The sequence below is a fragment of the Heloderma suspectum genome, chromosome 7, assembly GCF_057233095.1.
Source record: "Heloderma suspectum isolate Gila_16-S chromosome 7, 16-S_ref, whole genome shotgun sequence".
Taxonomy (NCBI): Eukaryota; Metazoa; Chordata; class Lepidosauria; order Squamata; family Helodermatidae; genus Heloderma; species Heloderma suspectum.
The window spans coordinates 101,994,378-102,066,466 of NC_139464.1; positions in this window are offsets into that span (position 1 = coordinate 101,994,378).

The following is a 72,089-nucleotide window of genomic DNA, read 5'->3' on the forward strand; positions in this document are numbered from 1 at the left end:
GGGTGCATGGAGGGTAAGTTGTAAGCAAGCACAATTTGTGACATTATCATCACTGATTACAGGGCATGTATGTTAAGCCTTAGCTTCCCATTTCCTGGCTTTTGGGAGTTTGAGCCAACTCTTTAGTTTTAACTCTGGTCTTTTAAACCAGTAGGGTTTTTGATCATTGAATTGCCTTAGTTTTTGAGATGCAAATACCTCTCCAACATATTTGCATTTACATCTGCCACTCTGAGCATTCTGCAAACCAAAAAGTGGGGCACAAAATATTAAATAGGTGTGTGGGTTTGAGAACAGGGCTCTTTCTTTGAAAGGTAAAGCATAAGGCACCTTCCTAATCTTTCCACTCTTCCATGCAGTTTTTCAAATACCCTGCATGGGTAGAAACCTTTGTGGAGACTGGGAAGTAAGTAGCATCTCAAGCTACTGTTATCTCTCTCTGCCCCTCTGGAAGGAAGGGGATGCTAAGGTTTCTAAAGGTAAATACAATCCCCCAAACCAGGCTGCTTTTCAGTAACAAATGTTTGAGTCATTGCAAGTTCTATTTGTCTGTCTGTCTGTCTGTCTGTCCCTGTCTCTGTCTCTCTCTCTCACACACACACACTATCCCTCTGTCCCTTCCTCTTTTGCAATTAGAGGTACAGTGTGTGGGAACAAGGAGGTTCTATTTCTTGGACTTTTTCCAGAGAAAATTGAATGTCGCTCCCCTCATATATATATTTCTCTCCCCTCACACCTTTCCCCATTTATTTTTTTAAAAATTGGAGAGGTATTTCATCTCTAATCCACCCACCTTAAAGTCTGATATTTCTCTCATATCTTTTCTCCAACCCCTGATTAAATAAAGAATGTTGGCATTAAGTATTCCCGCCTCCACCTTCCATAGATTGACCTAGCATGTCTTGGCACAGTGTTTTTCTCTCTTTTTAAAGGGAGAATGATGAAAGAAAACATAATTTCTGATACACACAAACCTAGTATATTTCTCAGCCCTCTTCCCCCCTCCTCCTGCCGCTGCTTTTAAACCAACACATTTGGCTGGGGATTGAACAGTGCAATCTTATGCTTATCTACTCTGAAGTAAGTCCCACTATTTTAAACAGAGCATATTGCCATGTAAATGTGTGTATATGGACTGCAACTTGAATCTATGGTGACACCCTTCCCTTCTCCCCCTCAAATGAAAGAAAGAAACCTTTTAAAGCTCTGTTGTTGTTTAAAAACGACACATCTTTGTATCTTTGTGAGAAGCTCTAATTTTCAGAAAGAAAAGATTCCTCTCCCTTTTTTTCCTGTGTACACCCCCCCCCCATCTTTCCCATCCTCACTCTTGCAGTCGGAGGTATCCTACCTCTGAAAATAGAGGAGCGTTGGACCTTTTCAAGAGAAAAATTAATGTTGTCCTCCCCTTCCCATTCTATAATCTCCTAAACCAACATGCTTCTTGGCTGGGGATTAAGGCTGCAATTCTATACCCACTTAACTGGGAGTGAATTAGAAATTCTGAAAAGATGCATAGGACTGCACTATTAATCTATGATCCACCCTGCCCAAATTACAGCATCAGACTTTTAAACCTATGTGTTTGATATTCAGTAACACATCTTTTCAAAGCTAAAAGATAATTCATTTAAAGAACATTTGGGGAAAAGGAGAGTGAAACTAAACTCAAACAGAAGTAAAATCACTTACAATACATAGAACAATACAGGCGGGAAGAAGCAGACACACACAATAAAAGATCTATATCTTATGTCTTTAAGAATTGCTTACTTTAAAATACCCCAGTCTACTGTTCTGTCCTTGCTTGCTCAGTACAACACACTAAACTTCCCAGCAGGTATCCCTGGCAAATGAAGCAGCCTTTTTTTTTTTTTTTTTATGGCTGTGGCCATTTCGATTCCCTCTAAAACATCGGAAAGCATGGCATGATGGGGAAAACAAAATGCAAGGAAAACAAGGCCTACAACGGTTTTTTCCCCTTCCCCCGCAACATCCTAAATCAACAGCTGAACGGCGCTACTGAGTCTGCAGGAGCTTATGGTGAGTTCCATTTACTTTCATTTCTTGTTAAAAAGCTTATTTAAAATAAAAATGGAAATTAAAAAAAAAACAGTTTTCCACTGCAGGAGGAAGACAAGGGCATCAATGTTTTATTTGAGACCACCTTCATTTTTTCAGAAAACATGACTTAAATTCGGTTGCCAACCCATTTCTCAGTTTTCTGACGGAGGGAGGGATTTTTCCCTGTCTTTTGCCTTTAAATTGCTCTTTCTCCCTCTATATTTCACCAATTGACCTGAAATGTTAAGGGTATGTAAAAGCAACACTTCTTTCTGGCACCTGTAAATTTCAGAAGGATTGGTGAAACCATTCCGATTCTATGAAGGTTAGACTGATCCTCCCTGCCACACTGATTTCCATGTTAAACGTTAAAACATGCTTTCTTACCCATGGGCTTTAAAAAAGGACACACTACTGTGTGTCGTTTAATATATACCGCCAGCAAATGTTTGGGCTGGCTTGCTACAAAAATAAACACCAATAATATACACAGTGTGCTTGGCATAGACTATGTGCATGTACACCAGTCATGCAGAACCTCAGGGGACAAATCCAGCCCACCGGGCCAGGGCCTCTTCCCCTGACCTCTTTCCTCCAACCACTGGTCATTTAGGGGTTTCCTGGTTTTTGTGCAGTTCTCCCCCTGCCCCCCTTCATGGTGGGCTGAGCTGAAGGCAAAAGGAGTGAGGACCAAGTCAAGACAGCCTGGGCCAAAATACCAGCAAAAATACCTGTAACTAAGCCTTAGGAGAGGCATTTCACCTTCTAATTTGACATCCCTTAGGAATATACAAGCTAGTAGAGCATTTATACTCACAAGACTAAATGTTCTAGCAACAGTAGTGATCCAGGGCAGATTTCTGAAATTTCCATTTCAAAACAGATTGTGTCTAAAGCAGGAGTCCCTGAAACTTTGCTACATGTACTTTTGTATTGCAATTTTTACTCTGATTTGAGACACCACATAATTTATCCTCTTCTGACCAACTTCCCAGGCCATCCAAATGAAAGATGAGTAATTAACTGTCCCTCAGATGAAGTCCCACATGTCACTGAACAGGTGGCTAATTTCTTTCTAATCTCCATGAGCACAAGAGCCAAGTTGTATTAGTTAAGGTGAAGAAACTGTAGCCTATGTCTTGATATTTGTATACTTGGCTGTATATTTTAACTTGAACTGGTCTAAATGACCATAATAAAAATGAGAGGAGAGGCATTTCAGCCTTTTAATGTGTGTGTGTGGGGGGGGGAGTGCACAAAAGCCATGAAACCACCAATCAGTGGTTGGGGAAAAGGAAGGAGGGCCAGGGGAAGGGGACCATCTGAGTAACCCCAGAGAGCTGAATTTGGCCCTCTGGACTGAGGTTCTGCACCCCTGATGTAAACAATATGGAGCTAGTGGACCAATGGTCTAGCTCGGTCTAAGACAGTTTCCTATATTCCCCACTTGTGTATGGTGGTGCAAAACCTGGGGTTTGCACTGCAAAACACTACAAAACTTTGTCTTAGATTTTGAGGGGGTCCAAAATTTGGGGGGTTATAGTAAACAGCACTTAGTTCTACCACTATATGTTCTTCAAACACAGCATCATCTTTCAGATCAGTACGCTGGACAGGTACAAAACTGTTGCTTATAAAGGGCATGTTGTTGTTCAGTCGTGTCTGACTCTTCGTGACCCCATGGACCATAGCATGGCAGACCTTCCTGTCCTGCGCTCTCTCCCAGAGCGTGCTCAAGTCCATATTCATTGCATCAGTGATGCTATCTAGCCATCTCATCCTCTGCCGTCCCCTTCTCCTTTTGCCTCCAGTCTTTCCCAGCATCAGGGTCTTTTCCAGAGAGTTTTCACTTCGCATTAGGTGGCCAAAATATTTGAGCTTCAGCTTCAGTATCTGTCCTTCCAATGAGCAGTCAGGGTTGATTTCCTTTAGGATGGACTGATTTGACCTCCTTGCAGTCCAGGGGACTCGTAAGAGTCTTCTCTAGCACCACAGTTCAAACGCATCAATTCTTCAGCGCTCAGCCTTCCTTATAGTCCAGCTCTCACAGCCATACGTTTAGGGGTGGACGAAAGTCCCTTACCTGTCCTCGAAGGACGTTCGTGGTGGGGGGGAGGCGCTTCGCTGCTCCCCCCGCGAAGTTCAGGCCGGGGGGGGAGGCTTCCCGCCTCGGCCCGGCCGAAATTCAGGCCGGGGGGGAGGCTTCCCGCCTCGGCCCGGCCGAAATTCAGGCCAGGGAGGAGGCTTCCCACCTCGCCCGGCCGCGAACGCGAAAGTTAAAAAAAAAAAAAAAAGCAGCCCCCTGATAGGCTACGTGACGATTCACGTAGCCTATCATGGCTAGATCTGCAAAGTCAGCCGTGATAGGCTACGTCAATCGTCACGTAGCCTATCACGGGTGACTTTAAAAAAAAAAGCGCGTACGCTAATGGCGGCCCCCATAGGGAGCCGCCATTCGCGTTCCTTATTTAGTCGCTGTAGTCTACGTAAACATTTACGTACACTACAGCGACCAAATAAGGAACGGGAATGGCGGCTCCCTATGGGGGCCGCCATTATCCGTACACACTTTTTTTTTTTTTTAAGTCACCCGTGATAGGCTACGTGACGATTGACGTAGCCTATCACGGCTGACTTTGCAAATCTAGCCGTGATAGGCTACGTGAATCGTCACATAGCCTATCAGGGGGCGTTTTTTTTTTTTTCTTTGATTGCAATGGCAGCGGCGGCAGCCGGTCGAAAGACCGGCTGCCGCTCCCGCCCGGTTCGAACACCCGCCGAACCGCCGGCCGGACCCGCCGCCGGGAGGGACATTCGGCGAAGGTAAGTCCCGTCCCGGGGGGGTGTGTGGGGTGCGGGGGGGGTTCGGAGGATTTCTCCCCGAAACTTGTTCGGGGGGCCGAACACATTGGCGCTCGGCCCCCCGAAGTTTCGGGGAGAAATTCTCCGCCAACCCTACATACGTTGCTACTGGGAAAACCATAGCTTTGATTAGACGGACCTTTGTCGGCAAGGTGATGTCTCTGCTTCTGACTATGCTGTCTAGGTTTGCCATAGCTTTCCTCCCAAGGAGCAAGCGTCTTTTAATTTCATGGCTACAGTCACCGTCTGCGGTGATCTTGGAGCCCAAGAAAGTAAAATCTGTCACTGCTTCCATTTCTTCCCCTTCCATATGCCAGGAAGTGATGGGGCCATGTGCCATGATCTTCGTTTTTTTAATGGTGAGTTTCAAACCAGCTTTTGCACTCTCCACTTTCACCCTCAGCAAGAGGCTCTTTAGATCCTCTTTGCTTTCTGCCATTAGGGTGGCATCATCTGCATATCTGAGGTTGTTGATAATTCTCCTGGCAATCTTAATTCCGACCTGTGATTCATCCAAGCCGGCGTTTCTCATGATGTACTCTGCATATAAGTTAAATAAGCAGGGCGACAATATGCAGCCTTGTCGTACTCCTTTCCCAATTTTGAACCAATCAGTTGTTCCATGTCTGGTTCTTACTGTTGCTTCTTGGCCCTCGTACAGGTTTCTCAGGAGACAGGTAAGGTGGTCTGGTACCCCCATCTCTTTCAGAATTTGCCACAGTTTGTTGTGATCCACACAATCAAAGGCTTTAGTGTAGTCAATGAAGCAGAAATAGACATTTTTCTGGAATTCTCTTGCTTTCTCCATGATGCAGCGAATGTTGGTGATTTGATCTCTAGTTCCTCTGCCTCTTCGAAACCCAGCTTGTACTTCCGGTAGTTCTTGGTTCGCATACTGCTGAAGCCTAGCTTGCAGGATTTTGAGCATAACCTTGCTGGAATAAATGAGCTATTTATCTATACCAAAGGTCATACTGGAAGATTAACTGGAGATACAAAGTCACTCAAAGCATTTGCCTTTAAACTGCCAACAGGAAGGTTTCTGGATTGTGGTTTGGTTACTACAGGGAACTAATTATTTAAGGTTCTTCAGCCTATCTTCCCCTCCTCTTGGTGTGTGCTGTCTGGTTGTCTGTTAGATTTCTATTTTCTGCCATTGACTCTGCAGCACTGTTTGATGACAGCTTTCTGCATATTCCCCCCAGACTTCATTATTCTGAAAGGGAAAAGAGAAAAAATTGCTAGCTCCTCTGTGGCATGTGGAGGGAAACGTGTGGGCCGAGCTGCATCTGCAGACAAAAGGAACATACTTAAGCAGGGTAATTGAGCAGATCAGAACAATGATGATATTGGAAGATATTAAACCGGGGAGCTGACGTTACAGTATGTGCCTTTGTAAACAAAATTAGTGAGCTATTTAAAATGGCACCATTAACATAACTGTCAGGAAAAGAAAATTATCAAGAAGTCAAAGCATTTTAAAGCCTTACTGTAAAATACTCAGTGTTTCTGTTTAAAAGGGTGTTTAAGTCAAGGAGAGAAGTACAGGTTTTATTTATTTTTTATTTAAACCCCCCCACAAACAATTACTGGGTGAGTGAAAGATAAGACAAGTCTGTTTGAAGGATTTCTTGTCAAAACAAATGGAAAACAAACAAAATGAAGTAGTTATTCCTTTAAAAAAGGAGAAATAGAGTATCTGGCAAAGATTTTTATTGTCTCCTTTTTGCAAAAGAAGAAATCCAGCAAATGGCTTCTTTGAGGCATTTAGGAAAAGGAAGGAGTCATCACAATACAGTACTAATCATGGATTTCCCCCCCCCCCTTAAATGAATGTTTTCTGCATCAGTTCATGAGCACGAACCATCATGTACACAATAATGATGGTAAAGGCTGAGGCAAGCTTACGTTTGGATTTCAATGGGACAGTCATGGCTAAGGCCAGCTTTTAAGTTTTAACAACTAGCAGCAGAGGTGAGAGACCTCAACTGGACTCTGCCACTTCAGACTGCAAGTGGGGGCTCAGATGATTGAATGCCCCATCATATGACATGTTCTCTACCCACAGAAAATGAGAACTCTTCTCCCTGACATGCTAGTTTTCTATGTACAGGATTTTATTTTATTTTTAATACGATGGTTCATTCAATCACATGTATCCTACCTGAAATCTGAAGTGGTGCAGTCCAGACACAGACTTACCACCTCATCTCCTGTTTGTGAGAAGCAGGCCTACATTTTGCTGGTTTATACCCATAATATTTATATCTGTTCATGTGGCTATATGTTATGAATAAAATATACCATAAAAGTGAACAGAATCTTTCATGTTTCAGATGTAGCTATTTGTTTCTAGAGATAGATACTTTAAAAGTCAACTCCTCAAAATGGCAGCCAGGACCTAGCAGTCAAATAAGAGCTGATCCAAAAGCCATTCTTGCTCAGGTGTTTGTCCACTGCCTTTGACAGGCTTAAAAGATTGGCCATCCAGTCAGGAAGTTGGCAAAATTGTATATTGTCATTTTCAGTTATAAGTGCTGCCATGTTGCTTTAATCAGAAAACCATCACATTAGGGGTGTTGTTAGGTTCTTAAAAGATGTAGGAAACAAATCTGCATATGTTGCTTTATATCTATATATACAAATGTAAAAATAATTACTAGGATTTATTTTAATTTGACAGGAGGCAAAACTGGCCAATTAATTTCTCAAAGAAATAATCTCAAATGAAATAAATTCTTCATTTAATTTGCACCCTGCAGATCATCCCAAACCAATGAGGAAAAGTTTTTTTGTAAGCTTAATTGCCATGCTGGAACTGATTTGAGGTGTGTGTGCATTACAGTATGTCGGGAGGGGAGAGTTAATCCTTCCTTCTGCAGCTGCAATCCGTCTTGAAATCCCCCCCCCACCCCGGTATGGAAACTAAGCTAAGAAAAAAAATCTTCCATTGGCACCAATGGACACTCTGGTTTCTAGGCAATAGAGATGGACCCCTGGGAAACAGATGCAGGGCTGGGGCCTAGCACAGGCCCAGGCCTAGCAAGAACCCTGCATCAACAAATTCAGCAGCAAATGTGAGGATAGACGCACGAGCCTTATAAAAATCCTCCTGTGGATGTGTCCTTTACTTACAGCAGTCTGTTCACTGAGTCTTTGACCCCAAAGAGGATGTGCTAGGCATGTTTTGTCATGAAGTCGTTGTCTTAGTAGGCAAGTCTAAATGGGAAGACAGATGCCGCAATTAAAAATGAAAAAGTGATGTAGTTATATTTGGCTAAGATAGTTACTATAAGTGACATGGTAGCTTATTTTTTTGGAGCCAAAAATATGTGCTGTAGAACAGCAACTATGATGTCCTTGCTGTTTATGGAAAAGCTTATGAATCACGACCAAACACCCTACCACCTGCATACATATTTTAAACTGTGTTTAAAATATGCAAGAATCCATCAATTTAATGTCACTAAATTCCTTAGAAAATGTGTATGTACATGCATATGTATGTGTGTGTATTCTTCCTAAGAGATACAAAATATGTCTAAAAAAGAACGAAAGAATAAGATTCTGACTATATTAGAGCAGTCCCTTTAAAGTCAATGTCCACACTTTGTTCTGTATTGGATTGCTTCCCTGAAGCAAATCTTATGGGGCAGTATCCAACACTGACACTCCAATTAGGAATTAATATAGAGCTAGCATAAGCAACCTCTGGTGTTCTGCCAATAGTGTAAGCTGGCAGGATGAGTTTTCCACAGAAACCCATCCTGCCAGCTTATGCTATATTCTCTGCATATTTAAACTCTGATCATTCAATCAGAGAGAGTGTGTGTGTGTGTATGTATAATTTCAAGTGATCAGAGTTTATATAGTCTCACACAGTCACTTCTGATTACAGTTATGAGCAGATGAAGTCAGTACTGGGTATTTTCTCAGGGAGAAAAAGAACTTAACAGGCGGGATTATTATTAGCCCACAAACAATTTTACTAGTCGGTGTGACCATCACATGCCTATAAGACAAAAATATCCAATTTCTATCAAGCTGCCTTCTTCATTGCCGTGTCAGTGATTTTTATCACAGGAAACCAGCCAAGTGGCTATTTGTAAGCCGTGCTTCCGTGGTACACCATCATAATCCACTTTTCTGTTAAAACACCCACGAAGTGGCTTGCAATTTTAAATATATAAACACACAAATACACACGTTAAACCTGTAAAAAAAAAAAACCCACACCATGCAATACAAAACACTCATAAAACAATAAAAGCAGCCATTTTAAAACAATAGCCAGATAAAATGCAGAAGAAACTGCAAACTGGCAAATTAAAATTAGATACTACAGGAAATAAATATAAAACCAAGAAATAAAAATAACCAAGAGTCTTGTAACACCTTAAACACTAACAAATTTATTCTGACACAAATGGACAAAAGTTCTCCTCCTCCTCCTCCTCCTCCTCCTCCTCTGTATTTTAATCTGCTCACCAATGATGTCTGTATTATCACTCAATGTTTTGTGAACTGCAACTGTTAAGGTAATTATCACTGTCTGTACTTTTTGCATTTCATTTTCCTCTGACCACATGGCATATGTACATAAATCTGCGAATATGAAGTTAACACTTCATGCAGCTGATGAAGTTGACAGTGCCCACGAAAGCTTATGCCAGGATAAATAAACGTGTTCATCTTTACAGTGCCACAAGACTCTTTGTTGTTTCTCCTGCAACAGACTAACACAGCAACCCGTCTGGAAAATGAAATAAAAGTAAGACAAATAAAAGGGACCAAATGGAGAGGGTATTCTATAATCTTAGTATCACCCTGTCTGATCTTACGTTAGGGTAGGACTGAGCATAGAGCCCCTGATGCTGGACTTAACTGGAAGACAGGTTCTCTCAATTTCCTGTTAAACTTCTTATCAGAAGTGGGAGAGAGGTGCAGTCAGGTTCATGCAGTACAGCAATACCCTTTCAGTTGCCTGCCTCTGTTTCAGACTCAGTTCCAGCACAGACTGACTTTCTGCTACACATAGAATTATAAAATAGTATAGAACCATAGGATAGTAGGATTGGAAGGGGCCTACAAGGACATCGAGTCCAACCCCCTGCTCAATGCAGAAATCCAAGTCAGAGCATCCCTGACAGATGGCTGTCCAGCCTCCTCTTGAATGCCTGCAGGAGAGCCTGCTACCTGAGAATTGGTTCCATTCTTGTATTGCTCTAACAGTCAGGAGGTTTTTCCTGATGTTCAGCCAGAATCTGGCTTCCTGTCACTTGAGCCCATGATTCCGTGTCCTGAATTCTGGGATGATCAGGAAGGGATCCTGGCCTTCCTCTCTGTGACAACCTTTCAAGGACTTGAAGAGCGCTCTCATATCTCCCCTCAGTCCACTTCTCAAGGCTAAACATGCCCAGTTCTTTCAGTCTCTCTTCATAGGGCTTTGTTTCCATTCCCCTGATCATCTTTGTTGCCGTCCTCTGAACCCTCTCCAATTTGTCTGCATCCTTCTTAAAGTGCGGTGCCCAGAACTGGACACAATACTGCAGATGAGGCCTAACCAGTGCTGAGTAGAGGGGAACTAGTACTTCCCGGCATTTGGAAGCTCTGCTTCTATGAATGCAGCCCAAAAGAACATTTGCCTTTTTTGCAGCCACATCACATTGTTGTCTCATATTCAGCTTGTGATCTACCACAATTCCAAGATCCTTCTCGCTTGTAGTGTTGTTGAGCCACGTATCCCCCATCTTGTAATTGTGCATTTGGTTTCTTTTTCCTAGGTGCATTTATCCCTATTAAATGTCATTCTGTTGTTTTCTGGCCAGTGCTCCAATCTATCAAGACCGCTTTGAACTTTGTTTCTGTCTTCCAATTTTGTGTCAACTGCAAAGTTGATCAGCATTCCCTGCACCTCCTCCTCCAAGTCATTGATACAAATGTTGAAGAGCACTGGGCCCAGGACTGAGCCCTGCAGTATCCCGCTTGTTAACTCTCCCCAGTTTGAGAAGATCCCATTGTAAGCACTCTTTGAGTCCTATTCTGTAGCCAACTGTGGATCCACCGGATCGTTGTTTAACCTAGCCCACTTTGAGCTAGTTTGCTCATCAGGATATCATTGGGCACTTTGTTGAAAGCTTTGCTGAGGTCAAGGTACATTATGTCTACTGCATTCCCACAGTCCACAAGGGAGGTGACTTGATCAAAAAATGAGATCAGATTCGCCTGGCAGGATTTGTTCTTGACAAATCTATGTTGGCTTTGAGTAATCACTGCATTGTTTTCAAGGTGCTTCCAGATGGATTCCTTTATCATCTGCTCCAGAATTTTCCCAGGGATTGATGTCAGACTGATTGGTCTGTAGTTCCCAGGTTCCTCCTTTTTACCCTTTTTGAAGATAGGGACAACATTGGCCCTCCTCCGGTCATCTGGCACTTCACCCATCCTCCATGATTTCCAAGTAATTAGGTGTTCCTTGACCATATGCCTATCGATCTCAAGCTGCAATCCTGCCCCTTCAGCCTGTACTTCACCTTTGCCAGGGGGGTCATAGACCCTCTTTTGGGAGAAGATTGAGCCAAAGTAGGAATTGAGCACTTCTGCCTTTTCTTTGTCATCTGTTATCATTTTGCCATCCTTATTTAATACCTGAACCACCATTTCTTTCCTCTGTCTTTTACTATGCATGTAGCTGAAGAAAGCCTTTTCGTTGTTTTTAGCATCCCTCGCTAACCTCAGCTTGTTCTCAGCTTTAGCCTTCCTGACACCGTCCTTGCAATTCTGTGCTACCTGTCTGTACTCTTCCTTTGTTACTTGGCATTCTTTCCATTTCCTATATGTGTTCTTTTTTGTTTTCAGGTCATCTCTAAGCTTTTTGTGAAGCCACACTGGCTTCTTCAGTTGTCTTCCACCTTTTCTTCTTGTTGGAATTGTTTGTAATTGTGCCTTGAGAATTTCCTTTTTTAAAAGCTCCCACCCATCTTGGACTCCTTTTCTCGTTGAAGTCGCTTGCCATGGGACCTCACTTATCATTATTCTGAGTTTATTAAAATCAGCTTTCCTAAAATCCAGGGTACGTGTTTGGCTACACTTGGCTTTTGCTTCCCTTACAACCAAGAACTCAAGTATAACATGGTCGCTTTCCCCCAGAGTTCCTGTAAGTGCTACTTTATCCACTAAGTCATCTCTGTTGGTTAGGATCAAGTCAAGGATAGCCAATCCTCTAGTTCCTTCATCTAATTTCTGTAGGAGGAATTTATCCGACACACGAGTCAGGAATTTCCTGGAGGGACCATGTTTTGCAGAATTTGGCTCCCAACAAATATCAGAGAAATTGAAGTCTCCCATTACTACTACATTATGCTTCCTTGAAATATTGGCTATTTGCTTTTCCAAAGTTTCATCCTCGTCTTCTCCTTGATTGGGTGGCCGGTAGTAGACTCCGACCACCAGGTTCCTTTTCTTCTTTGCTCCATTTATTTTGATCGAGATGCTCTCAATGGGGCTACCAAGCTCATCCTCCTGTATTTCTGTGCAGAGATATGTATTTTTCACATACAGTGCAACCCCACCTCCCTTTCTGTTCCTCCTGTTCTTTTTGAAGAAGTTATATCCTTCAATTGCTGTATTCCAGTCATGGGAGTCATCCCACCAAGCCTCAGTTATACTTATCAAGTCATAATTTCCCTCTTGTATTAAGAGCTCAAGTTTGTTCTGTTTGTTTCCCATACTCTGGGCATTAGTATATAGACATCGAAGACCATGTGCTTCATAGTTTGGCTTTCTTCCTACATGTGTCTGAAGGGATATGCAGATCTCGCTCACCTCCTCCCCTTGTCTACTGGGGGAAGGAAGATAAATAATCTCCACCGCCTCCTATGCCTTCTTGGGCCATCCTTGCTCCCACTGAGATACATCACTAGAATATTATTGGCTATCAGCTGTCCTTCAGGAGGTATTGACTCAAGGTACCCACACTGATAGCTTTATTTGCAGAAGTCTTTCAGTCAAGAATTACAGAGTTGGCAGGGATCCTGAATCTTTTTGCGTTCATAGTCACTGGGCTGTAAACGATCCCTGGAAGGGCATTCAGATCAATCCCCAGTCCATAACAATATACTTTAAAACTTCTTAATGAATAGTAGAAGCATGTGTGACAGAAGAGATCTAAACTGGGAGTTGCAGTCTAGCACAACTGGAACTTGTGTTGCACCAGGTTGTGGAAGGCTGTCTAGAAAAAGCAAATGATCACTAAGTATTTCTCTTTGGTGGCATGTAGTACCTGAGGTCTTAAGTACAATGTTTAAGGTACTTCGTCAGGGCTAATTGGAGCAGTACTGTGTGTGACTGTGACGGAGGCAGCATGAAAATGAGCCAGTTAGAATTCCAGGAAAGTGAAACAATACAGGATCACTTCTGTGTATGCCCATAAACTGAGGGCTTCACCACACCAGGCTTTATATCCCGCAACTTACTGGGGCTTCTGCTTCCAGATGCTTTGCAGGATTAAGATCGGCTCCTTACATGAGCTGACACGGGCTGTTTTGGGGGGTGTGTGTCTTTCTCAAGTTCTTAGCAAGTTCTATATTTCATTTTACAGCCACTAGATGGTGCTGTGGTTATAGCACAACTCCGTCATTACACATTTCTGATATATCAGGTTAACATTCCTTATCAGGTTATCTCCGATCTTTTAAAATGCGAAATAAAGGTCAGAAAGCACAGAAAGCCCTGGAGGTCGACGACGTTGTGTAAAGGACCTGCAAACATCTGTGAGTGACCAATCACGAGCATGCAATAAAAGCCTTGTGCAGAAATGCACGGAGGTTGCACTTAGATATAGCTTCAATTTCTCTTTTTTCTTACATTTATCTCCCTCCTATCCTCCAAGGAGGTCAAAGCGTCATACATGAGTTGCTTCCAGATGAAGCCTTTCCCATGCCATTGCCATGCCTCAATCACATAACTTTACCAGGGGTGGTGGTGGTGCCGAGACACCGTCATCTTCTACCCATAATCCTCCTATGTTTTTCCACCTTGTCTTCTGTCTTTTTTCCTACTGCAGAAAATCCATTGAGGAGAAAAAGAAAAAATAGATGCAGAACGCCTTCTCACTGGTAGCACTAGGAGCTGCCTGTCCGGAAGCACCCATAGTTCTCCCCCTAACAGTTTTACCCTCACAATAAACCTGTGAGGTGGGTTAGGCTGAGTGATAGTGACTGGCCTAAGGTCGCCCAGTGAGCTTCAAGGCTGAGTGGGGATTTGAACCTGGGACTCCGCAGTCCTCATCTGATACTCTTATTTGAGGAGTGGGAAACCCATGGCCTACAGCAATTCTGTCTGACTCCCCGCAAGCCTCCTCTGCCTAGGCAGAGTGGAGATGGCCCCTTCCCTGCCTGAACCAGGAGAGAGGTGTGGGTGTATTAGGTGGCTCTGGGCCTGCCCATATATACATCCCTGACCCATTCCCTCCAAGAAATACCCCCCACCCCCACCATCTGCAGCAGACAGCACACCGACTGTTCTGCCCCTTGTCGCTTTTGCTCCTCTCAAGTCAGGCAGCTGTAGGAGTGCTGTTTCCCCCCTGCAGCTGACGGCTAAGTCCAGCAGCAACTCAAATCTCGTTCTGGGAAGGGTGTAAATGTCCTTCCACAAAGAGCAAGATATTGGGGGCGAGATCTGAGAGGCACCAGACTCGGCTATCGGAGCCTTGTCATCAGCATTATACCCGGGCAGAAAAAAAGCCTGTCTTTTAAACACTGCAGCCAGCAAGATGGCGGTGGTGCCCCTACAGCGGGATCCATGTGTGTCAGGGTGGACACTGAGCCCACAGAATCCCAGAGTAGTTCTGATGCTGAGGAAGAGCAGTCGCTCCTTCGGGAGAGGAGCGTGCTCCTTTTTCCCAGGACCAACAGCTGACGGAGATTCCTCCTACCCACATTCCTAGTTTAGAAAGCAGTCCAGGGAGTGACTCAGCACAGATAGCAGACTGGGGGGGATGCGCGGCGCAGACGCAGAGAGCGGCGCCAAATGGTTCGCCCTCAAAGAACGGGTGCGCCCAGAGGATCCAAGGGAAAAGGGGAGGGATTCTCCCTAGTCCTTATATTCAGGGGTCTGCCAATAATTGCCTTTCAAACGGGGACCAACTGTTCCAACTTAGGGCATAGGGATGCTGCTGCTCAGATCTAGTTGCTACCTGTAGAGTTATTAAGTTGTAAAAGAAGAATAAAGCTTTGAAAAGTATCCCTTTGTCTGTGTCTGGACTTGGCTACTGGATTAGACTGAGAGAGCCCTCCAAGGAGCCCTTGACAGCGTGGGAGGCCACCTCAGGTGTTGCCCCAGTGCCTCACTCCCTAAGGAAGGATGTGTAGGTGGCTTTCCTCAGGGAGTGAGACACTGGGGCACGATCTGAGAAGGCGCCATTGGCTGCCTGGGAGCGCCACTGCTGTCAATCGCCACAGTGGGAAACACTGTTTTAAAAATCCCTGGCAATGTGCCAGCAGTGTCTCTCCTAGGTAGTGGAACAAGCTCGCTCCCACTGTGGTGGCCTTCTTGGGCAGGGGCAGTGGGGGAATAGTGGCTGGAGTGAGGGGGTGGCCCCAAGAGAAGTGGGGGCTGCCGATCTGGCCTTCCAAGTGGAGGCTGATGGCTCTGGTTCTGGAGGGGCTGTGCATCCATTCTGGGTTTCAGCCAGAACCAGCCAGAACTCTAAAGGAGCTATCCAAGGTGCTGATGCCTGACCCCAAAGTAGGTTCAGCACCCTGGACAGCTTCTTTAGAGTTCTGGCTGGTTCTGACTGAAACCCAGAATGGATGCACAGCCCCTCCACAATCGGAGCCACCAGCCTCTACTGGGCACTCCCCACCAATCCGCCACCTGAGGCCAGGGTCTTATCCTGCCTCATGAAAGAGCCAGCCCAGCCATACAGCACCCTAACTTCCAACCCCACCAGACAGACAATCCAGAAATATCCCATGATCAATGGTATCGGAAGGCACTTAGAGATCCAAGAGAATCAACAGGCTCACACTCAGCCTGTCTCTCTCCAGAAGGCAGTTGTCAACCCTGGTACCCAAAGGAGCTCACTAATGAAGACTGACCTGGAATTTTTATTGAAATTTGTGAAATTTATTTCTTAAAAATGAAGAGTTTAGCAAAACAAAATTAGCTCTAGGGCAAGTGGAGATGACATATTAGAAAGGTGGCTTTTCTACTTCTAGTTCAGATGAGCTGCCATTTCAGCTTAAAAGAAACCGACAAAACCTTGAGATGTCTCACTTATCTTCCAATTTACACTTGTGAAACATTGGCACAGAAGTTCCACAACCCTCCCTGGTGTGCTAATGACTTTCTTCTGTGAAAGGAAAAGATCAGAGGAAGACATAGGGAAGTTGGAGAATTCCGCCATGGACTCCAGTGAGGCCGGATTCTTTAGAATCCGCCCCTCCGGAGTCTGTGGCAGAACGGGACAATCCCCCCTGCCACCCCACGGAATCCCCCCGGGATGGAGCCTACCTGGTGGTGGCTCCGACAGCAGTGGCTCTGGCGGCAGCTCCAGGTCCGGGAGGTCTTCCAGCCGCTGCCGGGCTGCAGCCGCAAATGGCGGCCACTACGCCTGCTGCCATTTGCATCCTTGCCAAGCCGTGATAGGCTATGTAAGTATCTACGTAGCCTACCATGGCTAACGCAGGGACACAAATGGCGTAGTGGCCGCCATTTGCATCCCTGCAGTAGCGGTGATAGGCTACGTATATATTTATGTAGCCTATCACGGCGAAAGGCAGGGACACAAATGGTGTAGCAGCCGCCATTTGCATTCCTACCTTTTGCCGTGAAAAGTTACATATATATTTACGTAGCCTATCACTCCTAATGGGTTATATGCCTGAAATATCCATACACTTCTGACAAACAGATAAATAATTATAGCCTTTTAAATTTTCCCATGATAGTCAGCGGGAAGCATGAAGCCTCAGATTTCTGAATCTCAACTTGGGTTTGGTACCTGAGTTGAAGCTGATGGCCTCCAAATCTGTCCAAACAGAATTTGGCCATTTTCCCAAACTGTTAAATCAGGGTCTAAGTAAGATCAAGTTTTACAAAGGGGCAACATTTCTGTCGTAAAACTTGATCTGTCCCTCTTCATGGATCACTGCCTTGTTGTGGTGAAGAGGCTTGTGTAACTCAGTGAAGCCATAAGCTATGCCGTGCAGGGCCACCCAAGGCAGACAGGTCATGGCAGAGAGTTCTGACAAAATGTGGTCCACTCGAGAAGGAAATGGCAACCCACTCCAGTATTCCTGCCAAGAAAACCCCATGGAACGTATCACAGGGCTAAAAGATATGACACCGGAAGATGAGCCCCTCAGGTCACAAGGTGTCCAATATACTACTGGGGAAGAGCAGAGGGAATTTCCAAGTAGTTCCAGAAAGAGTGAAGTGGCTGGGCCAAAGCCGAAAGGACACTCAGCTGTAGATGTGTCTGGTGGTGAAAAGAAAGTCTGATGCTGTAAAGAACAATATTGTTTAGGAACCTGGAATGTCAGATCAATGAATCAAGGTAAGCTGGAGTTGGTCAAACATGAGATGGCAAGATTGAACATCGACATCTTGGGAATCAGTGAACTAAAATGGACAAGCATGGGCGAATTTAATTCAGGTGACTATCATATCTACTACTGTGGGCAAGAATCCCTTAGAAGAAGCACTCATAGTCAACAAAAGGGTGGGAAAAGCAGTACTGGGGTACAATCTCAAAAATGATAGAATGATCTCAGTACGAATTCAAGGCAAACCATTCAACATCACAGTAATTCAAGTCTATGCCCCAATCACTGAGGCTGAAGAAGCTGAGGTTGATCGGTTCTATGAAGACCTACAACACCTTCTAGAACTAACACCAAAAAAAGATGTCCTTTTCATCATAGGGGATTGGAATGCTAAAGTAGGAAGTCAAGAAATACCCGGGATAACAGGCAAGCATGGCCTTGGTGTACCAAATGAAGCAGGACAAAGGCTAATAGAGTTTTGCCAAGAGAACACGCTGATCATAGCAAACACTCTTTTCCAACAGCACAAGAGGCGACTCTACACATGGACATCACCAGATGGTCAATATCGAAATCAGATTATGTCCTTTGTAGCCAAAGATGGAGAAGCTCTGTACAGTCAGTAAAAACTAGACCTGGAGCTGACTGTGGCTCAGATCATGAGCTGCTTCTTGCAAAATTTCGGCTTAAATTGAAGAACGTAGGGAAAACCACTAAACCATTCAGGTATGACCGAAATCATATCCCTTATGAATATACAGTGGAGGTGAGGAATAGATTTAAGGGATTAGACCTGATAGACAGAGTACCTGAGGAACTATGGACAGAAGTCCGTAACATTGTTCAGGAGGCAGCAACTCAATCCATCCCAGAGAAAAAGAGATGCAAGAAAGCCAAGTGGCTGTCTGATGAGGCTTTACAAGTAGCTGAGGAAAGAAGGGAAGTGAAAAGCAAGGGAAAAAGGGGAAGATATATCCAACTGAATGCAGATTTCCAGAGAATAGCAAGGAGAGACAAGAAGGCCTTCTTAAATGAATAAAGCAAAGAAATTGAGGAAAACAATAGAATGGGAAAGACTAGAGATCTCTTCAAGAAAATCGGAGATCTCAAGGGAATGTTTTGTGCAAAGATGGGCATGATAAAGATCAAAGAAGGCAGGGACCTAACAGAAGCAGATGAGATTAAGAAGAGGTGGAAAGATGAACTATACAGGAAAGATCTGAATGTCCCTGATAGCCATGATAGTGTGGTCACTGAACTTGAGCCGGACATCCTAGAAAGTGAAGTCAAGTGGGCCTTAGGAAGCATTACTAACAACAAAGCTAGCGGAGATGACAGTATTCCAGCTGAGCTATTTACAATCCTAAAAGATGATGCTGTTAAAGTGCTGCACTCAATATGCCAACACATTTGGAACACTCAACAGTGGCCACAAGACTGGAAAAGGTCAGTTTACATTCCAGTTCCAAAGAAGGGCAGTGCCAAAGAGTGTTCAAACTACCGTACAATTGCGCTCATTTCACATGCCAGCAAGGTTATGCTCAAAATCCTACAAGCTAGGCTTCAGCAGTATGTGAACCGAGAACTACCAGAAGTACATGCTGGGTTTCAAAGAGGCAGAGGAACTAGAGATCAAATCGCCAACATTCCCTGGAACATGGAGAAAGCAAGAGAATTCCAGAAAAAGTCTATTTCTGCTTTACTGTCTACGCCAAAGCCTTTGATTGTGTGGATCACAACAAACTGTGGCAAATTCTTAAAGTGATGGGAGTACCAGACCACCTTACCTGTCTCCTGAGAAACCTGTACGAGGGTCAAGAAGCAACAGTAAGAACCGGACATGGAACAACCGATTGGTTCAAAATTGGGAAAGGAGTACGACAAGGCTGCATATTGCCACCCTGCTTATTTAACTTATATGCAGAGTACATCATGAGAAACGCCGGGTTGGATGAATCACAGGTCGGAATTAAGATTGCTGGGAGAATTATCAACAACCTCAGATACGCAGATGATGCCACCCTAATGGCAGAAAGCAAAGAGGATCTAAAGAGCCTCTTGTTGAGGGTGAAAGTGGAGGACGCAAAAGCTGGTTTGAAACTCAACATTAACAAAACTAAGATCATGGCACCTGGCCCCATCACTTCCTGGCATATGGAAGGGGAAGAAATGGAAGCAGTGACAGATTTTACTTTCTTGGGCTCCAAGATCACCGCAGACAGTGACTGTAGCCATGAAATTAAAAGACGCTTGCTCCTTGGGAGGAAAGCTGTGGCAAACCTAGGCAACATAGTCAGAAGCAGAGACATCACCTTGCCGACAAAGGTTCGCATAATCAAAGCTATGGTTTTCCCAGTAGTAACGTATGGCTGTGAGAGCTGAGCGCCGAAGAATTGATGCATTTGAACTGTGGTGCTGGAGAAGACTCTTACGAGTCCCCTGGACTGCAAGGCGGTCAAATCAGTCAATCCTAAAGGAAATTAACCCTGTGTGCTCATTGGAAGGACAGATACTGAAGCTGAAGCTCAAAGATTTTGGCCACCTAATGCGAAGAGAAAACTCACTGGAAAAGACCCTGATGCTAGGAAAGATTGAAGGCAAAAGGAGAAGGGGATGGCAGAGTATGAGATAGAATCATAGAATAGTAGGATTGGAAGGGGCCTACAAGGCCATCGAGTCCAACCCCCTGCTCAATGCAGGAATCCAAGTCAGAGCATCCCTGACAGATGGCTGTCCAGCCTCGTCTTGAACGCCTCCAGTGTGGGAGAGCCCATCACCTCCCGAGGGAATTGGTTCCATTGTCGTATTGCTCTAACAGTCAGGACGTTTCTCCTGATGTTCAGCCGGAATCTGGCTTCCTGTCACTTGAGCCCATGATTCCGTGTCCTGCACTCTGGGATGATCAATGCCTGGATAGCATCACTGATGCAACGAATATGAACTTGAGCACACTCCGGGAGAGAGCGGAGGACAGGAAGGTCTGGCGTGCTATGGTCCATGGGGTCACAAAGAGTTGGACACGACTTAACGACTGAACAACAACAACATTTCTGTCATTACCTGTGCTTTGAAATGGAGTCCAGGTTGTTTTGTAAGGAAGTGGTACCTAACTTGAGGTATCCTAGGAGGTTTAACATGGACAGTAGTAGATCTACAGCGCAATCCTATACCGGTGAACTTAGAAGTAAGCTCCACAGAGTTCAAGAGGCTTATTCCTAAGTAAGTGGGTATAGGATACCAACCTTAATCTTCTTTCCATAATGTAAAGTCTTATAATTGCATCTGGAAACAGCCTAGGAATCAGGACAGGAATTATTTTCCTTCTGAAAAGTTTGTATAGATCCAGGAACATTGATGCTTAACAATTGGGTTAGATCTAGAATAGGCATGTTTCCATGCACAGGGGTCTTAGCCAATCAAATGGCATTGTGCAGGTATTCCATCTTTTTCTCCTTAAAGGATTTTCCATAGTAAGAAAAAAGACAGAGGAAACAGTGGGAAAATACAGGACGGCTACAAATTGAAGGCAGTGACATCTGGACCCCCTCCCCCCAGCCCCGGCAATATTCTTTGAATGAAGCAGGGCAATTGCATAATAAAAGCCTCATCTGGAAGTATCTTTTATTAGTGAAACCTAGATTCCATTGAAATCAATATGAAAAGTTAGTCATGACAAACTTAAGTCCAATTTGAATGGGACCTAAGTTCAACTCACTCAGTCTGAATTAAGTCCATTATTTCAGCCCATGGGCTGAAAAGTGCAGCGGCGTCATGGTAAATTTTGAAGTGCAGATGCTTGTCGTGACAGTCTCCACAGCCACCCCCCCAAGGAGAGACCAGAAATGCAGACATTTTCAACAGACCAATTCTAGCAGTTTTCAACTCTGCTAAGACCAGGTCTTTTGTAAAGCTAATGGGTCTTAACTGCTCATTAAAGACCAAGCCACCCCCAAATACCTTGCATTACAACAAGGATAGCTCACAACTATATATTGCTGAAAAAAAGCACACACACCCGCCCCCAGCTACTGTGAGGAGTGCTGCTAAGCTCAGAGGGAGCAGGGAATTCTGAGGGGGGTGGCAGATGATGACAAATGATGCCAATCAAACAGAGCTGGTGGTGAGTCCTGGCTCAACTACACCACTGCAAAAGCAGTATAAAGACAGATAAATAATGAATCCCAACACTGTTCCCTTCTTCATTATTTACTATCTAACTGTACAAATTAGAATATACCCTAATATTAAAAGCATTAAAACTATTCATTACAATATACATCACAGAAAAATTGTGACCTATATGCAGTGAAAGAGAAAAAGAGGGAGATAACAAGTTATTTTTATTAGTTGTGTTAGTATTAATATTATCATAAATGAAACACTGATTACAGTCTTTCACATAACGTAGGTGAACATGTGGAACAGTTAAGGGGAAAATAGCCTGAACAGACAATCACTAACTATAGAGAGAGTTTGGAAGTTGGGAAAGGAGCAAGTGATGAGGCAGAGCTAATGCCTCAACCACAAACAATACAAAAAGGACAAGGTCCCCAAACAGCAGTGTCAATGTAAACACTCCTGGTGTAAGAGACCTACAACACAGCACTGGGTGTCAGGATTCCTTTTTGCCCTGCTGAGAACTCCAATAGCTAAATCAACACTCAGACAAGAGGCTGCATTTCCAAGGCTTTAATTCCATTACCCTAACGAGGTATACAGATGCAAATTGCTAGAGACTCACAGACTACAAAGGAAAAGCCTTCAAGGAGTTCAAAGGGGAGTTACGTTTGGGAAAAAGGCAGCAAACTCTCTTAACTTAAGGGGTGGGAGGGGAAGCTCTCCCCCTCTCCCATGACACCTATAGGCGCAGCTGTTGACGCTGAGCCAATCGGGCAGAGCGCCTAAGCTCAGCCCCCACAATTTCCTGCTTGTGCCTGCGTCTGTGCCTTGCGTCTAAGAGTTCAGGTTGTCCTTCCCTCGCCTCCCCCTGTTCGCTATCACTCACAGGGATGTGTGAAGGGAGGGCCTCTCCATCCAGCTGTGCCTCTGAAGCCTGGGAAAGTTCCTCCCCCCACATGTTGCAGCTCTTCCTCAGAATCTGAACTGCTCTGACACTCTATATGCTCAGAGGCAACCCTGACATCGGGCCAGTTGGTTACCAAATTAATAATAGTAATAATAATAAATTACAAGTACAGTTGTGCTAAATGGTTTACAATTATACACAATAGGTCAGAATTTCAAAATAACTCTATCCGTTATGCTGGTCTATTTAACAACAAATCTAACAGTTATGTCATATCAGTTATGCATATCAGTCTGGTGTGGCAGTGGCAGTTGTATGGTGACTGGTCTGGAGGACCAAAAATCAGGGATTACCTCGCTTTCAGCCGATTAATAAAGAAGGCTATTTTGCCTTTATCAAGACCAGTAAATCATTGCTAGAAATTGTTTATTTAGGAAGTGAATTGTTTTTGCAACGCCATCAGTTATTGTAAATCGTTACTGAACTTGTTAAATCTACAGGAATACCCGATGAAGACCTCATCTAGTCGAAATGGAGATACACCAAGGTTCTGTAGACACAACTGTTAGAGTTGTTGTTAGGCAGACCAGCATAACTGATGCAGTTACTTTGAAATTCTGACTGATTGTGTATAATTGTAAATCAATTGGCACTACTTTGCTTGTAAGTATTATTATTATTATTATTATTATTATTATTATTATTATTATAAATTTGGTAACCAACTGGCCCAGTGAAAAAATCTCTCTAGTGGAGTGTTTGTGGGTTGTTGTTTTTAAAGAAAGTCTCCTGTTGATCATAATGGTATGGAATTTTCCTATACCAACTCCTGCCTAGAGTAGGTGAGGGACATAAATTGGGCCCCACTCAGGGGAACAGAGCAGTTTTAGGTTCAACGCATCCAAAGCTGGCTCTGAGCCACCCTCAGAGCATCCCATGTTGGGGTTTCCACCTGCTACTGCCGGCATACGAATATCTGGCGATAGCTTTCCACGCAGGCTCAGCGGGGGGCTTCACGGTGGTGGAGCCCCTCCCCCACTGGTGGCACTCCCCTCTACCAGGGGAAGGCAACATCCTAACCCCCTCGGGCTGCCAACAGTGTGGAGGGGTAGAAAAGGTAAGATTGCTCTCTTGTACGCAATACAATTTAAAAAATACTACATCTTTATTTGATTGGAATGGGAGGTGGATCTACATTGCACCCACCATCGCAACAAAGTCGGGGTCCTGCCGGGTTAAACGCACTCACATTAAAACGTGATTATCCACACTCACCCATTTTCTCTGTTGGGGCTCTTGATCAAATGCACGAGCTCGGTTCACACTCTGTTTTCCTGCTCTTAAAGACAGCGGCTCTCATTGGAGCAGCAGAAACTCTCCCTGTTTCTGCTGATTCCCCGCCCACTGTCCCTCGCTTCCTGTATCCCTGTGTGTGTGTACAGATATGGTGAGAACATCCTGTTGGGGCTCGAAGCCTGGTGAGAGCTTGTCCCTTGCTGCTGCCGCTGTAGCAGGTGGGGGTGGAGGGAAGAAGGAGGCACCTGTCCCCTTCTCCCCCCCCCCACCTGCTGGAGGCCAGGGCGAGAGGCTGGGGGCTGTCTGCCGATGCTCTTTTCCCCACACCAGCCCTTTGCAGCCAGTGCGAGGAAGAGGGTCAGCGGCGACGGCACCCAGCACTCATTTTGGGGGGGGGGGCTGCTTACTTCTTCAAAGCTTTGAAGAAGACGGTGAGTTGACATTGCCTAGGTTCCTTAGCAGGAGAAATTTTATTACCAACCAGCAGAGGGCTAGAGGTGCTAACCTTTGTCTGATTCTAGGAAGCTAATGCTGGGTCAGCCCTGATCAGAATTTTTGGATGGGACACAGCAAGGGAATTGGGCTTCCTGCACTGAGCAGGGGCTTGTTCTCTCCCTTCTTTTTAAAACAAAATTAAGGATCACAACTGAGTGCCTGTACACACCCTTTCCCCCCATTCCAGCTTAACTGGTGCTGTAATGTTTTCTCACGGCCCCAATCCTGGGCACTCACTTACTCAGGAGTAAGCCACATTGAATTCAATGGAACTTACTGCTGAGTAGACATAAGATCACCCTGTAGGTCTGCAAGCCTCGAGTAAGCCCCACTGAGCCCCATAGGGTGCTCTGGAACAAAAGAGGACATTGCTTCTGAGGAGCAAAAGAGGACATTGCTTCTGAGCTTGGTGGGGTGGGGGATCAGAGGTGTCTCCCTCCATTGCAGGGAGGCATTTTACCCTCTGCTCCCTCCGATTGAGAAATGCAGAAGCAGGAGATGCTCAGGTCGGGGGGGGGGGCGCTTGTGTCTTTGAAGACTGCCCAGTCAAGAAATTTATGCTTGTGTGCAGGGAAATCAGGCTGGAGAAAGGCTATTCTTCGAAGATTTGAAGATATGAAATCTTCAATTTGAAGATTTGAAGATATGAAATCTAGAGCTGCGATTGGACAGGAGGGAAATACAGACACCTCCGTATATGGACAGGCATGGGAGGGGTAGGGATGGGGGAGAATTTCTCCCCGAAACTTCGGGGGGCCGAGTGCCAACGTATTCGGCCCCCCAAAGTAGTTTCGGGGAGAAATTCTCCGCCCCCCGCCCCCCCCGGGATAGGACTTACCTTTCCCGAATGCCGCTCCCGGTGGCGGGTCGCAGCGGCGGTTCGGCAGGGCTTCGACAGGGGCAGGGGCGGCAGCCGGTCTTTTGACAGGCTGCCGCCGCCGCCATTCCAAGAAAAGTTAAAAAACAACAACGCCCGCGTGATAGGCTACGTGACAATTAACGTAGCCTATCACGGCTAGATTTGCAAAGTCAGCCGTGATAGGCTACGTAAATCGTCACGTAGCCTATCATGGGTGACTTAAAAAAAAAAGCGCGTACGCAAATGGCGGCCCCCATAGGGAGCCGCCGTTCGCGTTCCTTATTTGGTCGCTGTAGTCTACGTAAAGATTACGTAGACTACGGTGAAAATAAGGGCAACGCTATTTGCGTTGCCCTTATTTTCGCTGTAGTCTACATAAAGATTTACGTAGACTACAGCAACCAAATAAGGAACGCGAATGGCGGCTCCCTATGGGGGCCGCCATTTGCGTACGTGCTTTTTTTTTTTAAAAGTCACCTGTGATAGGCTATGTGACGATTAACGTAGCCTATCACGGCTGACTTTGCAGATCTAGCCGTGATAGGCTACGTAAATCGTCACGTAGCCTATCACGGGGGCGTGTTTTTTTTTTAACTTTTTATTTCGCGGCCGGGCGAGGCGCCTCCCCCCCGGCCTGAATTTCAGCCGGGAGAGGAGGGAAGCCTCCCCCCCCCGGCCTGAACTTCGGGGGGAGCAGCAAAGCGCCTCCCCCCCACCGCAAAGCAAGCTGCGAGACCAGGTAAGTGGCTTTCGTGCACCCCTAGGGAGGGGACTACGACTTTATAAGGTAATGAACACAGAAGAGCAGAGCACATGAATGGAAAATGCCGGGATATCAGGACATTGAAAGCAGGAGCAGAGAAGTGGAGAATTCCAGTCCCAGTTCGAGGCGGGTCTTTCGTAGTGTGAAAGATGAGCGGTGAAATTTCGATTTGTCAAAAGAAGTCCTGCCAGACAAATCTGATCTCATTTTTTGATCAAGTAACCTCCCTTGTGGACCGTGGGAATGCTGTAGACATCATATACCTCGACTTCAGCAAAGCTTTCGACAAAATCCCCCATGATATCCTGATGAGCAAACTAGCTCGAAGTGGGCTAGATGAAACAACGATCCGGTGGATCCAAAGTTGGCTACAGAATCGGACTCAGAGAGTGCTTATCAATGGGATCTTCTCAAACTGGGGAGAGGTAACAAGCGGGGTACCGCAGGGCTCAGTCCTGGGCCCAGTGCTCTTCAACATTTGTATTAATGACTTGGAGGAGGAGGTGCAGGGAATGCTGATCAAACTTGTAGATGACACAAAATTGGGAGGGATAGCTAATACTTTGGAAGACAGACACAAAATTCAAAGTGATCTTGATAGACTGGAGTGCTGGGCAGAAAACAACAGAATGAAATTTAATAGGGATGAATGCCAAGTTCTGCACCTAGGAAAAAGAAACCAAATGCACAGTTACAAGATGGGGGATACGTGGCTCAACAACACTACAAGTGAGAAGGATCTTGGAATTATTGTCGATCACAAGCTGAATATGAGCCAACAATGTGATGTGGCTGCAAGAAAGGCCAATTCCCCTTTTGGCTGCATTCATAGAAGCATAGCTTCCAAATCCCGGGAAGTGGTTCCCCTCTACTCAGCACTGGTTAGGCCTGATCTGGAGTACTGTGTCCAGTTCTGGGCACCACACTTTAAGAAGGATGCAGACAAACTGGAGAGGGTTGAGAGGAGGGCAACAAAGATGATCAGGGGACTGGAAACAAAGCCCTATGAAGAGAGACTGAAAGAACTGGGCCTGTTTAGCCTTGAGAAGAGAAGACTGAGGGGAGATATGAGAGCGCTCTTCAAGTCCTTGAAAGGTTGTCACAGAGAGGAAGGCCAGGATCTCTTCTTGATCATCCCAGAGTGCAGGACACGGAATCATGGGCTCAAGTTACAGGAAGCCAGATTCCAGCTGAACATCAGGAAAAACGTCCTGACTGTTAGAGCAATACGACAATGGAACTGATGACCTAGGGAGGTGGTGGGCTCTCCCACACTGGAGGCGTTCAAGACGAGGCTGGACAGCCATCTGTCAGAGATGCTCTGACTTGGATTCCTGCATTGAGCAAGGGGTTGGACTCGATGGCCTTGTAGGCCCCTTCCAACCCTACTATTCTATGATTCTATGATTCTATGTGGCAGTGGAGAGCGTAGCAGGATGGGGCAGAAGATTGGGGGGACTTCTGTGTGTGTGTGTGTGAGAGAGAGAGAGAGAGAGAGAGAAAGAGAGAGAGAGAGAGATGGGGGGAGACTCATCATTTGAGCTTCAGTACCAGAAGTGTGCTTAGCTGAGAGCAGAGGTTTTACTATGGGGTTGCTATGTGGATGCTTCTGCACCCCTCATCTGCTTGACCCCTTCTGCCACTTATCACCTCTTTCTTTGTGACTGGGTAGAATCTGTATTTAAAGTTACGGATCCGCCACAGTTCTGAGATGTCTGGCAATGCATACTCATACAACTGATAAGGGAATGTTGACATAGCTATGAACAGTGGTGTCTTGATGGAGAATCTCTGGGCAGACCTAACCATTACACCAGTCTTCCCCAACCTGCTGCCCTCCAGATGTGTTAAACTACAACTCCCAGCTTTCCTGCTGGCTGGTAGATTCTGGGAGTTGTAGTCCCACACTTCTGGAGTTCTAGAGGTTTGGGAAGGCTGTGTTATAAACTTAGAAGGGACACAAAAGTCCCCAACAGGGACTATGGGCAGGGATGGTTTTGAGAGAAGAAGAAGTGTGGGGCCAAAGGGATGCCTTACCTTTTCCCTGCATGCCATTTTCCCACTCCAGTTCTTTCGTGGAGCTCCAGATGTGTGTTTATCAGGGGTAGGCATGGTTGGGCACCTGCCGAGGGGCCACACCCCAGCAGAGGCCCACTGACAATAGCTCCCTGCAGTTGCTCCTCACCACTGCTCCCTCTTCACCTGCCTTTCGCTCTGGCCCAGACAGTGGTTGTGGTGAGGAGGAAGAGCAGGAGATGCCACTGCCTCCTTGCTCACTGGCTTTCTGCCTGTCAAGCAAGCACACAAGTGGTAGCAATGATGTAAAGAAGATGAGGAGCAATAGCAGCTGGTGACAATGGCAATGAGAAGGTAGACTCACCGAAGGAAAGGGCCCATGGAGGGTGCCTTGCCCAAGGGCCCTCCAAAACCTAGAGTTGGCACCAGTATTTTTACTTGCAAAATGTGTTTGGAAGCTTGGGGGCAGATACAGTGGAGAACCTGTGGGGCAATGACATGGTCAAACACCCTTACTGCTCCTCTGCTCAAATCCCTCTCCTGGAGCTGCATTTCCCTAGGAAAAGCAAACATTGGGCTTTTCTTACATGCACATAATGGGTCAGTTTACACGATCATGAGTTAAACCCAAATAACCCAACAACAGCCTGTGGGTTATTTGGGGGTTGTTTCTCCCTCCAGCAAGCCATGCTGCCTGGGTTCAGACAATACAACAAGCAGCACCCGGGCAGGTGATTGGGCAAATGGTGCCTGGCACACATTGTGGCCTAAACAAGCCACCATGGCTTGTTTAACCCACAGTGATTGTGCCAACTGGGTCAGTGTGTTCTCCGGGTCCTCAGTGACACAGAACACATGCAAAACAAGCAACACCTTCTCGCTACCTAACAATGGTTCCCCTTTCCATTTGTCCTCTCCACTTCTAGGAAGTGCAGAGTTTTAATTGACTACTCATCACTCAAGAAGCCCTTCACTTTGCTCTATTTTCAGTGCAGTCTTGCAGCCCCACAATGAAAGCACCCCCATAACTCAGTTTAAGAATCAGTGACCTGGTCTAACCTCAGCCTCAAGGCAGAATATTCCACATATTAACCCACAGATACAGCATATGCTGGTCTTCAGATTAACCCCAATGTCCTAATGAGAATGTACCACAAATAGGGATCAGAGGCAAACAAAATGAACGTTGTCGGAGAATCACAATGGCACAAAAATAGCTTAGCCTACCAATGTGCATAGCTGCAGCAACTGAAACAAGGCACATGCCACAGGAGAAGGCAAGTGTGTTCTCCCACTCCAAACCCATGAGCATCCAGGAGAAAACAAATGCAGTCTGACCTCGGTAAAATGTTCTCAGCCTTCAAGATGGCAACCCATGTGAAGCAAAAGCCCTGATTGTGAAGCAAATGCCATCTACAGCACCTTATCTTTTTATACAAGCCCAACTTATCAAATTTCCCATGTCTAGTTATAGAGAGTAGAGCAACGACAGCAGCCAAACTCAGGTGAGGCACTTGAAACAAACAAACAAACAAACCACAATCTAAATCTTTACACTATCCTCTCCTGTAGTTATGGCAGTTTCTGATCCCAGGAGGACAGGAAAGGGCAAGAGATGGCCGTTCCTTCAGTTTCTTATTTTTGGGAACTCTTAAGTGAGTTTTCTAAAATCTGACTCTTTGCTTAAACAATAACATTTGTTAAGGCTTAAAATAAAGTCCAAACCTCTCTCATGACAGAAATCGTGAGTTCACTTTGAACTATGTAGGCATTTACATTCATGCTGCAATTGCAATTGTCTTATAATACTTTGAAACACCATCCTCCCCCTCCCCCCAATTTTTAAGTGCTGGTCCTTCCTAATAGTGGGAGGATTTGGATAAAATAATGAGAGGTCCCACTGAAAAAGACCAGTTTTAATTTTCAGCAACCCATTTAAATTTTTTATGAGGGCAGTAACTCCATCACAAATGATGCATGGTTTTATTATTACATTGGGCTTTACAACATGCACCCTTTAAATATGCGTGGAAACATGCACAAAGCACTTTGCCTTCCAAAGAGGCATGCCATCCCATCCTTTTCTGAACTGTGAAAAGGAACCATTCGTGACTGCATCCTATTTATCATCTTGTAACAACTTATTGATTGCTGAGGGGACATTCCCTTTTATGCCACAATTACTGTGTAGAGGCTCCTTGGTCTTTTGCACCTAACAGGGGAAAGAAGTCAGCAGTGTAACCGTTTCACATACAAGCTCCTCAAGAGGTTGCTGCCATTTGCCCCATATTAGATATTTTGTGGATGTGCCATTATTGGAGGGCAACGGAGCAATGTAGTCAAAGCTCCTGGAAGTGGTGACTACTCTTGGTGGATGTAGAGAGGGATCCAGAGGGTTACTCTCCTGTTCTTGGTCACTATCTTGCCCCCGTAAGCCCTGCTCCCTTCCACCCTAGTGTTTCACTTGGGGCGGAGGAATCTTTAGGATTTGGATGAGGCAATAAACACACCAGGCTAGGTCCTTTCCCAGATTTTATTTACAGGGAGAGGTAAGCCATTAACAGCAAATGAAACATGGACAGAAAAGACAAGAACAGAAAACTTACATCCCTTCGGTTACTAGGAGCCCCACTATAGTAACAGACATGCTCCAGGCCCAATCAGCCAAAGTGCATATTGCAATCCTTGCCCATGGAAAAGTTCCTCATTATGAGTTCTTTTGGGCTTTTTATATTGTACGTCTATCACAGGCTTCAATGCACTTTGCCAATTCATGCTCATGTCAGTAATTAATTATCAGCTACTCCGGCGCTGCTGTTACATTCTCACAGAGTAGTTTATCCCCTACGCCTGGCTATTTTGTTTGGAATGTCCTCCCTCAATTCTCTTCTGGGAGCCAGGAGAAAGTTCAGGCACAGAGGATGAACAAAAGGGAAGACTCAGGCATGGAGATTTGAGCATATACCACTGTCACCCCCCTCGTGATCACAATGGCCTTTTAGAATGTCCCACTACACCTAGGTGCACATGTGGGCATATGAAAGCTGGCATTTGCAACTGCAAAAGGACTGTGGTGGCTGTTTGCTCAGCCGGGCTGGCCCAAGTTATTTTGCTACCTGAGGTAAAGGACAAGATGGCACCCCTGCCCCAGTTCATGTACTGAAGCTGACTGGACTGACAGTTGAATCTTACTTCAGCAGTGGCATTGGGACAGCATCCTTCTTCACCAGACTTGAGGGCAGCAGGCTAGTTTCAGGGGCCTAGGAAGCCTGTGTGGCACACATAGCTGTATTCATGAGGAATGCCTGGAGACTGCTACTGATGCCTCCCAGCACCTGCCATCTGAGGCAGTTGCTTCACTCGGCCTAATGGTAAAGCCAGTCCTGCTACTCAGCTCTCTGTCTTCTGGTCTTCAAAGAGCCTTCAAGAAAGGCAATGATAGCAACTGGATTGCATTTCCCCAACTGGATTGTATTTCCCCAAAACCTTGGCTATGGCAGCATGTGCACGTGGCAACCAGTATTTTTCATTTTCATTTCAATGAGAGGTTCATGGGAGGTGGAGATGCAGCAGTGTGCAAACCCCATTGTGCATGAATGCATCTGTCCCATGAGCGACTACACAACCGAATTTAAAGGCGCCACCATATACCACCATATACCAGTGTATTAATCTGCATTGGGCCAATATGATGGAATTGTGACAGTTCTTTGCAGCCATTACCTGAGAAGAAAAGTATGAGTGAAGTCTTTAGGAAAATTTAATGCAAACTTCTCTAGACTTATTCGCATGTTATTTAAATCTCTCTTGCGCTCTCTCCCTCCCTATTTAAGGTCCTGAACAGACATTACTTTAAATCTGTGTCTGGCAACTATGACTTTTGTCCCCTCTTCATTTCCATTCTGAAGTGAGCACAGGTGGCCTGATTTGGATCTTAAAAGCTCCCTATTCCTCATACTAGGGTCCCATTCCATATTGAGAACCCTTTGCCTACTCTAGAGTGAAAATGAAGACAGACCTAGCTGCCAGATACAGACTGCAGGTAATGTTTTGGCCCTTAGGACCCTGAAGAACGAGCGGGCACAAGTAGGGAAGCATGGAGAGGCTCGCAGGACTGGCCTCCTCTAGCTTTTTCCATCTTCATGGATCATGTGAGGAGGAGTCAGAAGGAGCAACCACACACCAAACTACCTGCAAAAGGGCAGCATGCAGCTGTCTCAAAGCAGCAGTATCTCTCTCACTCTGGCAACCGCTACTCTACCCTTTATCTTGCCAGTTGTTCTATCAATAGGCAATGGTTCTTTTTTTGGATATTCAGAGCCAGTGAACACACCAATGGGTGAAGGAAATAAGTTTATTTAGCTAAAATAGGCTAATAAAGAAAGAAAAAGCAAGACAGTACATTTATTGCATAAAACATACGTTCCTTCAGTCACCAGGAACCGCATACACTTAAGATCAGCAAATCAGATAAGAGTGGTGATGAGTAGTTCCAGAGGCCTGGCCCATGGTACCTGTCGACTCTGCCCACAAAGAGGTTCCCAGTCTCAAACCTCCCACAGAGATCTATATACGCTTAGTGGGCTCCGTCTTCCTTCTCAAACCCCATTTCCAAAGAAAAATGGTCAGCAGCAACATCTGGCTGCTGTCACCCACCTCCACCCCCTGTGTCTTCAGGCTGGGAGAAAGGACCAACCTCAATCATTGGCAGGGAGGCCAGGCAGATGATGATCACAAACAGCAACTGACCTTGGGTTGTCTTCGCTTCAGATAAGCATTAGATGTTTCCCAGCTAGCAGCTGGGGAAATGCGTGCAATTGAGGTGGCATAATACAGAAGGCCCATGAAGCCTAGACAAGAAATCCAGCCAGAGACTAGATTTGAAATGCAGGTGAGAGCTACGCTCTCATGTGCATTTGGAGCATGAACAAGAACAACTGGGATGCACCACTAGCTCCTCCTTATTCAATAGTCTGCCGCATTTCCACTACACCCTTACTCTTAAGTCAATTGCCATAATGCCACCACTCTTCATGTTTATTCCATTTTTTACTTTCCTGGGGTGCTACCAGAGGGTGCTACGAGTCAAAAGGTGTTCTGTTTTTCAGCCCTTAATGGATTTTTTTTGTCTTGAGATAGAAGAAGTAAATGGGAAATACAGGAGTGTTGGAAATGGAAGGCACTGCTATCTGCCCCCCCCCCCATTCTGTGTTTGAGGCAGGCTAATGCACAATAAAAGCTTCACCTGGAAGCACCCTCAGTCTACTGGCCTTCCAGCCATCCAGTTTTCTAGAAAAACATGGCACCCTGCCCCCCCCCCCAACCTGTTAACTTTCTCACTGTTATTTTTGTATCATTTGCTGGCTGCTTCTTGAAAACATTTCTTGTCTAGCTTCATCATATCCTTACATTTGACTTGCAAACATTTTCGTTTTCATTTTTCTTGTTTGCTTTTAAAGTGGCCTTTGGGAATGCAAGGAAGGAAAAGGGGCTACATTAAAAATATGACTCTAATGTAGTGTGCAAGAGAAACCAAAGAAAACAAAACAAAATCTTCCAATAAGCCTCCTGTTCCACTCCAACTATCTCCACACATGAGCAGCTGTACCTGCTTGCATTCAACAACTGGCAGGTGTTCATGCTCACCTCAACCCACCTCTGTCAATGCTCTTATGCATTTCACAGGGAAAAAAATCCACACACATTCCCTAAAGGCTCTTTAACAACATCTGGAGTTTTAAAAGAAATAACAGAAAAGAGTGCAAAGGTGAAACAATATCAGAAGTTAAGCTACTTGAATTTTGCAACTAACAGCCAGTTATATAGTAAGTCAGTGCACTGATGGTCTAAGCTAGAGCATCCTTTTCCAACCTGGTGCCCTACATATGTGTTAGACTACAATCCCTATCCTCTCTAGCCTACAGGCCATTGGCTGGGGATGATGAAAGTGTAGTCCTACGCAACTGGAGGGCACCAGGTCAAGAAGGCTGATCCAGAGCAGTGGCTGCAGGGAACCCTGGGATTCCTTGGAAGATTATCAAGGGTTCCTTAGTGAGAACATCAGTAATGCTGGATGGGCTTCTCTTTGATACACTGTTTCAGGTCATGCTAGCACTGTAAACTTAGGTGAGCAGAGTGTTTTCATAAAATCATAGAATAGTAGACTGGGGCTAGATCTACACTTACCACCTTTTTCTGCTTCCAATGAGGTTTCACCACCCGCCTTTCACACTACGTAGTACCCGCCTCGAATTGGAACCGGAATTTCCCACTTCTGTGCTCCCGCTTTCAATACCCTAATATCCCGGTATTTCCCCTTAATGTGCTCTGATTTTCCACCTTCGCTACCGTATCCGGTCATAGTCCCCTCCCCCGCCTGTCCATATACGGCGGTGTTTGTATTTCCCTCCTGTCCAATCACAGCTCCCGACGGCCCCATGTCTTCTTCTGGCTACTGATCACATAGCTTCCTCAGCAGCCTCCATTTCCTCAGCAACAAGCAAAGGGCTGGATGTGTGCGTGCTTGTCTGACCTCAGAAGCTAAGTGGGGTCAGCCCCGGTCAGTAGTTGGATGGGCAACCACTTGGGAATCAGGCTTCCTGCACTGAGCAGGGGATTATTCTATCCCTTCAAATGAGATTAAAGTTTTACCCCCTCCTATCCCCCGCTCCAGATGTGTTTTTTTTTTTTAAATTAAGGCGTTATCCTCACAGAATCGGGGCTTCTCCATTATTTTTTTTCCTAATTCAGGCATGATCTTTGAAGATTAAAAGTTGTGAAGCTTCACAGCTTGGAAGCTTCAAAGATCATGCCTGAATTAGGAAAAAAACACCATGGAGAAGCCCCGATTCTGCGAGGATAATGCCTTAATTAAAAAACACACACCCGGAGTGGGGGATAAGAGGGGGTAAAACATAGTCTCATTTGAAGGGACAGAACAACCCCCCGCTCAATGCAGGAAGCCTGATTCCCGGGCGGTCGCCCATGCAACTACTGACCGGGGCCGACCCCGCTTAGCATCCGAGATCAGACAAGCGCGCGCAGGAAAACAGCAGGAAAACAGCACAGGGCTTGAGTGTGAACCGAGCTCGCACATTCAATGAAGCACTGCAAGGGGAAAATGGGTGAGTGTGAATAATCACGTTTTAATGCAAGAGCGTTTAACCCGATGGCACACCGAATTCATTGCGATGGTGGGCGCAATGTAGATCGGCCCTTATAGAATACTAGGGTTGGAAGGGGCCTATAAGACCATGGCTGCTGCCTCAAGGCCTGCTCAGGCTTTGCCATCAGGTGTGCAGAAGTGCCACTCCTGGTATACACAGCTAGCTCTCACCTCAGGAGGCCAGATTTCTTAAAAATATAATTCTGGCACTGTGAAGGGCCTGGAATGTGAACGAGGGTTGCACCTGTCCACACATGATGGCAGAGCTTACACATCCCTCTGGGCAGAGCCCAGACAAAACGCTCCCTTCATCTAAGACATACAGCTACTACATGTGCTTACAAGTCCCCTGCCACCAAGCAACTGCCACCTGACCATGACATCAGGCCCCCAGCTTCACAGAGCACAATGCAATATGGACTACAAAACTGCCATGATCAAAAAGCACAAAATAACCGACATGCAGAGCAAACCAATTCAAGGGAATCATCCAAGCCACAAACTACAGGTCAAGCCAGCCATATGCATTACAGCAGGAATGGGTAACTTTGGGGGCCTGGGGGTCATTTTACTCCCCCCTCACACACACACCATCGCTGCACTGCTGCCACTGTTGAAATTCAGTGGTGCAGCAGCAAAGTACCCACAAAAACATTGACGGTTTGCTACCGAATTTGGGTTGCAAACCACTACAGAGGCTTACAATGGTCAAATTTAGTTTCTTTTCAAGCTAAATTTGTCACTTTTAAGCCTCCATAGAGGTTTGCTGCTAACATTTGGTGGCAGACTGCCAATTTTTTTTTTGCAGTTTTTAAAAGGCTTTTGATGGTGCAGGAGGGTGGGTGGGGGTCTGCACCAGAGGCGGAAGGGTTCACGTGGCCCATAGGCCACGTGTTGCCCACCCTTGCATTGCAGGGTCAAGGAATTATGTATTGAGGAAACATCAACCCATTCTACAGCTGGGGAGCACTGAGGCCGATTATTCCCATGAGCAATGAGTGAACAGATGGCAGAGAATTCAACACACATGTATACTTTCTTTATAGCATTCAAGACAGTGAGCTGGACAGACAGATCTCTCTCTCTCTCTCTCTCTCTCTCTCTCTCTCTCTCATACACACACACACTCACATACACACACACACACGATGATGTGAGACCCCTCTCCTTTTGCTGGCTGTTGTTGCTGCCCGCTTCTCACCTCAGTGTAACCAACACCAGCAAGTCTTATAGGGAATGTGTTAATCTGCATTTTGATCCCTGATGTGCAAATACCAGACAGCACAATCCCCCGGCTTTGTGCCACTCTCTCCACACCAGGGACACCATTTCCCATTTTCTCTTTTTTCACCACTTTCACCATTTTCTCTTTTTCACTATTTCCCATTTCCCATTTTCTCTCTCTATACCAGGGATGCAATTTCACAATTTTCTTCTGGTTTAACTCTAAATTGCAGAACTTGTAGTACAGGAAGCCACTGACTAGACATATCGTTCAAGATTGGCTGGACTATAAATCTAAAACGCAATGCAACTCCCTCCTCAAAGGTGAATGGGCTTCTCCGCTATTGATTCGAATTACAGAACTGTCAGACATCTGGTTAGCCTTATTCCTGTCTCTGTACAACACACACAAATAGCTCATTGAATTAAATTGGCTAATGTTTATGATATGCTTCAGAGATGAAGCTCTATATAAATGCTAATTATTAACAACACAACCTGTCAGATGGCAAGTGGAAAGATGGATAAAATGAATGGGGCAGGGGGGAGGAGTCAGGGAGCATAACAAGAAAATCAAAATACTAGACATTTTTCAATTAGGTGAGCTCACTGAAGTCAAATATTTTTGTCTAGCAAATACATTTCTACATTAATGACCTAGGAAAATATCAACATTTGAAAGAAGCCCAGTTATGCAGAAGAGACTCAGTAGCCCTTTGTTGACTGCCAGAGTTAGGAAAAAATAGAACCATCTCATGCAACCAACCACGTGCCCTCTCGATCCCTGCCCCTCATGGCTAATTAAGGCTAGCCTTCCTTAGCCATGGCTGGGTGAATCCAGGGTGTGGCTAATGCCTGGTCCAGTGAAGGAGTGGTGCCTGATGTGTTGAAGGAGGTGGTAGTACCACCGCCCCTGAAAAGGCTCACCCTGGATCCAAGGAGTTGTGACAACTCTCGCCTAGTTGCAAATGCGCCATTTTTAGGGAAGGTGATTGAGACAATTGTGGTGGGGCAACTGAAAGCATTCTTCAATGAAACTGATTATCTAGACCTATACGAGTCTGGGTTAAGGTTTGGCTTTGGGACTGAATCATCCTTGGGACCACTACAGCTATGCAATGGACTGGTTTTTCCTGAGTTGCACAGATTCCACAGGCTTGCGGACCGGTTTTTTAATTTTCCAGAATTTTACCCAAATTTAGTGGTAGAAAAATACATTAAAAAAAAAATCCGCCTGAAAATGGGTATTTCCCCCATAGGCTAAAGCATGAAAATGCGCATTTTGGGGGGATCTGTGCATTAGTGCAGGTGCAAATTTGCACAAATTTGGGAAACTGGAAAAAAACTGATTCTGCCAATGAGTGGATGACAGAACAAAAGGCACCTGACAATCCACAAAACGCAGACGGAATGGATTTTATAAAATCCATACCTACCTACGTGTAGGGCATTCCTGTGTTGAAATAGGAGCAGAGTGGAGCTTTTTGTCCTGCCCCTAGCATTATATCTCCTTCCTCCAACTCAATGTGTTGGATGCAGTTGATTATAAAGGAACCCCAATGAACCCACTGGGGTTCATTGGGAGACAACCTCCCTCAATTCACAGATGTTGGAGGAAGGAGATGTGACCTTGCAGATGGAATTAAAAGCACTACGCACTCTTGTTTCAACACTGGAATGCCATACACACAATTACCATGCGCATAGGGCTTTAGACAACCAACAGTGGTGCCAAACATGAAATATCTTATTTATTTTAAAATGTGTAAACTCCCTACATCTACAAGGGATCCTCAATGGATAAAATAATGTTATATAACAGAGGTGGGCAACTGATGGCCATCCAGATGTTTTGGCCTGCAATTCCCAACAGCCCTACCCAGCATAGTCAATGGTAATGGATGATGGGAGCTGTAGGCCAAAAATCTGGAGAGGGCCACAAGTTGCCCACCTCTGTTATATAAGGACAAATACTATATAACAACAACAGCAGAATAACAAAACAAGAGGTATAAAAACTCTTCAGCCAGCCAACAATCAATTTTAAAAAGTTTTTTTTTTTTTAATGTTTGGGCGAAAAGGACTAAATTGATTTGACACCAAAAAGGAAGCAAGGTTGGCACCAATTGTATCTCCCTCAGGAAGGCATTTCAAAGTTGGAATGCCACCATAGAGAAGGCTCTCTCTTGTCTAAGTGGAGAATGTATTTCTGCCACTGATGGTACTTGGAGAAAGGCCTCCTCTGAAGATCTTAATACATGTGCAGGGGTCTGAAAAAGGGGTGATAGTTACCTTCTGAATTAAATAAACGAGGTAGCCCTAATTGGGCAAAAAGTGTCAAACTTATAGTCCCAAACAAATATGTATTTTAGGCTATTTTTTCTTTACACAATTAAAATGTTTTTTCAGTGAAAGCTCTTCATTATAGATGGCCATAGTGGCTAATAATTTTATTAGGGACATAGGCTATAAAACAGGCTACCTTGTTCATGTGCTGGTTGTTAAATATAATTATGGATGTCAAATATAAACATGTAATATCAAATGTCTTATATTTAACAGCTATTCTATTTCAGAATTTGAAGCAGATGATATCGAGGCCAGGTACACAACATCTGAAATCCACTCCCTTGGGAAGCAAGCATCTCAAATCATCTGTTTTGAAATGGATGTCTCAGTATACCACAAGATACAAATCTTTTAGCACTAAGTGGGACTGGGGAAAAGCTCTTTTTGACCCCCACTGCTGGTTATAAAATAGCAGGTATAGTTGTTATGCCCCACTTAACAGTCCCGCTGCTCTTTTCCAGGCCCTTTGATTCCATTAACTTAGCTGCATGTCAGATAGCCACACCACTACATTTTGTTTCTCCTGCTTCACATATTAGCCTCATTGGCCTTGACATTTGTCTGACACCTACAGCTTACTTGGAGATGTTTCTTTGCTAACAGCTCACTTGTAAGCTTTGAGAATTTGAGTGTGCATAACTGTTAGCCAGGCACTCAGGAATATGGTGCATAGCAAAGAGCTGATGCGTCATAAAAAGAAACTGGTACAGCCTTCCTAGGACTGTATCACTTCAGAATGCAGATGGAAATCACAATTCTGAATACTTCTTCTTCCGGGGGGGGGGGGGATGTTTTCAGATTGGCTACCCAACCATTGCTCTTTTATTGAAAGCAATGGATTAGATCCAAAAGGTTGTATCCAATGGGTTGTATTCAATGTTAGTCTAACTTTGTTAGACGAACAATGTTAGTTTAACTAAACCCAGGGTATAGTCTGAAGGCACATGAGGCAGCCACCTTGCTAAAGCTAAGTAGGTTTGGGTCTGGTCAGAGGGGAGACTACCTGGGAACCACATGTAGCCACCTTGAATTCCATGATGGGGGAAAGGTGGGATACAAATGAAATAAATACATAACTTGTCCCCTTAATTTCAATGGGTCTCTACTCTAAGTAGGACTAACATTGGATACATCTCAGAGTTATACTTAAGAGTAGAACCACTGAAATTAATAGGACATACCGTATTTTCCGGCGTATAAGACGACTGGGCGTATAAGACGACCCCCAACTTTTCCAGTTAAAATATCACGGCAAGCGATGTACCTTACTGGCGATTGGCTGGTTGTTGTATACAAAGCCTGCTTGGATTGGTCAGCTCTCCCTGCCTGCCCAGCCCTCCCTGTCTCCAAGACTATCAGAGCGGTAGCGCAAACACGCCTCTTTTTTCCATACCCCGGGCGTCCCGGACTCCTGCAGCTTGCTCCGCCCTTCACTTACACCTTCCCGGTGAGGCGCCCCCTCACCTCGTCATCGGGACCGCGTTAAGTCACTTCTTTCCACAAATCCTGGTGAGTGGATTTTCTTCTACCATACTTGTACAGCGCCGCCCTTGCTGCTTTCATACGGTCGCCGCATACGGCGGGGATGTGGCCGTGGCCGTTTTTGAGCTCCCCCCACCATATGCGGCGACCACAGATTCTCCAGTCCGGCTCGGAAGTTTCAGCACCCGCCCTATAAGATGACACCCGGCGTATAAGACGACCCCGACTTTTGAGAAGATTTTCCTGGGTTAAAAAGTCGTCTTATACGCTGGAAAATACGGTAAGTCATTACTAACCTAAGTCTTATTGATTTCAGTTATTCTAATCTGAATAAATCTGGATCCAACTGTATATATGAATTTGCAATTGACTTTCAATCCTCCAGAGGATGGACAACATTTTTGTGTGCGTACATCCTTCTGTATTCCACCCATGCTAGGGAATATTGACATAGCCACGTGGCCAGGGAACGATCAATTCACCTGAGCATGCCCACTTTTTAATCCATTTAAAAAATCAACTTTTGAAAAGCAATTCATGCAAAAGTGCCCTTTCTATTTACACAAATAGAAAGGGTGCTATTGCACAATTGCTTCAACAACTTAAAAAAAAAAATGTTTTAAAGAGTTTTAGGACAAAGTAGAAGATGGGGGGGGGACACTTGGTGCTAAAATGGTAACAACCAGAAAGACCAGAAAAGTCAGAACAATGTAGTTGTTTTTAAAAAATCAGTGTTTTAATTTGTGCAAAAATGCATTTTCATTAGGTGCTATTATATGAATTTTAAAAATTGTTTTACAACAAATTAAAATATCAATGAAAAAATTAACACGCGGATCAACTGGAAAGGGGAAGGTGTAATGAAGTGTAGATGTGTGAAAATAGGCCCACCTACCTGATATGTCACTGAACGCATCAAAACCACTCCTCTTAAAAAAGACAGAAGAGTTGTGCTAAGGCAATCTATACCTGCAGAGATTGTGTTACTGTTCTGTTCTTTTTTTAAAAAGAAAATGTAAAAGTTTGCGGGGGCATGGGGAAAACACAGGAGACTGCTTAGATGATGACATCATGTATATGCCCTGTAAAAAGTGAATGAACAAAATGTGGGTATTTCAGAGTAAAAACCTAGTGTGGAAGCACTCCTGGATAAAGAACTCTCTGCACATAAAAAGCTAGAAAACCAAGGGGAATGTTAGATTATGACTCAGGTATATCGCAGGGGCTCTGACTGTGCGAAGTAAACTGGGAAACCTTTAGTTCTAGATGGTAGGAAGTAAACTTGAAAACCCTTAAAGGATGTCTCCAACTGGGAAACCCTTCAAGGATGTCCCCCTCTCCCCAAGATCCACCTTCTAGAATTTTTTTTTCATTGATCCAGCACAAGCACCAGCATAAGCAACACAGCTGGACAAAAGCTGGGAAGCACCAAAATGGTTGGTGGCTGGGGGAAAGGGTGTGTGACCATCTGAGGAATCTGAGGAATCCCAGAAGGCTGGATTGGGGCCCCAGGCAGGCTGCGTTTATCCCATAGGCCTGAAGTTCTGCACCCCTGCTGTAGAAGAAGAGGAGCATGCTTTATTTGCCCAAGTGCCCACCATCCCTTGGCGTTTTGTGCATTGTCCAAGTTAATTTAGTACTAAACTGTCATATTATGGGGCAATCTTTTGTGCTAACTGCAAAATAAATCCCATTTTCAATCATACTCTGAGTGGGCCCTCTCCTCTGGGCACATCTGTTCAGGGCTCTTCAAATCATATGGTTAATTGTTTCTGCTTTGCTCCCACGGTTGAAAGTCTAACAAATCAAAAGCATTTTGTTTCCAAGCTGTTTTAAAAAGAAAGAAAGCAAGAAAGGGGTGGGTAGAAGCAAAGAAAAAGGAATAAAAAGAAACAAAGCTTGATGGGTTTTTTCCCAACTGGGATTTTTAAAAAAACATTCAAGGACCATCTGTGATTTGAACTTCCACCAGCTTGTTAAAATAAATTTCTTTTAGTAAAGGAGATTTCTCCAACAGAAACATGCATGCGCACACACTGTTACTCATAGATCAGGGATGAATTTATATGCAGCATCCATGTGGGTACAAGTTATATAAATGGGACCCAAACTATTCCATAAGCAAATCCAGAAGCAGAAATCCTATTTTCAGAATCTGCCTGTTGGTCCCAGAACTATTCAAAGTCCAATCCCTTCTTTCCCAATCATAGCTGGCAAAGCCACAAGGAGCTCCCATTGCAAGATGGGAACATAGGAACGGTTACAGTCAAATGACAAGTTAATTTAAATGCATCTTTCAGCCCCTTGCTTGGAATTCCCCACACCGTTTTTAAAAGCAAAAAGCAGCTGTGGGGAACCCACAATCTAGATGGGGATCATAGCACAAGGGGTGAGGGAGGCTTAATCCTTTCCCCCATGCTGTTTTCCTGATGAAGATAATTCCCTCCAAAGTTGTTATTTGCTTAACTTGGCAGCTTGGGGGACAAACAGCAGCTTTGGGAGGAGTAAGTTTCAGCAGGAAAATGGTATGGGAACAAAGCTTAACCCCCACCTCCTGCAGTCCCTGGGCATTTATTTCTACATGAGGCTTTTAACCTGCATCTTTACTGTGGCTTCTGCTTCCGGATTCTCTGCGGGATTAAGATCAGCTCCTTTACATGTGCTTTTTTCTTGCTTTTCTCTCTCTCTGCCTTTCTATATATTTCATTATACAGCCACTAGATGGCACTGTTGTATAGCAGAACTGTGGAATTACACAGAGAGTTTCATAGTGCCATTCAGGATATGGTATCGATTTTTTCTAATGAGTCTTTCCTCATTAGAAAAAAAACCCTGCAGTAACGGTTGCAAAGCATGGGAGAGGCCCTGGAGGATGACGACATTGTCTAAAGGACCAGCAAACTACCATGAGTAAGCAATCACAAGCGCATAATAAAAGCCTTGTGTGGAGAGGCTCCCTGTCTGGAGCCCCCCGCAGTTGCTTGTGTGTGTGTGTGTGTGTGTGTGTGTGTTGGGGTGGGGTGGGGGGAGAGACAAAGATTCATTTCAAATAATATGTTGAAAATAATATGATTCTTTGACATGTGGGTGACTCTGCTAATACATACTGCGGGATGAAAGAGTTAGTGCTAGCCAGATGGTACATGTGGTGAGTTGGCACCCCTCTCCACAACTGTACCTAAAATTGTCCAAGTAGGGACATGGAGGGGGGGGTGTTGTGTGCCTTTCTGCTGCCATCATTAGCAAAGCTGAATAAAAGGAGAAAAACTCTCCCAGGCTGACTGCCAACTTATGCAGCTGTGTCTGTCTCCTGGAATGGCTCTTATTTGCCAGAACCCAATGCGGTGAAGTGGTGACACCAAAGGGGGCTGCCTCTTTGTAGGGAGCCACTTCAGGAAAGATGCAAGTAGGAATGTTATGGGAGTCCAAGAAGGGGGTGGAGTCCTCCCAGATCTTGTTCACTGAGCCGCCACCACTTACCAGACCCACTCACTGAGCACCTGGCGGCCACCTGTCCCCTTAACCAGCCACCATTTTGTGTAAAAATGGCGGCTCAGGGTTTTCCGAATATGTAATATTACATAAATAGTGGCCATAATGGGGCCATCTACAAAACATTACAGGCATGAATGGATCGTTTACCCCTCGCTAAGAGGATGGGCGGCCCCAGAGCACTTGCAGGGTGCTCGTTGGGCACTCCAGTGGCTCGTGCAGCAGGCAGTGGTGGGGGCTCAATGAGCACCCAGCGAAACCAGACGGAGGTGAGTCCATCCATCCCTGGATGCAAGGGCAAGGGCCACCCCACCAATGTTGGATCAATTGGCTTTTGTGGTTTTTGTGTGGGAGGGTTGGTTTTTCTCTTAAAGTCTGGTCATGTGCCTGGAAGAGAGGATATGCGCCAGCGGGGGGGGGGGTGCTGAGGGGACCCAGAAAATCTTAGTAATTATAGACCAGTGGCAACTATTCCTTTGAGTGGGTGGTTGCCAACCAGCTCCAGACGGTCTTGGATGAGCCCGATTATCTGGATCAATTTCATTCAGGGTTCAAACCAGGTGTTGGCATGGAAACAGCCTTAGTCATCCCGTCTGATGACCTATGTTGGGAGAGAGACAAGGGGAATGTGATCCATTGAGTGCAGTCATCTGTAGTTTTGGAGTGCATTGTCATCAGTATGTAGATGACATGCAGCTCTCTTTCTCCTTTTCATCTTCATCAGGTGAGACTGTGGATGTGTTGAATGGACTGGATGAAGACTAATAAACTGAAACTTAATCCAGACAAGACCGAGATGCTGCTAGTGGGTGGTTCTTTTGACTGGGTGGAGGGTGCTCAACCTGTTCTGGATGGCATTGCACTCCCCCTGAAGGAGCAGGTTCATAACTTGGGAGTTCTCGTGGAGCCATCTTTGGCACTTAAGGCTCACGTGGCCTCAATGGCACGGAATGCCTTCAACCAGCTACACTCCTATCTGGACAGGGATTACCTAGCTTCAGTTGTCTATGCTCTGGCAACCTCTAAGTTAGATTACTGCAATGTGCTCTATGTGGGGCTGCCTTTGGAGACTGTTTGGAAGCTACAGCTTGTGCAAAATGCAGTGGCCAGATTGATAATGGGAAAGGAAATCTGAACGTATAACACTGATTCTGGTCTGCTTGCACTGGCTGGCTGTATGTTTGCTATTCAAGGTGCTGATTTTGACCTATAAAGCCTCACATCACTCAGAATCACAATACTTGACAGAGCACCTCTCCCATCATGAACCTACCCATACACTACATTTATCATCTAAGGCTCTCCTCCAAGGGAGGTTCAGAAGGCAGCAACAAAGGAGAGAGCCTTGTCGGTGGTGCCCCCCAGTTATAGAATGATCTCCCCAATTAGGCCTGCCTGCCACCAACATTGTTATCTTTTCGATGCCAAGTTAAAACCTTCCCCTTCTCTCAGGCATTTGGCAGCATATGATGAGGTGCTAATCAGGTCCTGGATTTTTCTTATTGTTTATTGTTTAACATCTCTTGGATATATGCGTGTGCTGTCTATTTTTGTATGAAAATGTTTTTTATACTATATATAATGTATTTTTATAAGGTTTTTAATCTTTGTAGACTGCCCAGAGAGCTTTAGCTATTGGGTGGTATAGAAATGTAATAAATGAAAATGAAATAAAATGAAATGAAAATGCCATGCATCTGTCATGTCCCCTTTGGAGGAATCCTCTTCAGAGGATGAGCTGGAACCTCCTGAGTTGGATGTCTCCAGGGAACAAATTACTTCATCGGATCCTGAGGCTGACCAGGAGGGTCCTGGGCCCTTGGGAGAGAGGGCTTTGGATCTTCTCCCTTAAGGGGTGGAAAGCTCAGTTTCTGAGGTGGGGGGGAGGTGCTGGGCCACCACCCAGCCCCCGAAAATGCTGGTGCCTTAAGATTCATGATAGGACGGTGGCCAGGTGAAAGAGTGCTAACTTCCTGAAGAGGGCTGCTCATGGGAAAAGGACTACTCATGAGTTGGGCTCTCATGAGGACATTTGACACAAGCCTCTAACGTGATGCAGCTGAGCCTTGGTTGTGGCCCTGGTAGCTCTGGCTATATCAGCTCTCAGATGTAACTTGAGAGCTACAGGAAACTATGTCTTAGCTCAGCTCATAGTCTCTAGGGATGTACAAATCAGCAAAACTTGAGCTTGCCAAAGTTCTCTGAATTCCATCTTCCTTATTCCTACTCGAGTTCATAGCAAATTGGGAACTTTGTTTCTGTATGAAAATCTATGTGTATTTTTGTGTGCATTTTTACAAATGCTTACATCAGTTGGGTGCACCTTTGAAATGTGCATTCTTCTCCCATTGATTAAAGTGGATTTGAAATGTGCATTCTTTAAAAAAGAATGCATTTTTTCATGCACACTTTGCAACGTATGCATGCTATCAAACACATTTTGGCGGATGGTCTATGAATCACACTGCAACCTTGAAAATGTACAGACTTTGACCACAGATTGCATCCAAGTCCATGTTCAGTCTGGAAAGTGTGAACTGGGTAAATCCTGATCAAAAATGAACTGAAATAAATTTCTCATACATCCCTAGTCTCTGGTATCCTGGTTTTCCCCTGAACTTGCCATGTGTTTGACTCTCGGTGCTACTGACCTCTCGGTGCTCTGACCTCCTGCCTAACTCTGCTTATTGGCTTGTGTTTCTACTTGGCTACTCTCTCATGTTTGACAATGGTTGCATCTCAGACTTCTCTTCTGGAAAACACGTATTTGCCTGGTAAAAGTGTGCTTGACCATTGCCTGTATCTTGACCACTCCTGCCTTAGCCTGTTCCCTTTCTGGACTGAAACCTTGTGCTTTCAAAAACCTTGTGTTGAAAACCTTGTGTTTGCCTGCATAATTGACTTCCCTATTTGGATTCTAGGGATGTACAAAAGTCCCTTACCTTTCACAAAACTTGATTCGTGGTGGGGGGGAGACGCTCCGTCCCTCCCCCCGAAATTCTGGCCAGGGGGGAGGTGCCCCGCCCCTCCCCCCCGAAATTCTGGCCAGGGGGAGGCGCCCCATCCCTCCCCCCCGAAATTCTGGCCAGGGGGGAGGCGCCCCGTCCCTCCTGCCACGAATCCTGGCCAGCTGGGACGCAAATGGTGGTGGCCGTAGCCGCCACTGTTTGCGTCCCTGCAGTCAGCCATGATAGGCTACGTAAATGTTTACGTAGCCTATCACGGCTGAGTGAAAAAACAAACAAACTGCACGTACGCAAATGGCGGCGCCCATGGGCCTTATTTTGGCACGTGTAGTCTACGTAAACATTTACGTAGACTACGGCGAAAATAAGGGGAACGGCAAAAATAAGGGGAACCCATGGGCGTCGCCATTTGCGTACGCACGGGTTTGTTTGTTTTTTCACTCAGCCATGATAGGCTACATAAACATTTATGTTGCCTATCATGGCTGACTGCAGGGACACAAACAGCGGCGGCTATGGCCACCGCCATTTGCGTCCTGGCAGGACAGGAGGATTCGCAGCCGGAGGGACGGGGCGCCTCCCCCCCGGCCAGAATTTCGGGGGGGAGGGATGGGGCGCCTCCCCCCCAGCCAGAATTTCGGGGGGAGGGACGGAGCGCCTCCCCCCCACCGCGAATCAAGCTTCGGGATCAGGTAAGGGACTTTCGTACATCCCTAGAACCGCCGCCGGAGCCGCCGCCGCCAGGGACATTCTCACAAGGTAAGTCCTGTCCCGGGGGGGGGGTGGCGGCAGACCATTTCACCACCAATTTCGGGGTGCCGAATGCGCTGGCATTCAGCCTCCCCGAGATTCGTGGTGAAATTCTCTGACATCCCTATTGGATTCATCCCTGTATTTCCATAGCCTTGAGCCTGCCCTAGCTGGAACAGGACAGCATCAGGCATATTTATTCCAGAAGATAATTAGAAGTGCAGCTATCATTAAGAAAAGACCATTGTAGTGGAATGAGACTTGAAAGACAACTGGAATAATGAAGCTATTTCTTTACTGACTGACTCATAGAAGCAACACGAAACTGAGAATAGGTGGGGGGAATGGAAGTGTGTCTATGGCAAAATGAATTAATCAAAGTGAAGTTCATCAAGAGCCATCTGTCAAATACCTTTTTCTTTGATATTAATAATATTGATGTTAATTTTGGCTGAGAGATTCCAAGTGCAAGAGATAATAGGAAATATTTCCTAATGGCTCAGATGTGTGTGAAGGTGTGATAGCCAAAAAAACACTCTACATGAAAACAATGAGTAAGCAGAGCAAGAGATTTTAAACTGTGTTTAATTGTTTCTTTGTTTTATCAATGGACTGCCAAAGAAGACACACAACTAGAGAGTGATCATGTTTAATTCCTAGTTTGCAACTGGTTTCAGATGAAACCCCTCCAAAATGGTACATTCTTTTGAGATTCTGCATTTTTGGTAAAATTTCAGTGACACTTTCAAATCTTGACAGTGTCACCATGTTGACAATGTGTTCTGACATGCTGAACATTTCACCTCTATGAGGCGATTGCCCGGTTACTGCTGGGTAGACAGAATGACATCCAGGCATTCGTGAAGTTACCCTAACATAATGTTACCTTGGGCTGCTGTCTTGTCTGGATGTCTTTTTCACTGTGTGTGTGTGTGTGTGTGTGTAGTTTGGAATATAGATACACATAAAAGGAGGTATGTCACTGGATATTTTGAGAGAAGTATTCAGAAATGCTATGTATAAACTTGCTGTCTAGTGAACTCTCTTTTTAAAATCCTGGCTGTGTTCATTTGGCATGTGTGTGTTGATTGAACATACTTGGGAAGGGTTTTGCAATGAACCCCACTTGTACCATCTTGTAAGTCTTAGTGAATTCAGTTTACTAGATATAAAGTTTATACACAGCATTTAAGTCCAAAGCGCATCCATCGTAACTTCTAAACAAAGCCAAGACACATACAAACTGTATGTGCAGAGGCTCTGTACACACAATTGAAAACCCAGATTCCTGACTGCATGGATATAACATATATATATATATATATATATATATATACACACACACACACACACACACACACACACACATACATACACACACACAGCTAGTATGCATTTAGGAGCAGATCAGAAGTTATGGTGAAAGCTTTCCCCCGCCCTGCCACTCAGTAAATACAGACATGTTGTCTGAACAAGGCTCCTGCATATTTCCCTATCTGATCTACAACTGGGGATTTTGTGGGAGGTGCATTTGTTTGCATTTGTGGGAGGTGCATTTGTTTTGGGATGAATGGAAAATTGAACTGAATGGGGCCTGTTCATTTCTGTTTTCATTTGTTTCACAATGAAAGCAGAGAAGAATGGATGAAGAAGGGATTAATCCCATTTGCAGCATTCAAGAAGTGTTAAGTGCCTGGTGACAGCAGGAGCAGACATTGTTGGCCACTCCTAGAAGCCACCATCCATGGCCCTCCCCCCAAGAATGCCCAGACACAGCATTGGGGAATTTTGGAGGGAAAAAATGGTGGCTGTGACAAAACACTGACTCATTGAGTGGCAGCTGCCATTGCGCCCCACCCCCATACCCTGGAACAACGCTACATCTGGGCATTCTGGGAAAAACAAAATGGCAGTCACCAGTAGCTGCTATCAAGGTCCATTCCATTTCTGCCACAGGTATCAGCAAAATCAACCAATCTATCAATAAGATACCAAAAAAACAAACACCCCACCCAAAGAATGACATGAGTAATGAAACAAAACAAATGCAAATGCATGAAACATGGAACAAACTAGGCTTTCAAAAATAAAAACAAATTGAATCCCAAAGGGTTTTTGTTCTGCACACCCTTAAAATGAATACTGTTCATATAGTTTTAGAATAGGTGCAGGCAAAACATCTTTGTCCAGGAATGACTTGCTTGTGTAAGCCTTAACTGCAGGGCCAGAACTGTATTTTGGGAAGCTATGTTTAAGGGTTTCTGTTAAGAGGGGGCAAGATGTTGGGCCCACACACTGCCGTGTTTCAGACCACATGTTGTTATTCCTTAGGAGCACATGCAGATGTGCTCAGTCACTAGTTATATGCCAGCTGTCCTCAACTTGGTGCCCTCCAGATGTGTTAGATCACAACTCGTTATGATTCCCAGCCAGCATGGCCAATGGGATGAATGGAAAATCCATGGCCAATGGCCACGCTGGCCAGAAATGATGGGAGTTCATCAGGTTGGGGAAAGAACATAAGAGCCCTGCTGGATCAGACCAAGGGTCCAGCTAGTCCAGCATTCCGTCCACACGGTGGCCAACCAGGTGCCTGCGGGGAACCCACAAGCTGTTATTAGTTACTATTATAAAAGAATGAACGGGCTTGCGTATTAGTTAGTTATGCATACTGGTTTGACCAGAGAAAAAGGAAAGAAAAAGATGTGTGTTGTTATGTATTCAGGTGGTGGTGGTGGTGGTAGTGTGGGTTAATTATTGTTTTGAACCTTAGCAGGTCCTGTATAGTTGGGAGTAGCAGCACTGGGAGGAGCTTCTGCCAAGTTCTTAAATGGGCCTAGCTGACTTCTTACCAGTTAGCTCTATTCATTGGACTCACAGTCCTTGCTGCCTGCATAGCTCTCAGCATCCCACCTTCGTCACTACAAATTGTTGAATAGGTAGGGGGAATGACTGTAAGACTCAGCAGGCCCCCCAAACAACTGTCCTTTATTTATCACTCGCGGAAGTGAAGAACTTAGCAGAAGCTCCACCCACTGTTGCTACTCCCGGCTCTACAGGAGCTGCCAAGGTTCAAAACAATAATTAACCCACAGTACCCCCTCCCCCAAATACATAACAGTGTGTATGTGTGTGTGTGTTACTATGTACAGCACAGAACGCTGCATCTCTATCTTGAAAGCTATTCTGGTTCCAGAACGTTAGCAAAACTGTGGTAAGATCCAGTCTCTTGTATGGATCAGGTGGTCGTTTATCTCTACATAAACTATATGTTTGTTTAAAAATGCACTATGAAATCGGATCCTGGTTCCTGTAAGTCCCTCAGTTCCCACAGTTCGGCATCGTTCTTCCTGTCATGCGTCTACTAGCAAGACATTTTAAAGCTGCCCTATAAAGCCGAATTCTCATTATCTGTGCTTGTTCTCCAGTCCATGGGGGAAGCGTTTAGTGGTTGAATAAAACATCATATGCAAAACTCACTGATGCAAAGCATGCTGAGCCAGATCGCACTGTCATCTAATTATATATGTCGATTCATAGTGACAGGGCACCCTTTAGCAACAAGAAGGAACATTGGAAAAGGCGCTTCAGTGTTGGTGTATTTTCTAGAGCTGTGTGCTAATGGCGTCTCAAAATTCTCCTCTGTATTTGTGGGCAGAGAAATTGAGGGGCCCATTTCACTTAATTTCTTCAGCTGAGGAGCAATTCTGAAAGAGTTTCTTGGGGTCTAGGGCTCACCATTAGCAGTGACAGTAGCACAGCTTCTTTCTTTTTCCCTTAGGGCTGGTTTTGATTTTGTTTCTTGCTACTGTTGCAAGTAGCTGCAGCAGCAGCAGCAACTGTGTTGGCTGCCTGGCCGCCATTTTGCATCCTTCACCTGGTGTCATTCCATAGCGTTGTGGGAGGTGGAATGGTGGCCACCACAAAAACCTGGTCAAGAATATTCAGATCTGAGTGACAGCTGGCCTGTATGTTTTCAGAGATGGGGGTCAGCCATTGTTTCTTTGTCCCAGAATGCTAGGTGTTATACCTACCAGTGACTCATTCAGCGTGCAATCACCATTTTGAAACTGAGCCTATATTGCAGACCTCACGGCCACAAGTTCTGGTATAATTTTTCAACTTTTCTGTTTCTTTCCCCATTCTGTGCCTCTCCTACCACCTAGCCCAGGGATGGGCAAGATGTGCCCACCGGCTGCATGAGGCTCCCACTGTCCCTTCGGTCCCTCAGTGTTGCCCCATCACCACCACAGCCCCCCGCCCCAAAGAGTTAAAAATATTTTTAATGGAAAAATGGCATCCGGACCACTACAGAGCACCAAAAACATCAAATCTCACTTGTTTGCAAGCGAGATTTGACACTTTTAGGTCTCCATAGAAGCTATGGAACTCTAAAAGGGACAGATTTAGCTTGCAAACAAGCAAGATTTGACCTTTTTGGTGCTCTGTAGTAGGGATGGAAGAGAATTCCGCCATGGACCCCCAGAGTCCATGGCGGAACAGAACACTTACCTCCACCTCCCTGCAGAATCCTCTTCGGCTGGATCCTCCGGCTCCAGAGTGCCAGCGATATGGCTGCCATGCTGTATCGCTGGCTGAGGGGGATTGACTGCAGACCCATTTACGGCTGCATTTACCTTAAACTAAGACCTTTATGGCTGCAAATGGCATCCTGGATGACATTTGCATCTGCAGGCAATCCCCCTCAGCCAGCGATACGGCATGGCGGCCATATCGCTGGCGCTTTGGAGCCAGCTGGTGGCTCCGCGGAATCGCTGTGGAGTGGAGCCAGCCGAAGAGGATTCCGGGGACAGGAACGGATCACCTCCCCCCAAGGACAGAGTCCCAGCCAGACCAGGAGGTAGGGAATCTGCCCATCCCTACTCTGTTAGTGCTCCAGATGCCATTTTTGGTAAACAAATAAACTTTTCCAGGTCAACTGGTAAACTGTGGCTGGGGGGCAGGGCGGGGTTGTCTGAGGGTGAAAGTTGCCTATCCCTCACCTAGCCTGATAAAGAGCTCTAGGGAATTTGAAAGCTCGCAGAATCTGTTGTGGCATTTTGGTGGGCCTTAATAAAGGTATTGTATAACGGTGGCTTTTGGATTTCCCCCCAGATGCTGGATCTTTTACTCATGTATCAGTATGGCCATCTTGGTTAGCTAGCTTTTTTTGTTCTTTCTTAGGGCTATGTGTGTTCCATGACCATTTTGGTATTGTGAAAGAAACTTCATTAGCTAAAAGTGAAACTGCACTTAGTCAGAAGTTTTGGACAAGTAAGCATGATTATGTAGATGGTGTGAGACAAGCTTGAACCTGATGAGTAGCCAATGAATGATTTTCTATGACCTTATGTTGGATTTTGTATCCAAGCTACTGTTCCCAAATGTGCCTTTGTCTGTATCCAGGAATAAATACCCTGAAAATTATTTATTTATTTAGTGAATCCACAGATTCTCTTCCATATATGTATGACTATCTTTTGTTCAGCTGAATAGTAAAAGTGAACACTTGGAAATAAACAGAAGAAAAGCTTTTCTTTGACAGTGTGCTAGGATAGGAAATGGGCAAACTTAGATTGAACCATTCAACTGAACCAGGCCCAATATTCTAATGCAGGGGTGGACAACCTGTGGCCCTCTAAATGTTGTTGGGCCACAGCCCTTGTCACTCTCACCATTGACTCTGCTGGCTAGGGCTGATGGGAGTGGCAGTCCAACAGGCCATAAGTTGCCCACACCTATTCTAAGGAGTACAATGCGTTATCTATAGCCAGGTCCCTATCTTCTAGTTCCCCTCCAAAAAAAAAATCCCAAGCTGAGAAGAAAGGAGGAGCAGTAGATGCTACTGCCTACCGGCTTACTGGCTGTGTGCCTGGAAAGCAAGCAAGTGGTAGCAATGACGAGAAAGCGGAGAAGGAGCAGTAGCAGCTGGTGACAACGGTGGTGTGAAGGTAGACGTGGCCCATTGCGGGTGTCTTGCCCAAGAGCCTTGAAAAACCTGGAGCTGGCACTAAATAATGGCATTTTTAAAAATCAAATTTCTGGTCAGTTGTCATGGAGGCTGGTGGCTCCTATTTCAGTGGGGCAGTGAATCCACTCTCAATTTCAGTCAGAACTCTAAAGGAGACATCCAAAGTGCTGAGCCCTATCTGCCAAATGGGCTCAGTACCTTGGATAGCTCTTTTAGGATGCTGACTGGTTCTGGCTGAAACCCAGAGGGGATTCACCACCCCACTGAAATAGGAGCCACCAGCCTCCACTGGTCATGGGGATATCCAAAGGCAGGAAATAAATAAACATAGCAGAGACTCTGCTATCTCGTAAAGTACATGAGCTGTTGCTGGCCTCTTGGTGTGGCCTCAGCATGCTATCAGATGTCAGTACATGGGAGAGGAATCCCATCAGTTTCCCAGTCTCATTTTAATTGAATGCATATTTTCATGCAGGCCAGATGGTTTTGTTTACAGATCATAATGAGGCTTCCTTTCCAGCTGTAATCAACAATAAAATCTGTGCTACAAAGGAGCTGCTAATAATTTATCATTCTTATGAGCGCCATAACTAAGGAAATGAACAGTTTTGAGTTCATGGCTCGTTACAATAATGCATAGTAGCATCCTTTCCTCATCTCGCTCCTTCTACACTTCCTGACCTTTCTGCATAGATATTCCTTGAATCATAGAATCATAGAATAGTAGGGTTGGAAGGGGCCTATAAGACCATCAAGTCCAACCCCCTGCTCAATGCAGGAATCAAGCAAGGAAGCTTTCACACAGGGCTAGTTACCCAAAACAACTGCTGTCTGAGGTGGAGAAGCAAATGGTGCCCCTTAAGTCAAGCTGCATACTGCCTCCTAAACTAGGGGTAGACAACTTCTGGGGGGCGGACCGAGGAGCTGCATGCCCCCTTAGACTCCACTGGGGGGCACATCCCTGACTCCCCCCCCCCCCGCCCACTGCTCCGAAATTTGGCAACGTGGCAGCAAAAATAAGCGGCAATTTTGCTTGGAAACAATGTGAATGCTCCCTGCGTCCCTCATTTAAAGCAACATCGCTCTGCTTCATTATACAAGAGGTCTAGACATTGTCATCTTCAATTTGGAACCCTCCCATGTTTTCCCACAGTTTCCTCCATCTTTTTTTCTAACCAGAAAAAAATCTGTTACAGAGGAAAAGATGGGATAACTTCATAATGCCTTTTGATCAACTGTGCTAGGAGCCCTCCATCTGAAAGCACCCTTTGATCCAAGATTCAAAGTAAGCAATGATAGTGAGTGCTCCTGAATATGTCTGTATTGCTAAACCAGATGTGGGAAAAAGGTAGATCAGGATTTACTGGTGTGTTTCTGACTTCCAACTTTCAAGTCTCTTTCTCTGGCTGCAGAAAAAAAAGAAAACTGGGGGGGGGGGTGCACAGGGTCCAGGAGTGGATTTTTCTGGGAAAAGGCTGAGAGCTCAGTTCTGGTAATGAAAACACATCCCTGGATTGAAAATGATTGAGGTACCCTTTACCCTTCTTAAATGTTAAGTGTATGTCTGCCCCACTGACATTCTGTGCAAACACTTGACTCTAATTGGTGAAACTTGGGGATCTAGTAAAAACCTGCTATATAGTATTTGTTTACCCGCACTGTTTTAACATCTAAGAAGGTGATTTTTCAGAGTGGTGCAATGGTTAATGTCAGACAAGGATGGAGGAGATTCAGGTTGAAATCCCCAGGCCCAATGATGAAGCTCACTGACTAACTTTGAGCCTGTCACTACCTCTCAGCCTAACCTACCTCAAAAGGTTGTGGGGAGGGGCGGGGCAGTGGGAAAGGAAGCTTGAGCTCCTTAGAGGAATGATGGGATATAAAGATAACTATACTAAAAATATACTTGAAAAACGTAAACTTACAATATGTTAATGGCTTTCCTTATTTTCAGTAGAGTAGTTACCTTCAAAACTCAGGTCAGAAGTAAGAGAGCAATCCAATCGCCCCTAGACAGAGTCTGGGGGGGGGGCATAGGATACTTTGGATTCCTGGATCGGAGGTCAGAGACACTGCTCCAACCTCAGACCCAGGAGTTTGAGCTCCCTGCCCCCTCCCCCTTGCAGCCAGCATGGAGAGAACTGCACTGGCTGGCTCTCCGAGTCCGAGGTCACAAAAGCGAGCTCGGAGGGAAGGGAAAGAGGGGATATGAGCTATCCCTAACCTTCCCCAGCCTCCGTCCCTCCCCCTCCACAGAGACAGAGCCCTAGGTAGATGGGCGAAATTGCCTGTCTAATTAAAATGCAGAGTGGGGGGCAGGCACAGAGGCAAAGATCGCCTCTGCACTCCTCCCACTCTGCATAGGATTCCCATCAGCCTCTGAGTTCGGAGGCTGATGGAAATCCCGAAAGGATTGCGCCCTTAATCTATTTTTGCTCCGTGTCACTTCTGTATATTTTCCACAAACATTTTTGTTTGTTTTTACAAAAGGAATAATCTCAATACAGTATTTAAATGGATTTTCTTTCAAAATATGTATTTATATGTACATTTTTTTGCAAAACAAATCCTTATTTTTATCCATTTAAACTGCTGTGCACATCATTTGAAAAAGGGTGAAATCTATTGCATAGCTAAGCTGTGATCTGCACATTAAGTCGAGAGATGCAGATCAGGAGATTTCATATAGGAAACTTGAATACCTCAAGCATCCCTAGTCATAATCCAAGGACAGTTTACAAGTGTGTGTGTGTGTGTGTAATATATATAACCAATAAGAAAAACCTGAAAAGAGAAATCCCAAAAGTTAGGTCTTACTTCCTTCTACAGACAGCAGCTCAACCAGTAATGAGAAATATTTTCAATAACACTTTCCCCACAGATGCAATATTGGATATCAAAGGATTTCTTCCTTCTGCAGGCAAATAAATGGGTCTTCCCTACACTGACATATCTACTGATTAAATGAAATAAAACAAAACTCTAATATATGGCCTCATTCAATGCTTAATTATAGTTTAGCATTTTGTAAGCAAGCCTCCGGATCATTAGCTCTGCCCTCCCCCTCCAGCATGGCCATGAGGAGGAGATCAAAAGCTTTCTCTTCCAATTTTAACTAGCCACAGTTAGCCTTATGTTCAAATCCAGACAAACTATGGTTAATCTTAGCTATGGTTTACTGGAACATTATTTGTGAAGTTGAGTAGTTTCAGTAAGCCATAGTTAAGGTTAAGCGTGGTCTAGAGTTTGGATGTAACATGAAACCGCAGTTAGTTAAAAATGGAAATGGAAGCTTCCAATCTCTTCCTTGTGCCAGAGAAGGGGGTGAGGGGAGCTCATGAGACTCAGGCTCATGCATGTAATACTAAAGCATAGTTTAGTGTTATATCTGAACCAGGCTTATGTGTAGAGTCCAAGCTCAGTGGAATCATGAAGTTACTGCAAGTTACTGCATCTTCAGCAAGTCCACATCTTTCAGACTTAGATTTCTATGTGTTAAATTGCAACAATATTGACATATATCAAAAGACTGTTCTCAGGAAGAGTGAGTGTAATAAGGATGGTAAAACACTAGTAAAGCTGAACTACTGTACAAATACTTTATAATAATTGCATTTTTAATTATAAAAGTAATTTAAATTTGTAACCCAAGATTAATAGAAAAGTATTTTCCATTTTTTTCTGAATGGAAAGTGTTCATCTGTTGATTCTGTCCTAAGTGCTCTTTTGTGATTGTTGTTTTTTATGTGGGTGATTTATTGTGTTTCTGTGAGCTAAGATGGAAGAATTTGAACAGAGTTATTGAAAGATTACAACACCTTTTGACCTCAGCATGTCAGCACAAAGCCATTCTATGCACACAGATTTTGAAACCAATTTAAAGTGTTCAATATCCTTTTGGCTTCTGAACCCTTCACCTCTGTGGTCAGTACTCTGTGGTGAGAGAAAGCTGCCTGCTTCTGTCAGAATATAATTGGTACTTTCCAAACATATGTGAACTATATATCTCCTTCAAGCTGAAAAAAAACTTGTCAAGATTGATTTACACTGACAGCTCTACCAAACAGAAAGCAGCTAGTTGCACGTGATACACCACGGCAGCGTATGAAATATTTAGTGGCGGTGATATATTTAAAGAACAAGAAGGAATACACAGTTTATAGCAGTGGTTTTCTTCATAGTAACTATTTCACAGTCATTTGTTTGCAACGATTGATGTGCTTCTGCCATGGAATTCATAAGTATTGCATAGAATTCTGGGAATTATTCTACTTGTTTATTTTAAAGCATTAAAGGGGCACAAGAGCATCTGTTTAGTTAAGGCAAGTTGTAAAAAAAGAAAGCAAGAAAGAGGTTTTTGCTATTATAAGCTTCAAAACTGAATTGCTTATAAAAATGACACCTGGTGAGCTAATAATGTGATCAAGGATAGTGCCAAATTTCACACCCATCCAATACAAATTGCCGCAGGTGCAGCAAGGTTCTGAAAATTGACATGTGGTTTGACATGTCCTGGTGAAGGCTGGGAGTTGTAAGCCGCTTTCTTGCCCAAACATGCATAGGATTGTGCGGTGCGCATAACTGAAAGTCCACCACTGGGGAAAAAGCGAGCAGCAGAAACATCCATAGCACAGGGGAGGAGACTGAACACCACACCTCTTGTCTCTGCTGGAGCCTTGAGAACTGCACCAGTGTGAGAGAGTGGAGCATGGGAGAGTTCTACTGCTGGCTGTAAGAAACCTGGCTGGTATATTCTGAACTTCGTTTTTCTGGCGTAGCTGTTGCAGTTCATAGTGTTTATTAAAGCCTTAATGCATAGGAAAGATTTAGTTTATTGGGCTCTGGTTTATACACCACTGAAAGATAACAGTAGATATTACGTTGCAAAGTTTGATTTTGCCTATTTTGTAATTAATCTGAAACGTTATTATGTTAGTGTCAGTGAAATTAGTTGCTTATGATTGTAAAAAGGTAAAGGTGTCCCCAACCAGTCGTGTCCGACTCTAGGGTGCGGTGCTCATCCCCGTTTCTAAGCCGAAGAGCCAGCGCTGTCCGAAGACGCTTCCGTGGTCATGTGGCTGGCATGACTGAACACTGAGGTGCACGGAACGCTGTTACCTTTCCCGCCGAGGCGGTACCTATTTATGTACTTGCAATTTCTTGCTTTCGAACTGCTAGGTTGGCAGAAGCTGGGACTGAAGACGGGAGCTCACTCCGTCACGCGGCACTCGGGTCTCGAACTGCTGACCTGCCGACCTTGCAGTCTGCAGTTCAGCATCTTAACCACTAAGCCACCGCAGTCTCCTTATGATTGCAATGAGGTCCTATTATAATGATGTATTGGTATGCTTTTTTGTTGTTGCACTGCTGTTTTGTTGGCCACTTTGGGCACTTTTTGTGGAAAAGCAGCATATAAATTAGATGATGATGATGATGATTGAAGGAGAACTTGAAAGGAGACAGTGAAGCAAGCAAAAAGAGGACAACAGAAAGGAAAAAAGTCTGGAGAGGATTGGAGTAGCCTTCTGTACAAAGATTGTTTCCTAACCAGTTAGAAAAGGACAAATTATCCATCTTAAAAGAGAGAGCCAGTGTAGCCTATGGGTAGAATATTGTACCTGGAACAATGAGACCAGGCCTCAAATCCCTGCTCATCCATGAAGCTCATTGGGTGACTTTGGGCCAGTCATTTTCTCCCTTGTCTACACCACTAGGTTGTTGTGAAGATAAACAGGGAGAGGATGTAAATCATGTAAGCTACCTTGAGGACTTTCCTTGAAGAAGAAAGGTGGGAAAAATGGAATAATACAGTAATGAGAAGTATAATGTATGGATACTTAGCACAATTGTTTTTTCCTCGGCTTATCGTTAGTTGTTTATAATTATAACTTTTGTGTTGACCATGCCCAGTAGAGTTCCCCAGTGTTCTGACAGAGAACTGGACTCCATCTACATGGAAACGGGATGAAAAACTCTTTCTGGCTATATCCGGATTTTCATGAAATCGCCTTGGTTTGTCAGGGGCACATGAAACAAGAAAACTAGAGTATACACTACCTAAAAACTGACTTTCAGGGGTCACACAGCATTGAAATCCCCATACTTTGGGGTTGGGTGGGCAGAGTAGAACCAAACATCATTGTAACTTATGCATGGTAATGTAAATGTTTGCATTTGAATTGTAGAATGTTATCCAGGTAAGTTAGAGTTAATGAAATGTCGGTGTGTGAGGGAAAGGTAGGAGGGGGTTGTGAGTGAGTGGGATTCTAAGGGGTTTAAAAAAGAGAGACTTGAAAGTTTAATGGTCAGATAGGATTTAGGGGTCCAGTTAATGCACATTTAGTAAGATTGGTTTGGGTGATGGGTTTAGAAGGGGCAGGTAGGTAAGTTAGGAATATGTATAAGGTGATTACATAATGTATTTATTTATTTGTGGCATTTATATACTGCGGAATATAATAAAATCTCTCAGCGTTTCACAATATTAAAATACAATATTGAAAACACAACATTAAAACACAACATTAAAAACACTTCCAACTACAGTAAAAAAAATCAAGGAGCAGTAAAATGGAGCAACATAATTAATTTACTTACAGCCCAGGGCAAGCCTGGGTGAACAAGTGTGTTTTCAGGAGGCATTTGAAAAATGTCACGTTTTCCACCTCCCGAACTACATGAGGGCAGGTTTTCCAGACACGGGTGCCACTACAGAGAAGGCCTGCCGTCTAGGTATAAATAATAACCTTTATAAACTTTCTTGTATATAATAAAATATATTTGTTTGATTATTTATATAATTCCATTTGTCAGCTTGATTTGTTAATGCTACCTGTGACATTCCCACCCAAGGTTCCACCTTTTCCCCAGCCTTCACCTCTGAAACTGAGAACCAAACCCCTCAGGAACGCCTGCTTTCACTTTGGGACAGCTGTACCCACCGTCCCACAAGCTTCAGCCTTTTTACCCTCTCTGGGTTCCAGAGAAACTCAGTATGCTCCATTGGTTCTCTCAACCCACTACAGGAGAAGTAACAAGAATATAGATATAATAATGGTAGCGTAAACTCAAACAACACACGGGAATTTGGATTTATAAAAACAAATAAAAATTTATTTAACACAAGAAGAGTTATATATTATTATTATTCATTAATACTTGGTCCTAACTTCCCTACCTACTCTACCCCTTCTAAAATCCTTTATACCAACCCCATTAACTAGGTGTTGCTTCCACAATCCCTAAGGCCCTATCAACTAACCCTCAGCTCATCCTTTACATAACCTTAGAATCCTCACACACACTCAGGCCCCTCCCACATTTCACTCACTCTCTGGCATACTATTAACCCTATCTTTGTTGTTGTTCAGTCATTAAGTCGTGTCTGACTCTTCGTGACCCCATGGACCATAACACGCCAGGCCTTCCTGGCCTCCGCTCTCTCCCGGAGTGTGCTCAAGTTCATATTCATTGTGTTGGTGATGCTATCCAGCCATCTCATCCTCTGCCGTCCCCTTCTCCTTTTGCCTTCAATCTTTCCCAGCATCAGGGTCTTTTCCAGTGACTTTTCTCTTCACATTAGGTGGCCAAAGTATTTGAGCTTCAGCTTCAGTATCTGTCCTTCCAATGAGCAGTCAGGATTGATTTCCTTTAGGATGGACTGATTTGACCTCCTTGCAGTCCAGGGGACTTGTAAGAGTCTTCTCCAGCACCACAGTTCAAAAGCATCAATTCTTCAGCGCTCAGCCTTCCTTATAGTCCAGCTCTCACAGCCATACGTTACTATAATAACCCTATCTTACCTGGGTTAAATTTAACAATATAAAAACATACATAACAAAACAGGCAGATGTTATACTACTAAATTAGAAAAAAACAACAACCCTATTTTCCTGTTACTACTCCTATATCTGTTAAAGGAAACCAGTTAACCTAGTGGGTATCTCCTTGGCACAAGGTAAAAGGGCTGGAGTTTTAGGATTCAGTGAGGACAACTGGCCAAAGCCAAGGCAGTCATCCTGGAGTTATTTTTCAGTTTCAAGCATGTGGAAACAGGAGGGAGAATAACCCAGAGACAGGAACATCACAGTCATCAACCCCATAGGTGCTGCTCAGCGAATGAGAGAGGCTTGTTCCCTGCCCCTGTCCATGCTCCCCTGGTCAGGGAAGTTTACTGGAAGCGCTGAATTAAGCCCCTGTAGTTTACCCCATGCCTCTGCCCCCTCATCGACCAGTGGGATATTGTGAACGCTTGAAACAGTGCTACTGTGCTATTCTGCATGGGAAAAAAGGCTACATACCTTGAATGGGTAAAGCAGCTATTGTGCTATTGTGAATGCTTGAACCAGGGCTGCTGTGCTATTATGAATGGGAAATACAGGCTACACACTGTGAATGGGGAAAGCAGCTACTGCGCTAAGGAATCACTGGAATTATAAACAGCTTTTCAAAATGGACAAAATTATAGGGTGCACTCTCCGTTTACACAGGTCACATCTGGCCAGCTTATTTGGCCTCAGCATGGCCCCATGTGAACCAGTGTGCACCCTGAAAAGCTCCCAACAATCCACTGTGCATTCCGGGGGAAGATCAATAATGGTTAGCAAGGTTTTCTTTCAGGGAAGCGTATCTGCTTTTGAGATTCTCATTGCAGAACCTGATAAGCTTATGAGGAATCCAAGGGATCCCTGTAGCACAGTTTTGAAACCACTGGCAATACTTGTTTCCACAGGACTAATGATCTCTTCATGAACTATGAGACAGAATCATATATTTCAAGCATACATATATGTAAGCCAGAACCTGAATCCCTCTCATGTATCAGCATCTATTATGTCAAAGTACCCATAATTCCTTCTGTTTTTGATGTTCAGGTTCTGAGTGCTGTAACTTAAGTAGCCAAAAAGATCCCCTGTGAAAGTTTGAGGCCTACAGAGGCAAAGGGAAAAATGGTCAGGCTTAGAAGCCTGGAGTTTTCTGTTGGGAGGGGTAACCCTGAGAGGAGTAGTTTCATTTCTCTGGTTAAGTGTCAGTTTCATTTCTTCACAAGTTTCATTCTTCAGGTTTGAAGCAGTACTTTTGGTCTTGAGGGAGGAGGGTATATAAAAAGAGTGAGAGAGCCAGTAAGAGCAGAGAGACAGCCAGAGCCTGATGTGAGAGCAGAGTCAGAAGATCAGAGCGGGAAGGAGCAGCCTAGAGGAGTCTAAGGACAGCTAGGGTTAAGGAACTTGCATTTTGCGACTTTTATTAGCTTTCAGTGCCTTTTCTGTCACTCAACTCTATTGTGTAAATATCTTTAGCTGTAATTTGTTTTAAATCTACTACTAAACTGTTGTGGTTAAACCCTGTGTCTACAGCAGGGGTCCCCAACCCCCGGGCCGCGGACTGGTACCGGAGGCAATCCGTCCCCCCACCTGCCCAGGAATCCTGGCCGGCTCCACTCCACGGCGAGTCCACGGCCAGCCCTGTTCTTTGCAGTAATAGCCATTTGCGTCCCAGTGGCCGGGAGTCCTCCCCTGGCCGGAGCCAGCCAGCAGCTCTGCAGACTCGCTGTGGAGCGGAGCTGGCCAGGGCCGGCGAGGATTCGGAGGGGGGGGGGATGGATCGCCCCCCCCACGGACCCAAGGTAAGGGGGGTTCCCACACCCCTACTGCGGCCCAGTCCCATCCCCCTCCCCAGTCCGTGGAAAATTTTTCTTCCATGGACCAGTCCCTGGTCCCGAAAAGGTTGGAGACCGCTGGTCTAGAGTGTCAGTCACCCCATGTCTACAGTCTAAACCCCACATTAATGGGAAGGGGAAGTTTAAAAGCAAGAAGGTGGGACTGTTAAGGAGGCAAGAGATCCTTAAGGGGTTTCCCAGGGGGTCCAGGTCATAAGGGTGAACCCCGACACCCCCACACAAGGTGGAGGTATCAGTAGGCTTGGGGGAACCACAAGATTTCCAGAAGTACAAAAAATCTTTAGAAAAAAGACCCTAAGGGCACTGGGGAATGCTGGGACTCGTAGGACTTTTTCTGTCTAAGGGAAAGGACTCTGCAGTCCAACTGGGATTGAGCATGCTCAGTTGCTGCAGAATGCTGACTGACTGTTTGTGGGGTGGGGGATTGGAAAACTGGTTGCAGGAGGGGGAATAGAATGGAGTGGAGTGACTGGAATGGTGAATAGAAGCACTCCACATTTCATTTTGTTGCAGGTACCACTTGTCTTTTAGAATATGCCTTTGCCATCCTGATATGTACTGTTTATGCATGGGCACCTTGTGGCCATGCTAAAAACGTAGACATGTGAAACTGCCCAGTGCCTACATGCACATGGGTTCAAGGGCATTTCTCCTGCCAATCATTTTTAAATTATATATCACAAAAGAGGAGAATCACAACAGATTTTATACCACTCCAGGGTATGCTGCCTACATGAAACATATTGGCTTTTAAAAAAACAAATGGCTTGCTTTCAGGGTAATTAATTTGAAGCAATTCATTTCGGCACTGACAAACTGAAACAGCTATTTTGCAGTTGTCTCTGGAATTCTGCTTTTGACCTTAATAATTAAGGTGATGCTTTCATAATGAGAAGAATACAATATGCCTTTTCCTGCACTGAGGAAGACCAGCTCCTCTCCACCCCTCTAACAGACTTAGCATGCTGGCAGACACGACATTTACTTATGCCTATGGCATGGCGACTTTCTCTGTCTCAGGAGCTACAGCAGTGCTGACAAATCTTCCCTATTTGGTGCATGAACAGATCCTCCTCTGGGCACCTTTTCTAAGAACACATTCTCTTTGTGTTCCATCTATCACAATCAAAGCATTTTAATTAGAAGGATGCACATGTTTCCAGTTCAACTGCCATGCTGTCTGTGCTAATTTCCATCATATACCTCACACATCCTTGATTGCCTATGTAGCTATCTATTTCAAGGAGAAAGGCTTGCACAGCGGGAGTGTTTTCCAGTTTGCCCTATGCTATGTGCACGGCATGCTAACAATCAAAGTAGTTCAATAAGACTCAGTACAGCAATTGAACCGTGATGTTCCATTCATGTAAACAATGGGTCAAAGTTAAGCACTTCTCTAATTCCATTGCAGTGAACGGAATTGGGGTTTGTGTTTGGAGGGGAGGAGATTGCTTGCAGTATGGAATATTAAGGGAAGTGGTAGGGTGTCATGGCACCCAGACCTCAGACCTTCCAGTGTGCAGCAGAGGATTCTGATGTGGACAAGACACAGGCTACTTCCTTGAGGTAGGGCAGTCAGTGTCATATTCAGGGCCATCCTGGCCAGAGGAAACAGCCCTACCACCACCTTCTAGCTCAGAAAATGAGTCCACTGCAGAACCTCCATCTCCCCAGCCTTACAGAAGTCTCAGGCTACAAAATCAGGTGAGGGTGCTTTGACAATCCAGTGAGCTCCGCCTGGAAGAGTAGAAATGACCACACTACAGGCCTTGTCCACCTACGTAAGGCTCCAAGTGGATGCTGCTGGCTGAAACTTTCTCCTACTAGAACAAGAGGATAGTGTTATCCAATGGCTGAGATTTGTTGTTGTTGTTCAGTCATTCAGTAGTGTCCGACTCTTCGTGACCCCATGGACCATAGCACGCCAGGCCTTCCTGTCCTGTGCTCTCTCCCGGAGTGTGCTCAAGTTCATATTCATTGCATCGGTGATGCTATCTAGCCATCTCATCCTCTGCCATCCCCTTCTCCTTTTGCCTTCAGTCTTTCCCAGCATCAGGGTCTTTTCCAGAGAGTTTTCTCTTCACATTAGGTGGCCAAAATATTTGAGCTTCAGCTTCAGTATCTGTCCTTCCAATGAGCACTCAGGGTTGATTTCCTTTAGTATGGACTGATTTGACCTCCTTGCAGTCCAGGGGACTCGTAAGAGTCTTCTCCAGCACCACAGTTCGAAAGCATCAATTCTTCGGCGCTCAGCCTTCCTTATAGTCCAGCTCTCACAGCCAGACATTACTACTGGGAAAACCATAGCTTTGATTAGACGGACCTTTGTCGGCAAGGTGATGTCTCTGCTTCTTATTATGCTGTCTAGGTTGGCCATAGCTTTCCTCCCAAGGAGCAAGCGTCTTTTAATTTCATGGCTACAGTCACCGTCTGCGGTGATCTTGGAGCCCAAGAAAGTAAAATCTGTCACTGCTTCCATTTCTTCCCCTTCTATATGCCAGGAAATGATGGGGCCAGATGCCATGATCTTCATTTTTTTAATGTTGAGTTTCAAACCAGCTTTTGCACTCTCCTCTTTCACCCTCAACAAGAGGCTCTTGAGATCCTCTTCGCTTTCTGCCATTAGGGTGGTATCATCTGCATATCGGAGGTTGTTGATAATTCTCCCAGCAATCTTAATTCCGACCTCTGATTCATCAACCCGGCATTTCTCATGATGTACTCTGCATATAAGTTAAATAAGCAGGGTGACAATATGCAGCCTTGTCATACTCGTTTCCCAATTTTGAACCAATCGGTTGTTCCATGTCCGGTTCTTACTGTTGCTTCTTGACCCTCGTACAGGTTTCTCAGGAGACAGGTAAAGTGGTCTGGTACTCCCATCACTTTAAGAATTTGCCACAGTTTGTTGTGATCCACACAATCAAAGGCTTTAGCGTAGTCAATGAAGCAGAAATAGATGTTTTTCTGGAATTCTCTTGCTTTCTCCATGATCCAGCGAATGTTGGCGATTTGATCTCTAGTTCCTCTGCCTCTTCGAAACCCAGCTTGTACTTCCGGTAGTTCTCGGTTCGCATACTGCTGAAGCCTAGCTTGTAGGATTTTGAGCATCACCTTGCTGGCATGTGAAATGAGCGCAATGGTGCGGTAGTTTGAACACTCTTTGGCGTTGCCCTTCTTAGGAATTGGAATGTAAACTGACCTTTTCCAGTCTTACGGCCATTGTTGAGTGTTCCAAATTTGTTGGCATACTGAATGCAGCACTTTAACAGCATCATCTTTTAGGATTTTAAATAGCTCAGCTGGAATACTGTCATCTCCACTAGCTTTGTTGTTACTAATGCTTCCTAAGGCCCACTTGACTTCACTTTCTAGGATGTCCGGCTCAAGTTCAGTGACCGCACTATCATGGCTATCAGGGACATTAAGATCTTTCCTGTATTGTTCTTCTGTGTATTCTTGCCACCTCTTCTTAATCTCATCTGCTTCTGTTAGGTCCCTGCCTTCTTTGTCCTTTATCATGCCTGTCTTTGCACAAAACGTTCCCTTGAGATCTCCGATTTTCTTGAAGAGATCTCTAGTCTTTCCCATTCTGTTGTTTTCCTCGATTTCTTTGCATTGTTCATTTAAGAAGGCCTTCTTGTCTCTCCTTGCTATTCTCTGGAAATCTGCATTCAGTTGGATATATCTTCCCCTTTCTCCCTTGCTTTTTGCTTCCCTTCTTTCCTCAGCTACTTGTAAAGCCTCATCAGACAGCCACTTGGCTTTCTTGTATTTCTTTTTCTTTGGGATGGATTGAGTTGCTGCCTCCTGAACAATGTTACGGACCTCCATCCATAGTTCCTCAGGCACTCTGTCTATCAGGTCTAATCCCTGAAATCTATTCCTCACCTCCACTGTGTATTCATAAGTGATATGATTTAGGTCATACCTGAATGGTTTAGTGGTTTTCCCTACATTCTTCAATTTAAGCCGAAATTTTGCAACAAGAAGCTCATGATCTGAGCCACAGTCAGCTCCAGGTCTTGTTTTTACTGACTGTATGGAGCTTCTCCATCTTTGGCTGCAAAGGACATAATCAATCTGATTTCGATATTGACCATCTGGTGATGTCCATGTGTAGAGTCATCTCTTGTGCTGTTGGAAAAGAGTGTTTGCTATGATCAGTGTGTTCTCTTTGCAAAACTCTATTAGCCTTTGTCCTGCTTCATTTTGTACACCAAGGCCATGCTTGCCTGTTATCCCAGTGATTTCTTGACTTCCTACTTTAGCATTCCAATCCCCTATGATGAAGAGAACATCTTTTTTTGGTGTTAGTTCTAGAAGGTGTTGTAGGTCTTCATAGAACCGATCAACCTCAGCTTCTTCGGCATCAGTGGTTGGGGCATAGACTTGAATTACTGTGATGTTGAATGGTTTGCCTTGGATTCGTACTGAGATCATTCTATCATTTTTAAGATTGTACCCCAGTACTGCTTTTCCCACCCTTTTGTTGACTATGAGTGCTACTCCATTTCTTCTAAGGCATTCTTGCCCACAATAGTAGATATAATGGTCACCTGAATTAAATTCGCCCATGCCTGTCCATTTTAGTTCGCTGATTCCCAAGATGTCGATGTTCAATCTTGCCATCTCATGTTTGACTACCTCCAACTTACCTTGATTCATTGATCTGACATTCCAGGTTCCTAAACAAAATTGTTCTTTACAGCATCGGATTTTCTTTTCACCACCAGACACATCCACAGCTGAGTGTCCTTTCGGCTTTGGCCCAGCCGCTTCACTCTTTCTGGAGCTACTTGGAAATACCCTCTGCTCTTCCCCAGTAGCATATTGGACACCTTCCGACCTGAGGGGCTCATCTTCCGGCGTCATCTCTTTTAGCCTTGTGTTACGTTCCATGGGGTTTTCTTGACAAGAATACTGGAGTGGGTTGCCATTTCCTTCTCCAGTGGACCACATTTTGTCAGAACTCTCTGCCATGACCTGTCTGTCCTGGGTGGCCCTGCACGGCATAGCTTATGGCTTCACTAAGTTACGCAAGCCCCTTCGCCCCAACAAGGCAGGGATCCATGAAGGGGAATGGCTGAGATAACATTGTCCTATTGTTCTAGTAGGAGAGAAATCCAGCCAGCAGGACCCACTTGGAGCTATCCATGGTCCTATTTTCTTTCTGCCTTGATCTGACTGCTATCAGATGCTACCAGCTTTCCCTGTGAGCCTCAAGGAACTACAGAATGGGACAGAGGGCAGAGCTGAAGGGAGCATGAAATGACAGTTGGGGTGTGAATATTTGTCTGTTGATAGTTGCAAGAAGGAGAGGCAGTGAGGGTTAACTGGATGGGCATTGGTTTAAGGGATTACTAGTTCTCTATTCATGTGCGTAGGTGAGTTCATATGGGCTTAAGGTAGGAAGGGGGTGGGGTGTGCATATAAGCCCTGCTCCCAATATCCCTGCGCATGATGGCTCCACTTACGGAGGATTCTTAGCACATTCAACTGAAAGTGCTTAGAATCCCTCTTCAGAAGAGAAAACCAGTTTGATATTGGGAGCAAGGTTTGTGTGTGCCCTCCCCCTTCTCCCTATGTTGACATGTACAGAGTACAAAAGAAAGATCAGCAGCCATACTGGAGGAGAAGCTCTGCAAGTGCTTCTACCAGAAGAGATAGCCACTCCTTAATTGAATTCAATTTCTCCTTCTTATTTTCCCTTTGATGCAGACCCATAACTGGAGAGCCAGTACGGTGGATAGAGTGTGGAGTGGGATTGGGGAGACCCGGGTTCAAGTGTCCACTGAGCCATGAAGCTCACTAGGTGATTTTGGCCCAGTCACTGACTCTTAGTCTAACCTACTTCACAGGGTTATTGTGAGGATAAAATAGAGAGGAGGAGGATCACGTCTGCCACCTTGGGCTCCTTGGAGGAAAAGGCAGGATATAAATGAAACAAATAAATAATACATGAAAGAAATAACAGTATCATGCTGCAACACATGCATTCACCAAATGCCTGAATGGGGCTTAGTTCTAATAACATTCATTTCAGACTTCAGTTTATTGTGAATTTGTTTCCATTGTGCCGCAAATAAACACTCTGCCTGTTGTTAGCTCTGGGGAATTGTTAGAGCTGACAACTTGAACTGAAAGAACTTGAACACCTACTCCAATACCTGCACCGTGATGTTAGCACAGTCAGACTGTGACACCATTGATTTCAGTGGGAGAGATAATCATGAGCTTGAGTATGCCCTAGTGAAATCAGTGGAATTTGGAATGGCTTCATTTTTGCAAAAATGGCCTGTTACACTGGTCTCCAGCAAGACCCGTTATAAATAATCATATGCCTCTTTTAAGATGCTCAGAGACACATAATGGAAGTTCAACTCAATTATTTTGAGAGTAATTAACACCATAATCCTAGGCCTGCTTACTTGAAAGTAAGTGCCACTCCTAGTACATATGTTTAGGATTACATACAAAGGTGTATTTAGGAAAGGTGGGTTCTCTGACTAGAGCCCATAGTCCAAAGTACTTACTTTACAACTGTGCAATGTGGATTCTTCATTTTTGAGATAGCATTTTCATGACGTTTATGAGACTGTCCCCAATCTCATGGTTATGAATACAGTTCCTGAATGCTTTAACATCTAGTTAGGAATGTTTCCATGACAAGATCCCCACTTGGCTCATTTTGGGAAATGAGAGCCAGCCCTGGCATGCGGCAGGGTAAAGCAATCTGCTTCAGGTGGCACCATTAAAGGGGTGGGTGGGATAGAAGAAGGTAGGAATTGGTGTCTTTCAATGAGACAGCAAGGCTTTTCAAAATGTTGGCCCTGTCAGAGGGTAGGACACCATTTGGGCTCTGCTTCAAGCCATCAAAAGTCTTGGGCTGGCACAGTGTGAAATCAAGTATTCATCTATCCCATCCCATCCCACCCCACTCCCTGCACTATGTAAATATATTATAATTCCTGTTCATTGTGATCACTATTATTTTATGTTTGAAAATGTCTACTGTAGCTTCTAACCATGCAAAAAGAAAAGAAAGAAAGAAAGAAAAGCGCAGGGGGTCAAATTCTACAAAGCAGCATGGGATTGTAACTTTCAGGAATACAAAACAAAGGAAGATGTAGCTAAAGATTCCAATGATGACAAACCATCAAATATCATTCATTCTGTACATACATCTTACCTCATTTTATATCCCTTTTGCCTTCCATATAGTAATGTTGAGGCTAATTGCCACAAGCAAAAATCGGGGAGAGAATCTGGAACTGCTCTGTTTTTTTAAAAAAAATACTTTTAGGCTGCAAACCTGTATCCCCTTACTTGAGAGTAAACCCCATTGAACTCAATGGGATGTACTTCTGAGCAGAAATGTATAGAAGTGCACTGTTTTGCTGCATTCCTAAACACACTTGCTAGAGAGTAAGTCCCACTGACTACAACGAGCTTCTCCACACAAGCGATTTATTGCATGCTTGGAAGTTTGTGGGTCCTTTACACAATGTCATCAACCTCCAGGATGTCTCCCACTCTTCCCCCCCCTTATCCCGCTTTCAAAAAGATTGGAGATAACCTGTAACAAAAGATAATGGCATGATATTGGCAATGTGTAATGCCAGCATAGCACTATAATCCAGCCACTAGATGGTGTTGTTTCATTGAACATATAGAGCATTGCCAAGAAGGGAAGTTTTCAATTCCAGATCACATGTTCGCTGTCTAAAGGAGCCCATCGTAAACCCAGAAAGACTCTGGAAGTAGAAAGCCCTGGTAAGGAAGTGGGATTTTTGCTTAATGTAGAGCAGCCCAGTGTGATTTACTTCTGAGTAAATATACATAGGATCACACTGTAAATTGTTCATTGTTTCATATGTTTTTAGCTGTAACTTTAAAACCTAAATAAAACAAAGAGTAAAAAAAGTAAGAATGAAAATCCATTGAGATTCTAACACACTAGCAATCCTGTATAATTATAAGAAAGAGGCCTTATAAGAAAGCTTACAATGGGACTGGGCTGGGGGGCAGGCTAGGGAGAGAATGCTGATAACACAGTATTTTAACCATAATGGTACTTTTCATTTTTCTCAAAATATCAGAGCAGCTGTGGCTCAAAGAACAGCATTCTCCACCCTCTTTTCACTTAGTAGGGAAAGGGGTTTCGAAAAACATAAGTTATTACAGAGCATTTTACACCAAATGTAGCCTTAAAGATTGGATATTTTCAGCCTCAGTTTCTGCAAGACTACACAATGCAAGCATCTGAATTTTAATGATACATTAGGGCAGTGGTTTGGAATTCTGTATGCCACAGATGTCATTTCTGTGGCAATGGCTGCTTTTATTGCACAAAGAAACCAATGGTATTTTTATTCTTTTTGCCTTTTGATCTCAGCATCAAAAAGGTCAGGTCCTCATAAATTTCTCCTGCAGGTGGGGATGGTTGGGTGGTAGTGGGAATAGCTAAAATGAAAAAAAGGAAACCCACCGCAGTCAAAATAATGACAAAGAACATGACTGGAACAATGTTGTTAGGCAAATGAAGCACTAGCAATAATGGGTCTTTTAAAGTGCTTCCAAAGAAACTCGCTGTGCAAGGAGATTTAGATGGGGAAAAAATAGTGGGGCACCGTCTAGCCAACATTAAGCATTTTCATTCCCACTGATATCAGCTCTTTATTTATTTTGTTGTTTAGACACATTATAAAACAAATTCCCAAGGCATCATACAAAGTGCAAGGTAGGAATATAATAAAAATCCAACATGCTGGGAGAGAGCTAAATACATGCTTAACTCACTCACTGAATTCGATGGGATTTCAGAGTGCTTCATTCTGACCAGATCATATGCCATGTGTTTTCATATATGCAGATCCTGCAAGAAGAGGCCACTGATTTTCTGTTCCCACTGGGCGACAGCTTTCATTAAGTTAGGGAAGAAAGAAACCCCTTTCAATTGCACAAATCATTTCTGCATAGCCATTTCCTTTGTTGAACGCTCTAATTCATAATTGCACAATTGCAGATGCATGAAATTCATCCACTTTGAAGTTTGCTACAGATATATATTTCAGCACTA